General features: G+C 37.4%; 1 protein-coding gene across 4 annotated transcripts; it reads left to right on the forward strand.

Moving 5' to 3' along the window:
* Positions 1–32049: 32049 nt before the first annotated feature.
* Positions 32050–60063, forward strand: LOC129767814 (protein lethal(3)malignant blood neoplasm 1). Of its 4 annotated transcripts, XM_055769026.1 has the most exons (4): positions 49735–50158; positions 50549–50860; positions 58681–58798; positions 58923–60063. In XM_055769026.1, exon 4 carries the CDS (start codon positions 58940–58942, stop codon positions 59879–59881), a length of 942 nt encoding a protein of 313 aa, XP_055625001.1. In that variant the 5' UTR covers positions 49735–50158; positions 50549–50860; positions 58681–58798; positions 58923–58939; the 3' UTR covers positions 59882–60063. The 4 variants fall into 4 exon arrangements, with proteins under 4 accessions (XP_055625000.1, XP_055624998.1, XP_055624999.1 ...); XM_055769025.1 differs by lacking the exons at positions 49735–50158; positions 50549–50860 and adding an exon at positions 32050–32497; XM_055769023.1 differs by lacking the exon at positions 50549–50860 and having other exon boundaries at positions 49728–50182.
* The last annotated feature ends 885 nt before the right edge of the window (positions 60064–60948 follow it).

A 60948-nucleotide genomic window follows, 5' to 3' on the forward strand; every position in this document is an offset into this window, starting at 1 on the left:
TTCATTCAGTTTGTGATAACATCGAGAAATTAATGGTGTGTTTTAGCCGCTGAAATTTCTCTGCTGGTTCTGCTGTGTGCCGCTGAAAGTTGCATCTAAAACTAATTTTTGGGTATTTATTTTTTTTTGGTCAGCATTTGTACGACGTCGCCCGCTATGCAGTCGGCTCCCCAGAATTTAATTGCCAACATGCACGCAAAAAAAAATAGAAAGCTTAGAAAGAAGAGAATGTTGATGATTCAACAAGAGCCAAAGGTTGTACCACTCATGACAACTCTACACGAGCTGATGATTGCGCCGGCTAGTGATCATTCTATCCTGGATTCTTCGAGTCGAAAAAAACGCACCACGCTAGATATGGGGTGCAGACTAGGGGGGCGTTGCTGATTAACGGTCAGCTGCATCCCAATAGGAAGTATCCCATGTCGGGCGCACGTACAGAGCAGTGAAGACTGCAACATCCCAATTATGAGAACACTTGTAATACTAACCTCGAGCCAACTGCGAGTAATCGGTTACATATTACTAACATAGTTGTAAGCAAACATTGTCAAAATATTGAACTCCCGGCCCCGTTAGGCTGACGCCATATGAGCCTTAATAAAAATATATATTTTGGTGCATGAACTTATAGCCTCTTAGTTCGTGCAATTTTTGAAATGCGAACTAAATTTCAAGTTCGTTTTTGAATAATTTCTTTCCGTGTATGAAAAGAAACGAAACGAAAGCAATGAATACTGCGACATCGGGTGATATGTTTGTACATGATGTTCTTGAATTATAAACATCGTGTTTGTCTTCATATGTCTATGTTTGTGTATCATTGTTCGTGTTGGGGATAGACACTCAACACTAGCGAGAATCATGTTCGAATTCAAACAAAAGCATGGAATTTTCACATCGCGTGGACATGTGTAAGTGTTTTTCGGACTGATTGCAATGTTATCCTGTATTCGTAAATTGTTAGAGAAAATGATTCTACTTCGTTTGGACAAGTGGGTCGAAACGAACAATTTGCTGTCAAATACGCAGTTTGGCTTCCGCCGAGGTAGAGGGACAAATGATTGTCTCGCGCTGCTATCTTCTGAAATCCAAATCGCATTTGCTCGCAAAGAACAAATGGCTTCCGTTTTTCTCGATATCAAAGGGGCATTTGATTCAGTTTCCATGAAAATTCTCTCAGAGAAGCTTCATAATCGTGGACTTTCACCAATTCTTAACAATTTCCTGTACAATTTACTGTCAGAAAAGCACATGATTTTCTCTCATGGCAGCTCGAAATCTTCTCGTTACAGTTTTATGGGCCTACCACAAGGCTCCTGCCTAAGACCCCTCTTGTACAGTTTTTACGTCAATGATATGGATGATTGTCTAACTAGAGACTGCACGTTGAGACAACTTGCAGACGATGGAGTTATTTCCATCACGGGTACTAATCCCGTCGTTCTGCAAAAGTCGTTGCAAGATACCCTGAACAATCTGTTCACGTGGGCCCTCAAGCTGGGTATCGAATTCTCTACGGAGAAAACTGAAATGGTCGTTTTTTCTAGGAAGCACGAACCCGCCCAATTCGAGCTTCACCTATCCGGCAAAACGATCAAGCACTCGATGTTTTTCAAATACCTTGGAGTATATTTTGACTCTAAATGTACCTGGGGGAGACACATTGCGTATTTGAAACAGAAATGCCAGCAAAGAATCAATTTTCTCCAAACAATTACCGGAACATGGTGGGGCCCATCCAGGAGACCTCATTCAGTTGTACAAAACAACGATATTATCAGTGTTAGAATATGGCAGTTTTTGCTTCCGATCAGCTGCCAGGATTCATATTCTCAAGCTGGAGAGAATACAATATCGTTTCTTGCATATAGCCATGGGGTGTTTGCATTCGACACATACGATGAGTCTCGAAATCTTGGCAGGAGTACCCCCGCTTACTCTTCGGTTCACAGAATTATCCTACAGATTTCTCGTCCGTTGCAAGATCATGAATCCATTGGTAATTGATAACTTCGAAAATCTACTCCAGCTGACTCCTCAGTCAAGTTTTATGTCTTTATACCATGAGTACCTTACCCACGACGTGCACCCTTCACCAGGCATCTTCAACCAAGTTTGCTTCCCATACTTTTGCAATTCCTCTGTCATTTTTGATCTGTCCATGCGACAAAAAATCCATGGAATACCAGATCACCTACGCTCCAATGTTATTCCGTCGATATATTCGGAAAAATATGGGAAAGTTGGATCTGATAAAATGTTCTTTACTGACGGTTCATACATAAACGAGTCCACTGGCTTCGGCATCTTCAATGAAAATTCCAGTGCCTCTTTCAAACTCAAAGATCCTTGTTCCGTGTATGTCGCAGAAACGGGTGCGATATACTATGCTCTATGGATCATTGAAACATTGCCCATCGACCATTATTTTATTTTTTCAGACAGTCTCAGCTCAATAGAGGCAATCCGCTCAATGAAAGTTGATAAACGCTCATCTTATTTCCTAACAAGAATAAGACAACTATTGAGTGTTTTGGTCGAAAAATTATTCAAGATTACCTTAGCATGGGTTCCCTCTCATTGCTCGATTCCGGGGAATGAGAAAGCGGACTCGCTAGCTAAGGTGGGCGCTTCAGAAGGCACACTTTTTGAAAGGCAAATTGCCTATAATGAATTTTTTCACATTCCTCGTCAGGACACACTCGTTAGTTGGCAGCGCATGTGGAGTGAAGATGAGTTCGGTCGTTGGTTACACACGATTATCCCTAAGGTTTCGACGAGTGCTTGGTTTAAGGGATTGAATGTAGGTCGTGATTTCATTCGCGTGATATCTCGGCTTATGTCCAATCACTACAACCTAAACGCGCATCTCTATCGCATTGGGCTCGCAGCAAACAATCTTTGTGATTGTGGCGATGGCTACCACGACATCGAGCATGTTGTCTGGTCGTGTATCCGGTTCCATGCTGCTCGCTCTCAGCTCTCTAGAGCACTGAGAGTACAAGGCAGACAATCGGATATCCCCGTCCGGGATATCTTAGGTAGCCGGGATCCTGATCATCTGCTTCATCTATACCTGTTCCTCAGAAATGCCGATGTCAACGTTTAATGATGTTTCCTTCGTTGTGTCCCCGTTTCATATCCCTCCTATCCGATCGATAAACTTTTACTTAGTCGTGGCAATACATACACACACTCTTTACAGATGCACGGGCCGAAGGTTGTGTAGTCCACTGATTATTCAACAAGAGCCAAAGGTTGTACCGCTCATGACAACTCTATACGAGCTGATGCGCCGGCTAGTGACCATTCTATCCTGGATTCCTCGAGTCGAGAAAGACGCACCACGCTAGATATGGTGTATAGACAAGGGGGGCGTTGCTGATTAATGGTCAGCTGCATCCCAATAGGAAGTATCCCGTGTCGAGCACACGTACAGAGCATCGAAGACTGCGACATACCAATTATGAGAACACTTGTAATACTAACCTCGAGTCAACCGCGAGTAATCGGTTACATATTACTAACATAGTCTAAGCAAACATTGTCAAAATATTGAACTCCCGGCCCCGTTAGGCTGACGCCATATGAGCCTTAATAAAATATATATTTTGGATAAAAAAAAAAATGAAACCTTTCCGATAATGGAGTTTATCTGCAACGAAACTCGACATTTCCAACGCAGTAAAAATAGAGCTTGTTGTACAAAATTGATAGACTGGAAAACAATATTTAGTTGACAGATGTCGACACTTCACGATTTAGCAAAAAATCAGGGGTGACATTCCGCATTTTGAAACGAGTAACCCGGTTGGAGATAATTCAAACTCGACTCGAATCGAATTTGGTATTACGTATCTTTTTTGAGTCAATATTTCCAATGTACTAGATTTCGAGCAAATTTGGAATGTCAAATTTTTGGGTTCGTGAAAAAAGCAAAGAAGTACACGGCTATTGCAAAGAGCAATGCCGAAAAACAAATTAAATTTGATCTTATATCAGAATTGTTAGCAGGAAAAGAAGATTGCAGAATGCGAACCGCAAGCCCCGATATTCCTTCAATAGGTTGCTCATATCATAAATATTAGGCTGTCAAAAATGTCCTGCGGTATTTTTTTTGAATTTTCATTTGTTCATAAAATTAGTTACAATCATCTGTTTTAAGTCAAATATGCGCCGTTTTGTTCGATGACTTATTCCCAACGTGATGCCAACTTCATAATACCCCTGTTATAGAAGCTCGCTTCCTTATTGGCAAAAAAACTCGGATAGCCAATTTTCACAGGCCTCTTTTGTGGCTAACTTCTGACTACCTAGCCCGTTCGCCATGGACAAAAACAGGTGGTAGTCACTTGGTGCAAGGTCTGGACTATACGGCAGATGCAAAAGAACCTCCCATCCGAACTCCCGGAGCTTCTGGCGCGTCACCAAAGAAGTGTGTGGCCTGGCGTTGTCCTGATGGAAGACAATGCGGCCTCTGTTTATCAAAGATGGCCTCTTCTTCATGAGTGCTACCTTCAAGCGGTCCAGTTGTTGGCAGTACAGGTCCGAATTGAGCGTTTGGCCATAGGGAAGCAGCTCATAATAGATTATTCCTTGACAATCCCACCAAACACACAGCAGAACCTTCCTGGCCGTTAATGAGGGCTTGGCCACCGTCTGAGTCGCTTCAGCGGGCTTCGACCCCGACCGTTTGCGCTTCACGTTGTCGTAAGTGACCCACTTTTCATCGCCAGTCACCATCCGCTTCAGAAACGGGTCGATTTTGTTGCGATTCAGCAGCGATTCACATGCGTCGATACGGTCAAAGATGTTTTTTGCGTCAACGTGTGTGGCACCCATACATCGAGCTTCTTTGTGAATCCAAGCTTCTTCAAACGGTTAATAACGGTTTGATGACTTATCCCCAGCTCTTGGCCGATGCTACGACTGCTACTAAAGGGTGTGTCACATCAAATTGCATCACGGAAAAAACGCTGTAGAAATTTAATTTTTAGGAATTATATCTTCAGCTTTCGCTTATAATCAGATAAGAGTGTATAGATCACGTTGGCCATGCTTCACTGTCAATTTTTCGTAAATTTGGAAAAATGTCGTCGAACGAAAAAAAGCGTCGTGAATTAATCCTGTGCACTCATTTCGAGAATCCGGAGTTGTCACATCGGGACATCGGTAAGATGCTGGGAATCGTCCAATCCACGGTCAGCAGAGTACTAAAACGATACTTCGAGAACCTAACCATCGACCAGAAGGTGAAGAACGGCAAAAATGGATGCTCCGTCAGTGAAAAAGATCACAAGCGCGTAGTTAAGCAGTTTAGACGTGATCTGAGAAGTTCGGTCCGGGATGTCGCCAATAAGCTGAATTTGTCAAGTTCATTCGTCCAGCGGACCAAGCAGCGGGAGAGCCTTGCGTACATACAAGGTTCAGAAGGCTCCTAACCGCGACGAAAGGCAAAACATGGTGGGGAAGACGCGAGCCCGGAAGCTGTACACCGAAATGCTGACGAAGCCGCATTGCCTGGTAATGGACGACGAAACCTACGTCAAAGCGGACTTTCGTCAGCTGCCGGGTCTGTTGTTCTTCTCCGCAGAGGACAAATTCAGCGTTCCGGAGGAGATTCGCAAGCAGAAACTATCCAAGTTTGCCAAAAAGTACATGGTGTGGCAAGCGATCTGCTCTTGCGGAAAGCGGAGCGCCCCCTTCGTGATGACCGGCACGGTAAACGGGCAGGTTTACCTTAAGGAGTGCCTACAGAAGCGCTTACTACCACTATTGCAGCAGCACGAGGGCCCGACCATCTTCTGGCCGGATCTCGCTTCGTGCCACTATTCAAAGGACGTGTTGGAGTGGTACGAAGCCAACGGGGTCATCTTCGTGCCAAAGGAAATGAACCCGCCCAACGCGCCGGAGCTTCGCCCAATAGAGAAATATTGGGCGATTATGAAGCAGGCCCTCCGGAAGAACCCAAAAGTTGTCAAATCGGAGGCGGACTTCAAGAGAAAATGGATTTCTGTTAAAAAAAAAACTACAACCTGACGTTGTACAGATCCTTATGGACGGGGTAAAGAGGAAGGTGCGAGCATACGGGCTTGGGCTCGAAATATGAATAAAAAGAAAATGCCAAAAGTTGTTTAATAGTTTTTATTTTACTGTCTAAAATTTTCAAAAGGATCGGTCTACTGGGCGAATTTCTACAGCGTTTTTTCCGTGATGCAATTTGATGTGACACACCCTTTATGCCGGTCTTTCTCGGCTAATTCAGCGATTTTGTCGCAATTTTCGACGACAGGCCTTCCGGAGCGTGGCGCATCTTCGACGACCTCTACACCAGAACGGAAACGTTGAAACCATCGTTGTGCGGTGGAAATGGAAACTGTATCGGGTCCATAAACTGCACAAATTTTATTGGCAGCTTGAGATGCATTTTTGTCTTTGTCATAGTAGTACTGTAAAATATGTCGGATTTTCTCTTTATTTTGCTCTATATTTGCGACACTATAACTCACGAACGACTCAACCAAACAAAACACTGTCAAGGACTATATTATAGCGCGCAAAAATACCTTTCCAACAAGCTATAGTATGACTCGATACAATGAATACAACTAGAACTACGCGCTTACAACGACACCTCACGGAAATACCGCAGGACTTTTTTGACAGCCTAATATATGTTGTGCTCTACAAAATATGTATATAGCTTATAATGTAACGTTTAATTTTAATGAGCTGTTGTTACAAAAAGATTCGCTGTTAGTAACAGATGAAGTACGTAGTGATCGCGGCTTAGAACGCAGAGCCAAAGGATCTGAGACGCTATCAGGGATTCTTCGCTTTTCTGATATGCAAAAGATTTTGTTTTGTGTAAAAATAAGTGATAAACAAAAAAAATCGAAGGAATTTTTTTAGTCCGGTATTACATATTTCCATCATTGCGACCATTCTTTATCTATTGTGATATGAATCCCTTCTTAAATATTAAAGAATCTAAAATTGCAGAGAAGTTCTTCGAACAATCTTCGAAGTTCTGGCGAAGTTGAAGAATTTTATTTTAATTTCATGAGGCCCTTTTTCAAAGTTGTATCATTTTCTCTCGACACTTAAAGTTCCGGGCAGTATTGCCACACGTACAGATTTATCTGGAATGGTACAGATTTTTCGTTATTTTTGGTGTAGATTCTGTACGGTACAGAGTACAGAGTTTCGTCAAAATGTACAGATTGGTACAGATTTTTTCCATTTGTGAAATTTCTTACATTTGAACAAAGCAACATTGAGGTACATGACGACTTTTACGCCGCAGTATCGCTTGGTGCTGCTGATCATAAAAGCATTTACAGTGCAATGATTGATCAGTTTCATAAGGACGAAATTTCTTAACAACGATAGTCTGAAAGGATTCGCGTCGGACTATGCGACATATGTTTTGCTCCAGATCAACAGATTGAATCGTTTTCTCTAGGCTGAAAAACCACGATGTTACATGGAGAGCTAAAAGATTTTTATTTGATCATTCTCACTAATATCTGCGAAGAATCTTACGTTGTTTCAATGTCCAATGCTGTTGAATATGAAGATCATTTGAAAAGCGAGAAGAATTTTGGGTTGGAATACCAGCAGAAGAAATTATCAGAACAATGAACAGCGAAAGGCAGATCAATTCAAAGGATATTTGTCGAAGTTTTTCCATGGAGCTGATCAAGTAAATAAGAAAAAGATTCGATTTTGATGATTCAGTGTTCAAGTTTACGGCAATGTTGAATCCCAGAAACTTTTCAAATTTGACTAGCATTAACGTTGTGTTAGAAGCGTTTGGGAATGTACAAGATATGGAGAATTAATGCTTTAGCCTAAAGATTAAATTACTCCGTATGGAAATCACAATTTCCGAAAACGGGCATGTGCAGGGTTGGAGGACAAAATTGAATGCCCAAAAAGAATTGACGGTTCGCTTGCATTTTAGGCGCTTCGATGCCTTGTTTGTAACGTTCTCATTATGCCTCACTCCTCGGCAACTGTCGAGCGTTTTTTTTCTGAATATAATCAGAACAACAATAAGCTTTGAAATCGGCTCAGCAACGATAGGATCAATGTTATTTTGAGATCAAAGGATTTGATCGAACATCGTGGTGGCAGCTCGAATTTTTTTTAAAATGATAGTATGCAACCTAGATTAAAAAAAACTATGTGTAAACATCATCAAACACAAATAATGTAGATTCTTTTCGTTGGTTTAATTAGAATATTTTGTTTAGAATTCCAGATCATCGTTACCTAATTATATTTTCAAAACTAGCAGTCTCAGAGCCTATTGGTTTAGCCGATAGTTGCGTGTTTGTCAAAACATTGAACTCTGATTGCGCAGAACGATGGATTAATTAACATAACCTAGTTATCAACCTTAGACAATAATTTAAAAAATAATTATTCATAACACTCAACATTACTTTGAATACTTGATTGACTCCAACTGCAAAGCAAGCATTTGTTGTTTAATTTTAAAGCTTTCTCGTTCTACTTCCAATAAAGATTTTTGCGTCTCGTTACATTGTTCTTTTGCCAAAACGTACAGTCAATCCCAAAATTGAGTATACACCTCATGCTGCTTCGTTATTTTTGAGTTTTCCGGGATTGAGAAGTAAATAATCAAATGCGGCTCATACTCATCGTAAAATCGATCCATTTTATTCTCATTTTATTCTATTTTAGTGATAAGAAAAAAAATAAAATGGTCACATTTCTGCTTTATGAACAGCGCCTTATTCAAATACCAAACGATTTGGTCATATCTATCCCAGAGACGGCAGCGTTCAATCCGGCAGATCTCACCACGCTTTCTTCATACACATTCTAACGTTTGTTATTTTTTGGTTCTGCTTCAGTTTTTTAGAACTATTTATATTATGACAAAGCTTGGTCTTTACTTTATATTTATATTTCGCCCACACCTAAATATTATTTCCGTTTCCATATGAATATTTTTTGGGAAAATATACATCACTAAACTTATTGTTTTGCACTCCGAAACTTCTCGCACCGGACCTCGCTCATTGAGTGCATTCTTTGAACTGTCCCATAATCTGTGAGAAGTCCTCTTCGCATCAGGTGTATTCAGCATAGCTCGGGTGAGATCCGAACGTACCTCCGTGAACTCCGACAAATGTTCTACTTGGGAAAATGTTCATGCTTATTGAATTTTCTATGATTCCATATCAAGACATTCAATGGCGTTAAAATAACAAGCGATTAATTTTGCAACTGGACGGTGCCTACACTCTCTAGTAATGATACTTCTCCCGCTTCTGATGACAAAGCATTCATTTTTGGTATAAGTTATCTCAGAAGTTCAATTCAATAAGTGCGCACGTTTGCCCTGCACGGTGCGCACCTTTGCCCCCACTATTTTAATGTTTTTTTTGTATTAAAATAGGTATTTGTCAAATTGCAAACACAACTCGAGAAATTCTTGTACTACGTTTCGAAGGTAATATATATAGTTACAATTTGGTAAGCAAAATGAAAGTTAATTGCTGTTGTTTTAAGAGTTGATGGACGACAACAGTTAGGTGCGCACCTTTGCCCCGCATTACTCTACAGGTACAAATGGATGTCAAAACCAAAGGTAATGCAATAATATTTTTTTATGTATGTATTTAGTATTGAAATCAAAGTTTCACTAGCACTTTCCCATACGACAATCAACCATTTCTTGTCGAGACATTTCGTTTCGTTTCGTTTCGAATTTCTACTACTGCCTTATTCGTTACACTTTAATTCGTTCGAGCTCGCTTCGAGATCCATAATGGAAAAAATGGTCGAAGCGAACAAAAATCACTCGTTTCGAAATGCGGAATGTCACCCCAGATGTCGCCGTCGATTATTTCTAGCACCACTTGTCATCTTGTTGAGACGGAACCAGTCTCCTCCCTTTCATTTCAAACATCAGCTTATATTACATTCTATGATTATTTTAACCCATTTTAGGTCAAGCGTTCGAAAAATCGAATAGCAACTTTGATAATTTTTCATGTCTTTGGGAAGCTAACATATGGTAATGTTTTTGCACAAAAAGATAGTTTAATTTATTAGCTACCACTTACTATCAAGTTCATTCAGTTTTGTTTATCTTTATTGGGCAATAAATTCAGTATAAAGCAAGTATGTTTGGAAGGTGTTCTTACTTTCAATTGAAAAACCCAATAAAATACAAAATTATGTGAACCTTTCTACTGTATTACTTTGATGAAAGAACATACATTGCGATATGGGACAAGAATCGTTCGATTGAGCCTCGTACAGGAAAATAACAGCCGGGAAAATTGAGTGTTCGAAAAATCGAACGTTGGCCATAACCAACATTTTTCTCTGCTGAATCAATACCAACACATCTAACCTCCGCAGCGCATTTTTGTTTATTTACTTTGTAAAACGGAAGGTTTTCCATTTGTTCTTGCATTTTCATTTGTGAATGTTTGCAAATATCAATTAATTCGGTAAATATTATTGAAAATCCTTAACCTCAGGTAATGGCGGCCCGTAGAGTTTCGTGTGTGGAGGGCCTGGAGAAAATGATCAGTACATGTAACAAGGATTTTAATGAGATTGTTCGTATAAATATTCTTCCGCCGGACCGAATAATAACCACCCAACCTTCGATTTCAATATTTTTAGCATCATTTTGGTATTTTTCAGGTTTTGGAACATAGGGATAATTGGGAAGAAATATTTTTTAAGCATAGACATTTCTCCACGGCCAACAATGAAAGTAATAAGTTGAAATTACATGAAATAAGAAATGTTACATCTCACCTTAGGTGGATTAAATTAGGTTTATAATTAGAGACCTCTATCCTCCTGTACTTGTTCGTCCGGGAATATAAAATTGATGCATTTATGAAATCCGTATATTTGCTAATTGAACTGATTTTCAGTTCGCAGTATGTTTGTGCTTGCAAAAAAAAGTGCGGGTTTCGGCCAATGTTCGATTTTTCATTTCCCGGAAAATGGAAGATAGGAAAAACATAATTCTTGAACATTGGGGTTTCTTTAGCATCAATACTCGAAATTACACCAATGGCTTTCGTAAATAAAATAATTTTTACAGCTTGGTCGTTAATGGGTTAATATTCGATGATACGCCTAAATGTTGTTCTGCCTCTAAACTTAGAGCTTCGTGTTCCAGTGGTGTGAAATGAAAGTTGTTTAAGATTTTCAGAAACACTCTTTCAAAATGAAAATTATGAATGAAAATTAGCTTCTCCGAATGAAATATGAACTCTATGTTATACGTTTTATGTAAGTGGTAGAAAAAAGCTTGAAATTGTGCCTGATATTTATTTCATATTATGATTGTATTAATTTAGTAAAACTATAAGGAAATTTATACAAAAATGTTTAAGTAAGGGTCAGGACTATGTGTAGTTCAAGTACCTAAATAACACCAAACAGTAATTTTCATTCAAATTTCAACAAACTTTGAAAATGCTTTCGCGTCTGCTAAACTGATACAGAATTGATTGCTTCACACCACGGTAGATGTCGACACCGCACATTCATCAACGCGAACACAGCTGAATATCAAAAATGAACTGTGGCAGAATGCACAGTGAAGACGCACACCTTAAAAAGTACGATCAAATTGAATGTGCTTTGATCGATACGACGATCAGTAGAAAAGTTCCGCTGGGAGAAGTCGGGCAACTGGTCGACATAGTAATTAAGTGCACGGAAAATATTATTTGAAAAAAAAAATTAGTGGGTTATATCTATGATATAACCGCAAGGTTCACGTGGAACTACCTTAGCTGAGCAATCATTCGTTTGTATTGATTAAATTCTTGATTGAATGAAACAGTTTCCAAATTCAATTGAGTTCAATATATTTGCTCTGTGAGTGAAAAAAATGAACAAATGCCGTGTAAAGTCAATTCATTTATTGTGATTGATTGTTCTTCGTTACAAGTAAATTTAATGACGGACCTTTTACGTTTGGTATGATGACTAGAACAAAATATATGTACGGAAGAATTATCAAACGTTTGATGAACCAGCCTAAGGCTGAAAATCTTTCCAATGAAGACAAAAAAAAATTATCAAACGATTATTTTATTTTACATTTCCCTCTGAAGTTAACATCCCAAAAGTGTACATACTTCTCGAATCTCGAATTTGCTTGAAACTGGGAAGTTCATTCGCTTCTAGTGGCTGCACGATTTTCCCAGGTTCCTAAGTTTAGAAGATCATGTTAGTACAGACATATTCCACTCTGCACAAAGGCAAGCGAGGACAAAAGTACTCGCAGTTTGCATTTATTTGCAGAGCCGATTTCCCCAGAAACCTCGGTTTTGAAGTCTGTGTTAGGGAAACACATTTCAAACGGAACAAAAATACCCCCGATTTGTATGAATTCGCAATGCCGATTTCCCCACGCTTCATGGATTTGAAGTCTGTGTTAGGGAAACACATTCCAGTCGGAACAAAAATACCCCCGACTTGCATGAATTTGAAATACCGATTTCTCCAGGCACCTTGGTTTAGAAATCTCTATTAGGGAACACATTTCGGTGGGAACAAAAGCTCCCCCTACTTTCGTGTGTTCTTTTTCTTCTTTTTGGCTTTAAGAGGGTTTAAACTTTTCAGTTCACTCGCCTCTAGGCTCTTTCGTGTGCTTGCAATGCCGATTTCGCTGCTTGGTTTTAAAGTCTGTGTTAGGGAACATTTTTCGATGAGAACAAAAGTCCCCCTACTTTCATGTATTTGCAATGCCGATTTCCCCAAGGCTGCTTGGTTTTGATGGCTGTGTTAGGGAAACCGTAAATCGGGCCAATCAAAACGATGCAGTTAGGGCGTTTAGATAACGCCTAATATTTTACAGTTATTCAATTGTTTATCTAATGAAAAACAACATTTTGTTAGTTGCGATAGATGCGTAGAAATATTCCCTATCAAGTGATGCAAACATCTCTCCTATCCAGTACGAAATGTTCGAGCTATAAGCATTCGAAATCTTTCATTTTTTCCTGCATGTTCTGTGTTTAGGTTTTCATTTTACCCTCCATATATTCCGGTTAGACGTAGTCCCACGTCAAAAATTGTTCTTTTTAATTGAAGTATTTATTTATTCTTTTGCATACTCACAATGGCCCTTGTAAAGTATTCTCAAAATGACGAGTTTTCAATAGTTAACAAAACCGCCGATCAATCAGAATGTAAGTACAATTCACCCGAAAAATGTAATGCTTTCAAAAAGTATCAGACGCATAAATATGGAACCGGTATTCACACATTAATGTAATAGGTTAAAATCATGTCATTTGTTGTTTTTCATATTTTTTGCAATTGTCAACAATAGCCAATTCGAAATACAGGCACACATGTTTTTGTGCGATCGCGTTTTGTGCAGTTCCTCATTTGTGTAACTGTTCTCGTGTGATTTTATTGCTTGTGCAATTGGTTTGTGTGATTCATGTCCCGATTTCATGATAAAATCGCACTAAATTGTCACACAAACGGGGAATTGCACAAAAAGGGATCGCACAAAAACCTGGTTATGCCTGCATCAGAAGTTCTATGCAGCAAAAAAAACTGGTATTAATAAATATAGATTTTGTGTCTACGAACTACGATCTGCTGAAATCATTGTTTTTTTTTTATTATAATATAAAGAAATCCGCTTCCGATACGCGTAGAATGTTTGAGGGAGGCATGCTTTCGATAAATCACAACGTTATGAGTGGTTTAACCCTTTCATTACGGCAGTGTGCTCCGCCGAAGTGCTACCCCTGTACGGAGCACTGCGCCGAAAAGTATGCATATCGCGCTGGTGTGATCGAAGAGCTGTATGAATTTCATGTCGTCTAAAGACGACGCTCGTACACACAGCTCGTCGCGCGGATGTCGTCTATAGACAACGCTCGTAACGAAAGGGTTAAAAAGCTTTAAAGTGAGAACTTTGATGAGAGGAACGAGGAATGTGGAAAGCCATTGAAAGCGTTTGAAAACCTCGAATTGAAATCTACAACACCTCGCAAAACAATTAAGTATGTATTCTAGTCTGCAAATTTGGAAAAAAATCAAACTTTTTTCTTCGTGTTTCTGGTTAAGGGTAAGCACAAAAAAAAACTTTGAACGTGATCTTCTCGAAACTACTTTTTTCAAGCTGGCCTACTGGATATCTCAGGTTCTACTGAGTCGATTTTTATGAATATATGATATTTGATATGAATGAATTTTTATACATCTCTCAATTGCATGATCCAACAAAAGCTTAAAATTTTCTCAACTTTACTATTTCTTAAAAATTGGAATGATGAAAATTTGTTATCTATTTTTTTTATCAAATTGCCGCCATTTGGACTATCTGTCGTTTTTGTTTACATAGTATAATTTCTACTTATCATGAATCCATCAGTTTTTTTTTCATTTAACCAGAAGAGCTGAAATCTTTGTAATATTAAAATTTTTCTAATTTTTGGTATTTTTTATTCCTTTTTTTGTGGCGTTAAACTATTAATAAACAAATAATAAAATAATGGAAAGGACAAAATTGTATGTATTATTTGTTCAGAGATCGAAATTTGTGCCACTACCAAACAATCGTTTCCCGACATTCAAAGCCATGGAAAAGATCCTGAATGTTGGTAGATTGGTTCCACATGATTAGACCGACAGACAACAAGAAAACTCGCGCTGAGCACTCGTAATTTAAGCAAGTTCATATCGAAAAGTCGAGCTTTCAACATTTTCACCAATAACTGCAGGGAGAGCAGCTAATAGTTTTGGGCAATATGTTGAGGCAAGAAGCGCACCGAATTTCTTCTAAATAATGATTCCGTTCATATCTTTTCGCTCTTGACAACTATTGATAAAACTCACTTGCTTCTCCTTGGATATGCCCCCCCCCCCTTCGAATGATCATTTTAAAGGCAAAAATGTCAAATTGAGAACCTGCGGCTGATTCGAAAAAACTCTCAAATAAGCCATCATTCATTAATTTCCCACTGAATTAAGGTAGATTCATTTTGGAATCTCGAATGTTCAACGGCCTGACAAGTGGAAGTAAAATTCGCCAAAATCGTAAAGCAACAAATATTTAAGCTCTTTATGGCCCTTACCATTGATGGGGCTTGATTTAGAACCACCCTTCCTTATGTATTGTTTCCTATCATCATCAGTTATGATCCGAATTCTCTAAAATCGAATCGAATTTCACATGTCATGATTCATACACCTTATGGATCGTTCCAATTTTTTCCAATTTTGAACATCACACAGCACTTCAAATATAGTTGTCTGGTAAATATGTTAATGAATTAACCAAACGAAACTAAAGAAAACCACGAAATGCACACTCTCACAGTAAGTAGTGTCAATTATGAATGAAAAGATTGCAATCATTTTCTGAATGGCATATTCTCAATAAACCAGCAATGCTTCCGGTACGCAATCCGAAGATTTGTCATCGACGGTTCCCAATATTACCCACCTCGAGAGCCAATGTATGTATGCTCAATGGTCGAAATTGTTTGTGTAGGCAAATGGCCTATTGAATTTGATGTAGAAGAGGTACAAAACCGTCATATTGAAATAAAGAGGTAAATATCAACTCAAGCCTGAACAAGCCTCATCCCCTTATACCTACCTCCTCTTCTCAATCTCCCTGCGAGAAGAATAGGGCGAATCTGCGATCTGCTCCAAAACACGCATAAATATTTAGTTTAATAAACCCAGCTTGGATCGTATGTGTTTCGTCACTCGCCTCCCACTTGACCTGTCGAACGTTGAGTCCACCTGTTCAGAATGCCGCTAGAATGACCTCACGGTGGATGAATTTATGCGTATTTCGATTATGGCAAGTTCAGCTGTCTGTCAATAATTTTTTGTCCCTCGAACTATCTGCTATGATTGGCACTTGACAGATGACAGTTCAGCTCCGCTGAAACTACCGGTTAGACGATGCGGCGAAGACCATTTGTGATCTCGGTTTAAATCGAGAAGCAGCTTCTATCATTCCGTTGGAATTGCAGTGTTCTATCGCACATGACCTCAAATTGTTCTCACATTCGCTTGCTTACTAGCAATGGGTTTGCTGTTTAGTTATGGGGTCGTAATAACTTTGATTTGATTCGTTATGCATCAAAACGACCCCCATATTATTGACGGATCTTCCGTCTTCGGTGCTTTCGAGCGAGGTGTGATCGCGATCGTATGGAGGCGAGGATAGTTTTTGCGCGTCGAAGAATTCTAGCAGGTCGTTATTTTTAATGATACCATATCCACAAAAAACTCCTGGCATATCCGTGCAATCATATCTCACTCTCGGTTTTATTTGAACATAGTGTGAATAACGATCATAAAAACGTATTGTTTGTGTTTAGAATGGCGGGTTTAAAGAAACGGATCTTCTGATTGAATCGATTCCGTCTTAGATATGTCATAGTTCTATTATGTTAAACGAAGTTAGGTTTTTTAATTTCTCGCTTTGATTTCTAATAGATTCCGGTGTTCTAATTAGAACTGGACTACACAGGAGCTCAACCTGGGATTTTACTTTGATAGTAGATTGAAGATTCTTGTAAATGCGGACAAAAATGCGATGAACAAAAGAACAAAGTTCGATATTATCAGGCAAACTAATTTCTATGTTTATTATTGTGAATATATAAAGTGCAGTAGTGCTTCCGTGGACGAGTGGTTAGCGTCTAAGCGTTCGGATTCGATTCCCGTTCTGGCCGGGGTATTTTTCGTTAGAGAAAATCCCTTCGACTTGCACTGTGGTCACGCGTATTCTAGAGCTTGCCCCTCCGGAATACGTTCAAGGCATGGTATTTGACTTAAGAAATCTCAACTAAGTATTAATAAATGACGCTAGTTAATGCATACGTTGAGACGGCAAAAGTTCTACAGGGAACGTTAACGCCATTCAAGAAGATTGTGAATATTAAATTTATCTTTTATTTTTCGAGAATACAAAATCAAACGTTTGTACAAGAATCGTTTGTCAGTTCATACCACATGTTGAAATGTCATTATACATGGATATACTCTGGTTTTCGCAAAGTCATCAATTTTTTTCCCGCTTGCTAATTTTTTGAGAAACACTCTGGAGCTGATTTGTGAATATGATGGATATTTTATTTGAATTAGAATTCTAATCCTATAAAATCTTATGAAAGGATAATATCCGCGCCTTCGGATCTGTGAAAACTTAAATGACTTTGAAATGGGCAGTAAAATAGGATTCCACCAATTCTTCATCTGACTAATGTCGCTGATGACTGCTCCCTTCATCTTCAGCTTCCGCTCCATTCTCACCCAATACTAGCGAATGGCACTGGGGACAACTTGGTGGATTCAGCACTTTCGGGATGATCTGGACTCCATTGTAGTACGTCCTTGCCGTAACAGCAACTCGCTAGATCCGGTCAAAACGTGACTGGACAATAGGTTAAAATCAATTTTTTTTTCATATTTCATGGCCACTCATGGTATAATCCGTCGGAAAAACCCTGGTTTTCTTCGCACATGTACAAATTTCTTGCCAAATAATGATTTTTTTCACGAGCTTATCCGCGAAAACTAACTGGAACCTGCTCGGAACCTTGCCGTGAACAGCAGCGTTATGCTATTTGACTCCAGAATTTGACTTGAATAAATTTCATCGTCGATCAAAACACACCCATCGCGTTGCATCAGCACCTGGTAGAGTTGTCTACTTGCTAGATAACATTTGTAACCTTCCCAAAGATGGATTCGCCACCAGGAATGCCATAACTGAAAAATCTGTTGAAATACAGATTACATTTCAACAGATTTTTCAGATTTTTTAAAACCAAGAATCTTTAGTTACAGATTACAAATTTTGTTTTGGTTTCACATAGATTTTTCAAAATAATGTTCCGTGATTTGCCATGGATTAAGGGGGGACCCCGGTCTGGAAGGTCGAAACAATCATTTTTTTTGTATTTTTGGGAAGCTTATGCCCTTAGAAATGCCTCCAGAAATGAATCGCAAGGGACCAGTTATACTCAACCTGAGGCCCGGCGAGTACTTTTGGTTGACCTGATGCTACTTTATTTGAAACTATTTAGTATATGTAACAATAACGTGCACTTTGGAAATCACTGTTTTTCAATTGCCTATTTTTTATGTAGAACTACTTTTTTCAGTAATGGTACCAAAACAGGGCACGTTTTCATGAAATAGAATTAGCAGATGCAGCGTTCACTCTACGAACAATGTGTTTTCTCAAATATTGCAATTTAAGCTCCGCTCGTTTTCTATTTATTGAGTACAAACTTGCTATTCACAATTTCACAAAATTCAAGATTCATCCGTCATCCAGCGAGCGACAAGACGACCAAGTCTTCCCAAATCTTTCTCAAGGCCGAGAGTATAGTTCAGTTTCCGAACTCGTCTGAGAAATTTTAAAGTATCTATAATTCAAACTATAATCATCATTATTCAAGTCATAGTCTTACTTCAGCTAGCAAGCAGCAGGTTTCTCAATGCTGATGCAATGCAAGGGAAGAACGAAAGAAAGATATCGCAAATATACAATTTTGTTCGGGGGAAGCACCACGTAGATTTTCATGCCGTCTGGTGGAGAGTGCTTCTGTATGTCATTTCTGCATCTGTACTGAGGTGTGAGTTTCAAATTTCGAAAATGAGAGCGTTAAGTTTGCGATACAAGGATGTGAGCGTTAATATCTCTTTGTCGGCTGAACGAAGTGCTATGCCAATCACTTTTGAAAGATAAAAGGCAAATAAGTGATGCTTGTTACTTATAGACCCAAACACTATTTTCCATAGCTCAAAAACTTTTCAAATCTGTTTTGAAAAGCTATTGAAGTAACAAAATTCTGTAAATATGATTGAAAGTCTATCGAAGTCAAGATTGGTAGTGGTTGGTGCATGTCGTCGGATGGGCATGAAGGCACTATAAATATTGTGCTCGTCCTAAACAATCTCAGTGTTTATTTAGCTACCAAGTTAAAAGTGCAAAATTTTTCGTCTCAGATGACATTCTCAGAATATGTGCGAAGCAAGTATAATGCAGAGCTTGTAATGACGGGCGGGAGCAAAACAGAAGAGGAGTATTAAATAGCACGTACCACACTGGTACGTACGAATGGTTGAAAATAATGTCCAAAGTATTACAAAGCGAATTAATTTGTATACTTTTTTGCTGGAAAATAACATCTGTGAGTTTAGGAACGTGTTCGGATTTATCAGTGTAATGATGATGATGTTTTGAATTAAAGAGGCTTTCTCAGACTATCAGACTCGACCTTAAGAAAGGCCTTTTGGAAAGTCTCACTGCCGGATGATTCATAAATCGTCGATGACAAGAGATCAGCGTTCTTCGGTAGAAAACTAAACGTGAAAATTTGATCCGCCATGCACACCCACTACACACCCGATTCGATTCGAATTTTCTGTTGTCATGTTCTTTGGACGTTGTTTTTGGAAGCGTTGGAAATGTTATTATGCTAAGAGACACTGAAACCTCGAGTACACCGCGAGTAATCGGTTTTCCACCTTACTAACCATAGATGTAAGAAAATTGTTTATATATATAGTTTTAAAATTATATTTAAGAATTCGGCTCCTTTAAACTTAAGTAACTGAGCCTGTAAAAATAAACGAATTAAAAAAAAAAAAACACTGAAAAACTACATGAATATTCAGTGTCTCTCTAGACAACGAGCAATTAACAATACATGATTATTTCGAAAGTTGATTTGAAAAACTCCGCAAATTGGCGTTTCATTGGTTCGTGAAACGCTCACTCAGATAGTCAAACCAACACTCAAATAAGCGTTGTCGATCGAAACAAGTGATAGTCATAGGAGATAATGTCTTGGCTGTAATGCAGATATTACAAAATCCTCCATTCGTTGAGTCGGACCTAATATTTTCAAACGGTTTTATTTAGCTTGCCCTGTTTGTATGTTTGTAACATGTCTGTAGCGTTGTCCCACATTAATAGAAATTCGATCCCCTTCCTGTTGACCGATTGATCTGAAATTTGGAATAAACCTATATCTATGCAGCTACTATAAAACTGCGTATTCAGTGATCATTACAAATTTTCTCGAAAAACTCTTCAACATGGGTTTTTCCAAAACCCCATCAATATGGGTATCAAAAATTGACTAGTCTACTAGTTTTTTATGAAAAAGAACTCCATCCAACTCCAAAGGGCTTGATTAGTAGAACACATTTATTTATGAAAAATGCAAATCCAAAATGGCGCAATATATATTTTTTTCAAAAACTCATCAATATGAGTATCACAGCTTTTTATGAAAAATGCAAATTCAAAATGGCCGCCACCATCAAATGGCGTCATATATATATATATATATATATATATATATATATATATATATATATTTTTCAAAACTCCATCAATGTGGGTATCAAATGAGAGAGCTTGACTAGTAGAACACAATCATTTATGAAAAAGAACTCCATCCAATTTCAAAGGGCTTGATTAGGAGAACACATTTATTCATGAAAAATGCAAATCCAAAATGGCGCAATATATTTTTTTTTTCAAAAACTCATCAATATGAGTATCAAATGAAAGGGATTGGATAGTAGAACACAGCTTTTTATGGAAAATTCAAATCCAAAATAACCGCCACCACCAAATGGTGCCATATATATATATATTTTTTTTTTATTTCAAAATCATCTCAATATGTATGTGTATGTATGTGTATGTATGTGTATGTATGTGTATGTATGTGTATGTATGTGTATATGTATCTAATGAAAGGGCTTGACTAGAAAATAAAAATAAGCCAAATAATATAAATAATACTAAGCCAAATGTAGTCCTACGACAATCTTGCGGTTATTTCTAAGGTATAACTCATCCATAGCTTTTGGAAATCAAATCGTAGACTGATGGGTTAAGCTACTTTGGAATAATCCTGCTCTATGTTAACAACACAAAATATATCAGATAGCTCGTTATGAGTACCTGATCCCATTATTTTGTAAACTCTACGCGCTAATGATATCTTGACAAAATGATTCATCAATTGTCATTGGAATGATTGAAACTCTGGGCTCATATTTTGTGGAGGCCTTGCTTCAATCTATTACATTGAATGAAGTTTTTTTACTCTTGACGTCCACACGAAAAGCGATAAATACACCCACGAGTATTATCAAGATATTATTAGAAATGACACATTGAACAATACGGAATTGAGAGACCGTAAAGGAATTTTCATTCGTGAGTATAAGGAAAAGCAAAATAAAAGTCAATTTGATTCAAAGAATATTTATCCCAATAGGCGCAGGAGAAAACGAAGCTTGGTAATCTTTGCTATAAAAGTTTTATTCGCCTTATCATATGAACTGTTCACGGTTATTATGAAAATTCCCAAGTTCACACATAAGATCGCCGATGACGACATCGGTTTAATCCGACGGCGTCGCCTCATTTTTAATCTGCACGAAGATTTATTCTGTATTTGGTCGTGGAGCAGCCCAGAGGTCACCCGATATAAAAGTCGTTATTTTGATATTCGATTTGACCCTATTTGCAATTCTAAACACTCTGGCAGAAAGGCTTTTCATTGAAGGATAACTTCTATGGAACAGAAATCTTGGGTATCGTGGTCACAAACATGTTGTTTTTGGTTGTTTGCTTGTTTGACACGCTCCACACTAACCAGTGATAAAACTTTTACTTTGGAATATGTAAAATCTCCTTTTCTATTAACTTTACTCTCGACTGACATGCTCATTATTTGGAAGGCCGAAACCTATTGATCGCCATTTGACCGTTCTGAAATTGTATCATCCTAATATTTCGAATAATGCTTATGGCCACTGATGCACACAATTTGCAGGGAATGCTTCCTCAAGATTAGCAGATGGCACGGAAAGATATGCATCATAAATCAGCACAGATGTATTAGTCTGAGACTGAATAATACTCCCACAAAAACCAGTTTTTTTAAATGAATAATGCAGAAGGCACATAATAATCAAGCTGCTTTGTATAAAGCCTCAAAATTATCTGCCATCAGAGTCAGTACCTATTAACAATATCTGGTAGCGGTTTCAACAAGTTTCCGCTGATAATTGATGTCTAATCAGCTGTGAAAATGAAGAAACGGATACATGTTATTCAATCCTATAATCAATTATTGGCGCTGTTTTCAGCCCAAACCAGAACGGGTCATTAATCATGCGACTCGATTCAAACGATTCACTTGGTTTTTATGAATCAATTTGTTTTCTTTGCATACTTGAATGAACGATCTTTACACACCGCTTATTGGAATCGATTCCGAGGTGAGAACTAGAAGTTGACATTCCGTGGGTGTTAAAAATGAGCCTGTCATCTCATCATATACATATTTTTAGCTTTTCGCCATAAACAATATGTTAATGTGACTGACAGATTCTAGTTCACTCCGTTTCGGGTCTCAACGGAAGCTTGGTTTCGATTGCTGACTTTAATGGAATTTATTGAAAATTCGCGTTCATTTAGCAGCTTTTCGTTTGACTTGGTCGCGAACGTATTCAAAACTTCAGATTAAGTTCCCATTCTCCGTATGCTATGGAATATAAAACGCCCCAAGAATCGTCGGCAGGAGCTGATTCATCGAATCCAAATTGCATCCCAATCTGGCGGGGGAAGGTCAATCAAAATCTAAGTTTTGTGCAGATGCTCCTGCTTTATGGGTTAGGATTATCCAAATAGCCATATTGCTATCTGACGAACTCTTATATTTGATGTTTTATGGTCACATAAAACACTTCATGCAGCTATAATTCCGCGTTTCCTTAACAATGTTTTGTGACTCATCGTTTGCGGTTTCGATTTCTGATTCCTGTTATAGATATACGATTGAATTTCATACTTGTTGATTGCTAGACACACCTTTAGGAATCAAATAGTCACATCTTTATGAATGGAATCCTAGAATGAATTATATGTTTCCATCTTAGACGAACAAGCAAAATTTAAAGCTGACCCAACGCTTGTGGGCAAACCTCATTATAAGTCGATGAACATAAAAATTACAATATATTTGTAGGAATGAAACGCAATCAAACAAATGTTTACTATTAAACGACATCGTTAATATGGGATTGGGATATATTTAAAATCGACAGTTTTTGAAATCCATCGCTTCATAAAAATACTTACAAAACATCCGTCGGAGATTTGACTATATTCAAGGCCACAAGAGTAATTAGAATAATATATTCTATATCTATAAATATAGAGGAATCTCAACTCCTCCATAGGTAAGAGTCTTAACGCCCCATTATGGATGAAGCCAATTTTATAGAAGTGCTATTCGAAAAAAATAGCGCTTCGTCTACGATACTTTGTGAGTTTCGTTTTTATTAGGTTGGCTTCCAACGATCGAGAACGTCAGAAGATGGATGACCATAAATAGCCGAACGAGAGTATCAGACGACACGCTACATCCTCAACCTTGCCATCAAGTGCCGCAATTTATCGCAGACAAACAGCGCACAAAGTCAAAACATGGGTTGATATTAGAGGTACGAGCAAGTCACTGGCCTCGGACGTATGTCAGGAATGAAGAGTCCTCACTTACTAGAGCTTGATGAGCGTGACATATACACGCCGATAAATGAAGTGATGATTACCCATGGCTAACGGATGTCATTTTGGATCACCAAAACAATCAATCATGACTCTTTGTTATCCTGTCCCTTTGAGCAAATTGTTTGGATTGGTATGTTAACTCAAACACGCTGCTACGAATATTTCGATGGGGTCAGAGTGCAGCTGTCTCGAATGCGATTAATTAATACTAATGTTTATACTTCATGCCTAAGGCATATATGACATTATTTTCATTCGTTTCCTCAAGTTGTATTAAAAAGTCAACCACAGTTTTCAAAACAGCGAAAAAAAAAATAACTAGCTAAAATTATTTCGGTGTTAGATAATCTGGACAAAAAAAAATAAATCGGTCAAGAAGCTTGAAATTTCCAACATAACTATTTATTAAATATGTGTGGAATGTGATTCTCAAATCTGAAAATTTTGAGCTTTGCGAATCATTTCTGCCATAAAAGTTTGTACAATTTTGAGTGACGTTACCAGCAACACTATTGCAGATTTGTTGCAACCGTTAGACATTTTTAACGTCCAAAAAGCACCCACTTCATCAGAGCCCAATATCTTTCGATTGGGTGTAACTCAGGACAATTGGAAGGATTGGTGGAACATTGACTATATTAGCTTCATTCCACTCCATATTGGTTTTAGCAGAGTGACATGACGCCAATCCAATCAATGGATTTTCATCTTAACTTTTGATTAAAGACAACAATTGTTTTTGAAGATAGCCTTCCTGGTAAATTTCCTTGATAATTGATTTAGCTAGCCTTGCAATTTTGGTCATTCCGGGGATTGGGGGCTTTTTTGACATTGTATGGATTCAATCCGCCACGTTTCTATGACTTTGAGATGAATCCTGAAGCCATTCCTATTTTTCGAGCCACAGTGCAAATCGAGAGGTTCGGTTTGCTTTCCAGCATTTTATTCCCCTTTCAATCCGTAACACAATCCGCACGTCTAATATTATTGACACTTATTAGTTTCCTTTCGATATTCGAACGTTCATAAAATATTTTAACACACTGAAAATTACTTATTGAAAAAAACCCTCTATTCAAACACACACCCACCTCTGTTTGTGTGAAATATTTCACTCATGGCGCAAAAAATCCGAATTTAAATTGCTTTGAATTTGCCCAGATTATCTCGGACACAAACTTTAACCACTCCGTTATTCAAGTACTTCTCGGCTTTAGTGACTGCTCCACAAATCTAGCTAAAACTTAACGTCTTCAAATCTCCTTTCTTGCCCATCTTACTTTTGCAGGAAAAAAGTTTTTTACAACAAGTTTTTCATGTTTTCTTTGAAAAAAATAAAGTATTAGGATTATTTTTAAAGGCGAGATAGCGATATAGTATATTCGACACAGTTTCAGATAATATCAAAATATGGACTTTTGTCGAAGACGCCAACTTTCTATCTTTTGTAGTTTCTGGAATACATGGTATTTTTGTATGGAGACTTTCATTCTTTCTTTGTTTTTAAGAGGCTTTAAACTTAGAAGTTCATTCGCCTCTATGGAGACTTGTGAAAAACAAATGTTTTATTCGTTACATTTTCGCGTGTGAATTCTCGCGATTGATATGTGTGTAGTTATAAACGAGAAAAAAGTTTGTAGAGCATGTCAATCATAATGATCTACAAACAAAAATGTTACGAGTAAAATATTAGTAGTAATTTTTCATAGAAAATATGAAAAAGTTTTTGTTAAAAAAAAATTCCTGTAGTGCTCATTTCCCGATATATGGATAACGTGTTCATTATTGTATGGGCTATTCATATTTTTTGAGAATATTATAAAAATACGTTTTTGAAAATTTTAATTTAAATTTAATTCAATTTTATTCACTCCTCTCAGCAGCTTTGCTTCGACTAGGACTACTTTGGCATTCGCCGTCAACATGCGAGAATGACTGATGAACTTACTAGTCAATGGTTATTTTAATTGACGTGACTAATGAATACAAATCTGCCTTTTCATTAAACTGACTTCAATTCACACTACTACTCCCCCTGACACGAAGTACACAATCTTATTTTAACGTCCATTCAAAGTGAAACGAAAACTTGATTTCTGATTCAAAAAAGTAGTGACACCATTAATGGACGGTTTATTGCTTACCTGTGAACTCAAACCAACGAACTTAGACAGTTATCAGGTATGCTATAAAGGTCCTCGCGTTAGTATTAGTAAATAGCGTGCAAAATAGCGTGCGGTTTTGGATGAAGCTGTATATAAAAAAATGGATTTCTGTCTGTCTTCCTGATTCTTATGGACTTTTAAATTACTAAACCGATCGACGTGAAAATTCGAATGTATGGGTTTTTGGAGCCGGGGAAGGTTCTTATGATAGATCGAGACCTCTCTCCCCTTTTTGAGGGTAAGGGGGGCTGCCATACAAATAAAACACAAATTTCTGCATAACTCGAGAATAAATCAAGCAAACGAAACGAAATTTGGCATGTAGAGGTTTTAGGAGACACAAAGCGTTTCTATGGTAAGTAGACACTCATTCACCCTCTCTAAGGAGGGGGTTGTCATACAACTGAAGCATAAATTTCTGCATAACTAAAAAACTAATCAATCAAATGAAGTCTAATTTGTCGTGTGGAGGTTTTAGGAGGCAAGAAACGTTTCTATGATGAATAGACACTTCTCTCACCTCTCCAAGGGAGGCTGCCATACAAACGAAACACAAATTTCTGCATAACTCGAGAACTAATGAAACATGGATGTTTAATGGTGTAATAAATATTTCTATTGCGTTTAGATACCCCTTTCCTCCTCTCTAAGGGGGGCTGACACACAAATGAAAAAAAAAAATCTGCATAACTCAAGAACTAATCAAGCAAACGGAACCAAATTTGGCATGTGAAGGTTTTAAAGGGCACGAAATGTTTCTATGGTGGTTCGATACTCCTCCTCCTCTCTAAAGGAGGTTACATATCTCGAGAACTAATCAAGCAAATTGAATCAAAAATTTGCTGGTATTTAATACAATATATGTCGCAACAACGATTTTGAGTAAAATGCGTTCGAAATCTTTTAATGAATTGTTACTTTTTTTGTAGAGGGACCACCCTATATAGAAATTCAAGACATAGTCCTATGTCGATCACTATAATGGATAATACAATAGACCGAATTTTCTTTAAGTGATACATTTATTAAGCCTAAAATATTTCACGACCTGCCGGGCAGCATTATGTTGTGGCCTTGGCGATTAGCTGCTTCACTGCGTAATCACAACATTATTGGAGAAGATCCTCCATTTGAATCACAAAGCAATTTTCTATCGCTCGCAGGTGGAGAACTTTAGGGGGGGTTGGTGGACTTCGGAACAACGTTCATCTCTTTCTGGGTGATTGCCTGATGTTCAGACACGGCTGGCCTAGACTGACGCTTCCGCATAAAATGCCCATTTCCGTAACATACTTGTTAACAGTTTGGCCGATTTCTCCGACCTCCCGGCCCAAGGCCTCCGATCGATGAGGCTATCTTGGTAACGGTCTCCCTCTGCTGAACTCCACGGTTGCGTAGTACTGTCAGAGCTAGGCTTCCTTTCGACGCTCTCGCCTTTCTCCTGAACAAAGGGGGTGTAGGGGGTAGTGCCGGATCGGCTATATCCGGCGGACACGAAGTGCTGGTTTGACAAGAGGTAAATCAGAGTAAAACCGACACCCCTCAAATTTTCCAGTACACTTCCCCCTGTACACACTTGTCATTTCTTACGTTTCGAGTCACCCTACGGCTGCGGAAGTAGCTTTGCAGTCAAAACAAATAACAGAACAAAACTGGTCAACAAAAAGGAGACAGTCTGTGTAAAATTTCGCTTGCGGAATTTAAATGTTCTAGCCTTAAAATTTTGCTAAATTCGATACGTTTTATGAACCTAGTTGATCTTAGATAATTGTTCAGTGCATTTTGTGAGACGGTAGGTGGTTTTGTAGCTTATCGATGCTCAAAAACTTTGTTTCGAATTTCAAGTCCATTCGGATTTAACACTTTCAGTCAGGGTCAGGGGACACCTGGATTGTGTTTCATTGACAGGTAAAATGACATACCATTTGCAGCAACTATTCTCCCTCTCTCTTTTAAGCTATCTACATAGTATATGAATAGCCTTCCATTCGTTTCTCTAAAGGTGTGTGTTTTACTCCGACAGGGTGTCGATCTTACCTAAAAATTCGAGTTTTTCTTAAAAACTTTCTTTCTTCCTTTCTTTTCTTATGTTGATATACTGTAGAATGGTTCATGTAGAGTTTAAGGAGGATTCTAGTGTAGAGGCACGAATTTCGGACGACTTATCGAGCTCTGAACAAATAAAACAGAGAATATTTTTTCTCTCCATTATTACATTTTTTGTTTATTTATCTTTTAACTTTTCAAACGTAACACGATGCTTTTTATCAAGAGACGCAAGGAAATTGCACCGGTTTGACAAACATGTGTCCAAAAAATAGAGGGGATTATCTTCAAAACACGAGCGAATTGTTGACGTAGGACTACGAAATGATTTTATTCATTCGCTTGTTTATGACTCTGGATATTATTCAGAAATATATTGAAACAGCTCATTAGTAGAATGTTTTGGTGACATGAAAAGGGCATGTTATAAATTTGATATTTTGTTCATATACAAAACCAAATTCCCAATATAGAGACTGTCCAGTTATGAGAAAGATTTCTGATTTGAAATACATATGTTAGACTTGATATATCCGATTTAGATTCTTGATTCTTACCGTATTACAAACATCAAACACAGGTTTTGGGTATAGATTCGGGTTCCGGAGCCGAATTGTCAATAGTTCAAATATTTTCAGCATCTAGCGCCAATCGTCTATAATCTCTCATTTAATGTGTTACTGTAAGGATGATCATAACGATATTAATGAAGTTGTCACATCACACACAGAGAGATAAATGATGCAGCACATTTCGCAGAGAGGCAACATAAAATCCGAACCAAATCGGTGGTGTGGTGGCGGAGGAGGAGCCAGCAGCCGCAGCGGAACAAATCTTCACCTAGAGTTTCCAAGAACACAGCTATCATCACAGTAAAATACCTTCTTGAGACTCGGCTTACAACGTGCTGCACGTCGACGCCACTGTTAATCTGGACACAACGATCGAGTTCGCGACGATTGAATAATGGAAAAATCAATAAATAATAAATTCCAAATTAACTTTTAGCTTTAACCTCTGACTGATTACTATCTAAAATGAAACTAAAAATTGAAGGAAGAGAGAGAGAGAGAGAGAGAAATAGAGAGAGAGCCTCTTGCTCAATGAAATATTCCACCGAAGAAAAAAACATCTCTTGTTTTCTAACGCCCGAATTACATGCAAGAATGTTACTTGTTGCATTGTGGAAGAATGTGAGCGGAAAGTAAAATCAGAAAAACTTACCTACTTTATTCGTTAAATTGTTTACTTGTTCTACTATTTTTTCTATTAATTTGTGTATCTGGAACCATTAAATGGAGAGAAATTGACGTTCAAAATCTATACATGTATGCGGATGGAAAACCTGACACATTGAAACGGGTGACACTTTCCTTGATCAAATTTATTAAGATTTTTAAAAGGAATTTGATGGAATGGGCACCTACGAAACCATTGACATTGGCATGTGTTATTGTTGTCAGTTCGTCTTCAAATTTAAAAAAAATATTTGCTAAATCATGTAAAAATTTTAAACAAATAAATTTTCGAGCGGACAAAGCTTGAATTTCAATATTTCCTCTCTCCACATTGTCTGTCCTTTTGTTGCAGTGTTTGTTATCTGTGTTTGTTTTTCGATCGATCGATTTACGCGCAACTGATTCACAACTCCAACTTTTTTGTCTTATAGAGGCTTTAAATTTAGAATTTCATCCGCTTCTAGATGACTGATCAACAACTGTTGTATGTTTGTTACTTTAACAGATTCTTCATTGGCCTTTTTTTTGGAAACTAACGTTAACCCTAACAATCGGCTTTGAGAAAGGCTATTTAGGAGTCTCGTCATCGCTGTAGTCCGGTCACTAGACTAACGAATCGCGAATGTTTCGCAGATTGTTTTGATTGTTTCTTTATATTATAGAGGCTTTAAGCTACCAAGTTCATTCGCCTCTGATGTTATATAGGCATTATATAGGCATTATTTGTTAGTTACCGACGACACGAATAGGTAAGCATAGAAATGAACAGATCTAATGTATAAGAATACTTCAAATTTTCGATAATTTAACCATTTACGTAGAAAATTGTATACACGGCCCCATATCTAAATAACCTAACCTTAAATGTGTGTGTTTCAAACTAGTTCGAAATGAATTGCTTTTGTTAAGAGTATGATTTGTGCTCCCGTGGCCGAGTGGTTAGCGTCATAACTAACATGCCGGGTGTTCGGGTTCGATTCCCGTTCTGGTCGGGGGGATTTTTCGTCAAAGAAATTTCCTCCGACTTGCACTGTGATCACGCGTATTCTAGAGCTTGCCACTCAGAATGCATTCAAGGTGTGTTATTTGGCATAGAAATCTCAACTAAGTACTAATAAAAATGACGCAAGTAATACTACGTTGAGACGGCGAAGTTCCTCTAGGAACGTTAGTGCCATTGAAGAAGAAGAAGAAGAAGAAGAAGAAGAGTATGATTTAATTGTTGCGTATGGACGATGTCGAAATTTTCTATAATGAGAGCCTTTTTTATTGACAATTCTCTCTCGGCTGTGTTAACAAAATTAATGTTATTTCTATCATCCATCAGTAATTACTGATAAATAATAGAAAATTATTATAGAAATATATTCGACCGAAACAACAAGTCTGATAGGTGACAACCATCATTATACGAGAACCGTGAACAGCCTCATTGAATGCAGCAGCTATTATAATTGCAATTGCTTCTATTCTTATTGGCGTTTTTGTTTTCGTGTCAAAAATTTTATGTCATGATTTGCGTATTCATGGAAACTTCTTCCGCAATGTCTTAAACGCTCGAACGAATAAAACAAATCAAACATTTAAAAGCCAAACTAATGTCGTATGTACCTGTTTCATACCATTGTACACATTTATTCAGCCTTGAGCTGAAATTATTGTTTGCTATCATTTCAACGACCCCCCAAAACATGAAACTTGACATTTAACATTATCAGAATACGTAGATGTTCAACATATGTTCCAAGGTTCTTCCCAAGATTGATTATATTTTTAAACCTACCATTTAAACATGTATGCCACATCGATTAAAGAAGACACAAAAAAATCGGTTCGAAATAGGAAATCACTCATAGCAGAAGGCAGCTTTATGGGAGGCCATTTCGCGCTTTTCATGTGGAAACAACGATACGTGACGTAACCATCAAAACACACAGTTGTAACGCCCTCTCCCTGAACATCATCATCAGCCTAATCAACCCCGGCTTTTCGCCGAACATCCCGTACGCAGGTTAAGCGCCATTCACATATCTACACCGCCGGACCGCGATCGATCGGACGTGATGGAATATTCCAGCCTGAAGAGGTTTATGACCGATTCGAAACCATTATTCAAGATTGCACCTCGCTGAGTCCACCACAATGTAACGTGATTCTCACACTCGAACAAGTCCGCAACCGATTGACGGCCAGCGGCTGATATCGTAATCCTGCGCTGATGTTCGATGATTTATCGCGATTTGCGTAGCGATGGGATGCGATCCCCTGATGTTGGATGTGGGAAATGAAAACAAGAGTGGAGCGTGTTTACTTTCAGCGATTCCGAAAGAGTCAAAGACCCTTAAACAAATTGCTTTTCGATATTTGTTTTGATTCCGGATATTTCAAGTCTTGTCTCCAGTATCGTTCAACAAGTAAGATTTTTCGATTTTTCCATCGGACAAAATAGTTTCCTAAGCATAGCTTAATGCGGCATTGTATGGTACAGACAAAACCAATTGTCTGATCCCGTCTGGAAAGCCCTTGGAAGGTTCTGATACGCCACACACCATTCATCTTGTAAATTCCGCAATCGACACAGCCGAAGCCGCGGGGCAAGCTGCTTAAGAGCGCACATTACCGTAAACGAGAGGCGTCAAATACAAACGAGTCAATAAAGCGAATCACATAAAATACCGCCAATTTGAGGGTAGAGATGCTGATGTTGTCGTTTGGTCGCACGCGAGCTTTCCCCCCACAGCTCGGGGGGTCGCACTCAGATTTGGTACTGAATGAATCCGCTTCGGCGACACGGCGAGAACATGTTTACGTTGGGTGGGAAACTGGTCTGCTTGGGGGGTTCCTACCGTGCGCTTCAAGAACGCCACTTGGAAGATGCGCGCACGCGAGAATAACCCCTCGAAGCGGTGGAGTGTAGATATTAGGAGAATCATTCATTTGTTCCGATGAGGATGACCGTCTTGCCGGTGGCAGCGAAACGTCTCTAGTATTCTGGTGCGGGCCGCCGTGTGGAAAAGAAGAAAATACTCGCACTCGGGTGTCGTGGCGATAATTTGCTGCTATAACTCGCTGTGACTGCTGCCAAAATCACTTATTTGTTATTTGTTGGAGAGCTGTCAACACTCCGTCTGTATACTTTATTGAGTTTCATTAAACAAAACAAAAAAAAAACAAGAATGAAAGCAATGTGATTTGGAATTCAGGCGAAAGCAACGAAAGTGTTCATGAGCTCGCGAAAACACTGTGATAATATAGATCTTAAATTAAGGCTATAGTGATAGTGTACTCTCGATGTGAAATATTATCGATGTTCGGGGTTCAATGATTAACAAAACCTTTTTGAAATTGAACAGTAGTCAGGATTTTGACAACGTGTAATTCCACGAGTTTTTACAGTTCATCAAACCACGATGGTCAATAGGATACTTGTGAGTAGTTTCCAATAAAATATTCGAAGATATTTTAAATTATTGTGTAATTTATGGAAGTCCTTCATACATTCCTAATCGATTCTTTCGTAAATAATTAATTACTCGTCTAATCTCATTATGAAATATATGCTTATTAGAGAATCTGGATTGGACTGGATTCTTTTTTTACGGATAGATACATGCGCGTAATTTTAAGCAAATCGCGTAAAAAAAATCGCGTAATTTCAGGCAAATCGCATAAAAAAGTGTGTATGTGTGTAAGTGTGCGCGTGTGTTTGTGCATGTGTGTGCAAGTGTGCGTGTTTGTGGACGTGTGTGTTTTGCGTGCACTCGCGTTTCTGCGTATGCACGCAGAAAATTTTTGGACCTGTTCGAAAATCGCGTAATTTCGAGCAAATCGCGTAATTTTGAGAAAATCGCGTAAAAAAATTACCTTAAAAAAATCACGCAAAACAAATCGCGTAAAAAAGAATCCAGTGTAGTTTGCTTATTAGAATTAAGAGGGATCTTCCTTGCAAAAAAAAAATCGATACAAGATCAAGTTTCCAAATATCACCACCACATATGAAACCATTTATCGCAGTTCGAAAACATTGGAGCAGATTTGCTATAATCAACAATGGGGAAGTGATCAGTTAAACTTGTATAATTTATGATTGTGGATGTATGAATGTGATTTCGGATTTTTTTATGAAAACAAAACTTATTTGTTTGTTTAGAAAATAAATAACAATATTCACGAAGCAAGTTCTGATCCTTTGAGGTAATTCGATTGTCAAGAGATTTTGGTACTTACATAATAACGTCATCGGAGCGAAATTTTTATTATGAATTTATTTTTTCGTAATGAAATTTACCTTGCGTTAAATATTGTCGATAAACATAATCAATGTAAGACGATTTTCGAACTTATAACGCATCTTCTCATACCACAAAATTTCGTGCATAACTTAATAAATATCGACTCGACTATCCGGAGACTCGATTATCTGGAATAATTATGATTATCCGGGATTTTGGACTCGAATATCCGGAGTATTTTCGTTTTGATTTTTTTTATCAGAAATAGCTAGGTAAAAGAGGAGGCTGGAAAAGGGGCTGTTCCATACAACTACTTTCGATTATCCGCAGATTTATATACGTTGGAAATTCCAAATTTAAATTAATACATTGATTGAATATTGAAACATACCTAATATGATAATTAATGAAACATGGATGTAGCTAGGATGAGCAAGCTTCGTTTAGTATGTTTAATTATTGTTATCCACAGTGTATCATACAGGGTTTTCCAACTTTAAATTTCGAAAGTAAATTGAAATAAAACACACTTAGAATTCGAATTTCAATGAAACTTTTATTTCAAATTAAAGTTTGGTTTATGCCATTATGTGTAAAATACAACATCATTCAAATGCCCACCTAGGGCTTCCTCGCACACCTTAATCCGGAACAGGTAATTTTCGATGACTTTTCGGCACATATGGGGCGGTATCTCGGTCATAACTTCACGAATGTTGTCTTTCAAATGTTCAAGAGTTTGCGGAGAGTTGGCATAGACACGGTCTCTCGCATAACCCCACAAAAAAAAGTCTAGCGGGTTCAGATGCCATGATCTGGACGGCCAATTAGCATCACCAAAACGCGAAATTATGCGTCCCTCAAATTTCGTTCGCAATATGGCCATGTTCGGTCGTGTTGTGTGGCACGTGGCGCCGTCCTGCTGAAACCACATGTCATCCGTATCCATATCTTCAATTTGTGGCAAAAAAAAAATCGGTTAACATGCGGCCATAGCGCTCACCATTCACAGTTACCGTCTCGCCGTCCTCATTTTCAAAGAAATACGGCCCGATGACTCTACCAGACCATAATGCGCACCAAACAGTGACTTTTGGCGGATGCAATGGCCTCTCAACAATCACGTGTGGATTTTCTGAATCCCATATACGGAAATTTTGGGTGTTCACACAGCCACCGAGCTCGAAATGTGCCTCATCGCTGAAAAAATTTGATGTGAAAATTCAGCATTTTGCTGCTGTTGTTCGTTCACCCAATCGACGTATGCCCGACGCATTCCATGGCCACCACGCTCTAATTTTTGTACCAGTTGGACTTTATATGGATGTAGGTGCAAATCTAAATGCAAAATTCGCCACAATGATGTGTTTGACAAGCCCAATTGCTGAGCACGCCGTGGAATCGAAACATTCGGGTCATCCGAATGCCGAACGCACATTACGATGATGCACAGATTTCACAATATCCGCTACCGATCCAGTTTGTTCGATTTTACGCACTACATCAGCGATTGTGTGCTCTGTAGGCCATCCATGACGACCAAAATCCGTCTGTAATGCTCGAAAAACATTTGCCGGTTTTCCATTATTTTTATAGTATAATTTAACAAAATTAACACGTTGTGCGATGCTAAAACGATCCATATTGTAAAATGGCAGACATTCAACTAACAATATGACGCAGAAAACAGGTCTAAACTTTATGCATAGGTATTATTTGGTTGATATTTTTGACAAATTATTTCAATATGCTTTTAAGCTTTCTACTTTGGTATCTATTTGATAGAAAACATAAAAAAATCATCGAATAAAATGATTTTCAAATAAAGCGAATAAAAATCAAACATCGGATACTAAATCAAACTTCGGACAGATAAATTCAAATATCGGACACTTTATTTTGTAATTTTTTGAACGAAAATTACATTACACTTGATTATATTTTATAAACAACTGCGAAACACTTACCAAGCAATCACAGTAAACCGTTAACGATGATGAGAACTGATAAAAAACGGGAGAAATTTAAATATTGATGAAGGGGTAAATTCTACGTGCTCACGTTAAGCAAACTTCAAACACAAACGATAGTGAGTAGTTTTGTGTAGTGTAGTGTCCGAAATATGATTCAGAACGGTACTCCAAACGAAAATCAAAATGACAGATCCAGACAACCAGTGAATATAAGCAAATGAACTTTTGTTCTTCAATATGTTTTGATGGTTATTTTTGACGTAGAACTACGTCTTTCATTAAGGGTGCCAAATCAGAAAACAGGTCACGTTTTTGTGAAATAAAGTTAACGTTAATAAGTATTTTTGCATCGAACTGATTTTGGCGATTTACATACCAAACGAATCGGAAATTCCCTAAGATTTGTTTTATATGATATACATTACAATATCATAGTCTGTATATGGTTTAAATTGATGAAAATTGGAAGCATTCCCATTTCCCCATACATTTGTTCTATCCATTTATGTGCTTTCCCGAACAGAGCTCTCAATAACGAGCAACTTTTTGACCAGCAACGAAGGGGAAACCGTAGGGTGTAAAGTCTCAGTGAACAAAGAAAAAGAAGAAGAAGGGAGGGAAATATTTACCTAGAGTATAAACGGTTGATCTCGCTGAGGTAAACTTTCATTCTTCGTGAGGAAATCGACTGAATAACATCGCTGCTGGGCGAGCTGGACGGCGAGGGATCGAATACTTTTCTCAAGGCAATGGTGGAGGAGGAGTAATATGATGGATAAAGTGAAGTTTTCCAAGGGCCTTTTTGAAGTTTAGAGACGAATGAACTGAAGAAGTTCAAAGTATATCTCATTCAACAAACAAAGAAAGAAAGTAAACTTTCAGTCTCGTTCTGTATTCAAATCAATGGATATCGCTTGTTCTTCCTTGTTTTACGTCATCACATGTCTTCGTTTCGGATTGAGCTGTGGACGCGACCAAATTACTCACTCGCTGATGTCTCTGACATTGCAATCATTGCAACAAACTGATGCCATTGCATTTAGGTTCTGGACTACACAATTGTGTGAGGAATCATCAAACTAGGCTATCGTCAGCTCACCATGAAAATAAATGTTCTGGAATATTGTCAGTGATTTGGTTTTGCATGGCATCAATGCATCAATGCATTGAACTGACGCTATGGTGAAGCAGGTGTTAAGGTTGTGCACCAACAAATTATTTGGGGATTACCATGTTATTCAAGAAGTTATAATAATTTATCAATTTCGCGTGTCAGTCGCAAAACTGCTTTAAACTAGGATTGCATTTGCGCTAATCTTGATCATAATGAAGCAGTGCTACTCTTTTCGAGGTTGTTGAGATTAACATATAGAGTTTATTTCGTTTATTTAGTCACCAAGAAAGTAAATATCGTTCTGGAATTTTGTATGTGACTTGGTTTCGCTTGCCAGTAGCAAAACTTTCTGCATTAAGGATGACAGGACTGCGCTTATCTCGAGCATGTATTGTTCTGCGAGCACAAGAATGAATCATCAAACAATTATCGTCAAATGATTCTGCAATAAAAAAAAACATTTCAGGGCGACCAAACTGGTAAAATGGTTAATTCAAAATTTTCGTAGCATTATAAAATAATATCCGCAGTTATAAACAAGCGACTTGATTTAAACTACAGCGTAGTTCTACGTCAACAATGCGGTCGTGTCTTGAACATAACCTCCTACAATTTTTTGGCAAATAAGGAGGTGGGGTTTTATAAAGGGGGGGATAATGAAGTTGCCTTCTAAATTGCAACAAGTTTGCGAACGGCGCATATTTGACTTAAATTGGATAATTTTAAGTATGTTAAATAAAGCGTCAAATTTCGATCAGAAATACATTTCTTTTTCCCCAACCCTATATCAGGGAGACAGCGAAAATGGTCATGTTAAATTTCAAAAACCGACCATGTACATTTTGTTTATTAGCCCAAAAAAATATCTGTGCAAAGTTCAGCTCAATCGAACATGAATTAGGGGTGCCTCAAAAAGCTCAATGTTTTAATTTTTTTGGGCCAATAAACAAACTGTACATGGCCGGTTTTTGAAATTCGATGATGAAATTTTTCCTATACATCCATTGCCACCTTAGTATATATCATTACAGAATTACATGTTTGGTCGAAACATAAGTAAACTGTTGTTAGACTAACACATAGTGCCAACATTGTGAACCAGCTCAAGAGTAATAGTATTCTGTTGCCATAAAAGTGCCCCCGTGGCCGAGTGCTTAGTGCCACACGTTATCATGTTGGGGGTTCGAGTTCGATTCCCGTTCTGTCCGGGAGATTTTTCGTCTAAGAAATTTCTTCCGACATGCACTGTGGTCACGCGTAATCTAGACGTAGAGACGGCAAAAGTTCCACGGGGGACGTTAGTGCTATTCAAGAAGAAGTTACCATGAAAGCCGTGAATTGATCAATAAAAAGGTTTCATTATTGTGTTATCTGTATTTTTATTCTCACAAAAGGGTGTTCCATTATCATGATTTGTTATTATTAAACTGTGCGATACTGTACAAATTATGACACCTTTATTTAAATTTTTTTTTTAAATTTAATAAAAAATAAATTTCTAAATAAAGCACAAGCAAAATGAAAAACAACAACAAAATTGTTCAGTGTCTTTCAGATTAAACGCTGACGCAAAAAAATCGAATTAAAAAATATATATAAATTTTTTTTTGCTCCGTCGATGGTAACACTGCATTCCCCACTTCGATACGATAATATTCGGCTACTAGTTCAGTCTGATCGGATGGTTTTAAGTGTCAAGATGTACAATTTACAAGAACGTGTATTTTTAGTGAAATCGTATTACTCGAGCAACCGAAGCCTCAATGAAGCTTTGTCCTCTTAAGGTAAGAATTTCAATATTTCTTGTCGTGGATTACTTCCTCTGTGGGTACGCGAAGGCCTGCGTGGCCCCGACCAGACGGAATTGACTGCCGACGCACCCGGAATGATATTTTTATCACTAACTATTTGGCCACCGGAATTCCATTCAATTAGAGTAGAAATAATCGTAATAAATATGAATCAAAGCTTACTTTTGCAGTTATGTCATAATAAGGCATGGTTGCATTCCTATTATTCGTTATAATAAAAAAAAATGGGAACTTGCATCACCAACAGTATCGCAATTTATTAATTTGAGGGATAAATGCAGTCATAACGGTGAGTCGTCAGGCGAACAAATAGCTGTTCATTGTTCGACGCGCGACTGAATTAAATACGTCTAGCAGTATGCGAGAGCACTAGACGGTTTAAAAAATCCAATACAATATAAAATAAAGAGCTAGAGATAACAACCAAATCAATAATCTGATGCCGTCTAAAAATCCCATAAAAGGAATTGATTTGTGCAATCAATCGATATTCTCAAACACTAACGTTTCCTCGCATATCAAAGCGCGTCAAATTGAAGAAAACATCAAACGCCCCAAAGTGTTTTCTACGATATTGACTCTAGCAACAACCCATTCCGCACAACTACAAATTGATTCACCAATTAGAAGCCATTTACTAATCTGGGGGTCAAATATCGTTCGAAATGTCAACAGCTCCACTCTATCAGCGACGAAGGCTCTCACTTGTCATAGCGAATGGCGGACGGAGGTGGAAGTGCAGTGTCAGTACAAGATTTCGCAGCAAATTTGAAATGAAATCGCGAACACGCAACCGCCACTAAAGGGGGTCAACCCAGCGTTTCCTTAAAAACAAGAGGCTGTCCCCTTGGGAGATATTTATGCTCGAGGTGGATAATTTATGCTAGCGCAAACAATTAACACCCGCTAGGCGGTATCGTCTTCTCGAGCTTACGGCTTACGAGATCGCGCATATATTGTCCCGCGCCTTATCACGACCTTAGCGCCGCGAGGGGGCATCGAATGCATCGTTCTTGATTGTACAATCACGGCTTGTCGGCTTACATGTTCACGCGAGCTAGCCGTTTGGAGACACAGCGCTAGCGACATTTTCTACCGTATGTGTCTTCTTTCCAGCGACATTTGGTGTGCCGTTCGAAACGCCGAACCGCCGAACTGCATGATAGACATCGCCATCGTCATTAGCATGCACTATTGAACATGAAGATTCACGTTGGAATGGCATGGAGCATCCCGATCGGATTGACACTCATGCCGTTGGTAGTCACTGAAAGGTTAAAGGTGATGGTTGATCTCGGGACAAGTTGATCACTTCGTATATCTAGTTTTAAACAAGTACAAAACATCGGTGACAATAACATCCTCCTAATGGGTAGATCATCAAGAGATCAATTCCTGGTTCTACTATATCTGCAATAAATGAGTGAATGAGTTCGCACTAAAAATTCAACTAGGCATATTTAGTTTTTTGCAATTGAGAGTTCGGATTGCACCTAAAATCACCTTGAAGTTGCATCTTTTTAATGTTGTTAGAACAAATTGACAAGTGGTGTAATAAAAAAAAGCACATGTTGCCCGTTTAACCAATCCGCAGCTTAGATATACGTTGTTTCGGTAAGGATAAGTAGATAATTACAAAAATAGTAAAAAAATAATCAGAACGTAGAAAAATTTATATTATTAGCTTTTTTATGTTAACGTATACTTAATAAATTCTCCAAAATCGATTGTTCTATCGTCGCCATAAGCCATTTATTGTACTTTATCATCGCGAGAAAACCTAAAGCAACTGTTTACCATCTAAGGTATAACATAGCTTAGATGATTATAAATAGTAATCAATGACCGATAGGTCAATCAACCTCATCACCTGTTTTACCATATGTATTTTTTCTCTCGTCCATTCATCACATTACATCCCCAAGGTCGAACCTGCGCGAAAATCATCACTTCAAAGGAAACGACAACAAACGCTGCGTATTAGCGAATCTCTAATCTGTCATTTGAACCTGCCTACATTGGAGTCATTAGTCAGCATCAGCTACATTACGTATGAATGTAGAGGCGGTTGCAGTTGTATTTATTACTTGTTACATCTCCTACGGCTATACTACCGGTTCATTGTCGAGGCCTCAATCGAAACAGGTGCTGACAATTCAATTAAAGAGCTTTGGACAGTTCTGCGACAATTTGAAATACTTCCATTTGTATAGATGAAACCCACCTATAGATTCATTCGTTTCCAGCCATAGATTGCGATAACTTCCGCCAACTCAGGAAAAACACGCGTTGATTCGAATGTCACTATCGTCACTTCGTTTATAACCGCTTTATCTCGCCAAGTTGTCTGCGACGACTTCGTGCTAATTAATGGATGTTTGACCGTCCGTTTGGTTAGACGTTGTTATACAGAAGTTAGCGAATGATTTCCATATGATGTGATGCTTAATGAACATCCATAAATTGGATCAGTCGATTACTTAATAAGGTTACTTTTGTTGGACCTCCCCAACACGATTAGTGTCCATCGGGTGATAGCACCATCTGTTATGTTATCTAATCGGAGTAGCAAATCGAATGGGACATCGTTCTAACACACGTCGTGTATTTTCGTATTTCCAGAACTCCCACATAAACCGCTTCGATTAACATAAAGACCAATGATGGATATTAGTGGAATATAAAATATTGACCTGTGCACCTGGCCATTCTGAAACGCAACCCATCGCTTGCGAATGTAAAGTTTATTGGCATCATAGCGAAACGTGCCACCAGAAATGGTTTGACCGGTGTTGTGGATTGCGGATGAATTGTCTAAAAGCATTCGATTCGCGATTCGGACGAATTGTCTAAAAGCATTCGATACGATCTTTGTTTGGATAGACCACGCGCGTAGATTTCCCCTAGCTATGTGACTCACCCAAATGTTAATGTCTGATAATGTATGCAAGATCGCTAGCATTCGCGATGTTTTGGTTTTTTAAATTCTCAAACAAAATAAACAATGAAGTGGCGAGGATGGGATGATGAACGAATATGTGTAAATTTTGAGCAGGCAGGAGAGAGTCAATGAGAAATCACTAATAGTTTAATCATTTTAGGAGTTTCAGGAAATATGCACTTTAGTAGAACACATTATATCAGTATGTGTCATCACAATAGTTTGTCTTGAAAAATAAACAGGGTGGGCCATTTAAAGTGGAAGGATTTGTTTTTGCAATAGCAAAGTAAAGAAGTGGAATTTTAAAATTTTTTTTTGAAATTTATTTATTTTGGTCCAAGGAGATTTGTTCTAATTACTTTTTGATTATGATATCTCGTAAATGACCGCCTCTGGCCTTGACCACAAAATGTGCCCTTTTTTCGGCATTTTCCATCACTTTGCCCAATGTTTCGGCCGATATGGCAGCAATTTCTTGTCGGATATTGTCTTTCAGCGCAGCCAGGGTCCTTGGTTTACCAGTGTATACCTTGGATTTTAAATATCCCCATAAAAAAAAGTCAGGAGGCGTCAAATCAGGTGATCTCGGTGGCCAGTCATAATCGCCGTTTTTCGATATTAATCTTCCGGGGAACATTTCGCGCAATAATTTGGTCGTGGCAGCCGCTGTATGGCATGTAGCGCCGTCCTGTTGGAACCAGTAACTGTCCAATTCATTTTCACGAACAAATGGCAATAAAAAATCGGTTATCATTGTCCGATAACGCTCCCCATTCACGGTTACCGTTGCTCCATTTTCGTTTTCAAAGAAGTACGGGCCAATGACTTTATCGGCATAAATGCCGCACCACACAGTAACTTTTTGGTCGTAAAGAGGTTGCATTTCGATGAATTGAGGGTTTTCAGTAGCATAAAACCGACAATTTTGTTTATTCACTCCTCCATTCAAGTTGAAATGCGCCTCATCAGACATTATGATTTTTTGCCAAAAGCCACGTTCATTTTTGGCCATTTCGCAAAATCAAGTCGACGTGGTAAGTCAGATGGGTTAAGTTGTTGAGCCATTTGAATTTTATACGGAACATTTTCAAATCAACACGAATTATGCGTCGGAGAGTGGTTCGAGCGATGCCTAACTCTTGCGAACGATGGCGACCTGATGTCGATGGAGTCTCTGCAACACTGGCTCGAACGGCATCAATATTCTCGTCGAAACGTCTTGGTCGTTGTCTGGACAGATGACTGACATTACCAACACTACCAGACGATATAAATTTGGCATATAATCGACGTATAATGTTGTCTCCAGGCGATGTTTTAACTTTATTTTTATTTTTCCACGCACGTTTAGTTAACACAATTGAGAAGTTATTTTGAATGTACAGCGCGGTATGACTTTGTTAATCTGACATCTCTGTCAAAAGTTATGGGGTTGCCAGATGCTTCCACTTTAAATGGCCCAACCTGTATCAACAAACCAATTTGAGCGTATGAGACACGTAACCTCAAAAATTTCATCATTTCACTGTCAACTCAAAGGATGTCACGGATATATGATAATGCTTTTCGCTGTAGCGTGGAATTTAGAAAATCCTTGGTCGAATTTTGCTTGTATACGCAAAATTTATTACGAAAACACGCCAAATCCTGTGTTTCGACCAATCAAAAGGAAATGACATCAATAGGAATTGATATGTTTTAAATTACAAATCAACTTATGTGTGATCTATATGATTAATTGTTCGCTTGTTCGATAAGAAAAAAAACGATTCAAAGCCAGAGCGAATGCATTGAATGTTGCTACAGTTCGACTTTAACTCATTTTCGTAATGTTTTGATTAGCTCTATCAACATAATTCTGGCCCAAAACAAATAACAATAACAAACTGAGCTTATCATTCAACTATTTTAGAGAAAATTCAAACAAACTAAAAAACAGTCCTTGCCTCTATTTTTATATTCAGATAATACATTGGAGAAAGACTGATATAGCCATCCTAAAAAAGTATTTATTCGGTTTTATTATATTCGCCAAATATTTCTACTTTGATGAATCAACTGGCACAGTTACAAAGTAACTGCAGTCATTTTGAAAAAAATCAAATTAACTCTTAGCATTAACATATGTATGTAGCTGCTCGCAGTCTATAATAATACTGGATGATGATGGTGTGTTGAATTAAACTTTTAATTTCAAACTTTTTAGTTCATTCGCCTCTGGAAAAGAACAGTATTTGTGAATGTCTTCATTTATACCTTTGCTCGGTTGAACGTGACAAGTGCGTTACCAATCCACACATCAGTGGAAATACACATTTCATTGCGCTGCACTATTTATATTCATATTTCCATAAAATGCAGGAGATGTGCACGCACACTGAATGCGTGCATTTATTTATACATTTTCGTCAAACAAATGTGGACTATATACATACATATAAATGTTACAATGTTTTCTTAAGTTAAATATTATTCCTACGGTACATGCTTCTTTTTAGCTGTTTTTTTATTCATTGTTCTGTCAATTAATTCGCAGTGCTGATTGTTTATACGCCTCATGCGATTGATAGGAACGTTGTTTGCATAATTTGTTCTGGATGTTTTGGTTAGAAACAAATTGTGTGTTCTTAGTTGACCAGTTGCCCAGGTACATAGAAATTTAATTTTCTAGTAATTCAGCTGATTGTACTCGTTACGAAATTAGATCATTAACAAAAGAAAGCATTGCAAATTTACGGCGTTCCTTTAGTGATTGGATGTTTATGAGCATGCAGCATGCTTCATATGAAGGAAGTGGAAATGAGGTCCAGTTCAACTTCTTCTTCTTCTTCAATGGCACTAACGTTCCTAGAGGAACTTCGCCGTCTCAGCGTAGTATTACTTGCGTCATTTTTTATTAATACTTAGTTGGAATCGAACCCGAACACCCGGCATGTTAGTTATGACGCTAACCACTCGGCCACGGGAGCACACTCCAGTTCAACTTACGGAGTGCAAATAAGAGAAACTGTTTCTGGACTGACTCAATGGGTTCTTCATGTACGACCATATACAGGTTCCAAACGATGTTACAGTATTCCAGAATGGGCCTTACATATGTGATATACAAAAGCTTTATTGTGTATGAGTCCTGGAAGTTATAGAAGAAGCATTGCCACAAATTATCAAAATTTATTCACGAATGAAGGAATTAGCTTTTTCCCAGTGTCGGGTGAATTCTCTTCTGTTGACACTCAACACCATATCTGTTATAATGAGTATAACACAAGAGTCGAGACGCGTGAACTTTGTCTGGTATATTGAACGAAAACAGCATGAATGAATTTTGCAAAGCCTGCATTCAGGCACTTTCATCACTGTCAATAATTCCTGTTGATTATCACGAACGTTGATTTGATCATTATCGCTTGCAGTGAATTTTTATTGAAATCGTGTTTGAGTTTCATATTTAGAAAAAAAAAATTTCGTTGAGCGATGACCGTTGTGCGGTGTTGAGCAGCTGAGTGAGGTTTAGCGTTGAACGGCGTTGAGCGTTCCGTTCCTTTCTTATACTGTACTAGCTGACCCGGCAAACTTCGTTCCGCCCAAAATTTATTTTTCGTTATTACATCCACGTTTCCGTACTAAGCGCACGTTCATGAGTTCAATCGCAGAGCTGTTCATTGATTGATCTTCTAATCTACCCTTTAAAATTATGTTTTACTATAACATTTCAGTACTTCTACCAAAACTCGACATTATATTATTAGATTATTTTCAGACACAATTCTCGTTCAAGATTGTTCATCCACTTGCAAAAAACATGTTTTTCCGTTACATGAAATAAATGTTCGATACATAAAATATGATAGAATAAAGACAGCCTTAAATTGGACAATTCCTTTCTCGAGTTTGGTCTTATCAACAGATGCCGCGATCCATCTTTTTTTTTTATATATATAGAAGACGATATAGGAGTGCGTTTTATCACGTTAAAATCCATTTCCACTTTCGAACGAAGATCAATTTCGTCACCGCGAACATCAAATGGACTAACAACGCTTATCAATATGTAATTGTAGAACACATGCGAATTTTCCCATTTTCCATCAGAGTTTTCCGAAAACTTTTAATTATCTTGTTTGGTTTGAATATGTTACATTACATTTATGCGCTTGAGAACGAAGGAGATGTCATTAACGTACAGTATGAAAAGAAGAGGACCAAGATGAGAGCCTTGTGGGACTCCCAAAGTGACTTTTGCTGAATTTGAGAGAGAATTTTGAAAATGAACAATTTGTTCACGATTTATTAGATAAGAGTTGAGCCAGTTTAAGAGTTCTTGTTCCATTCCAATTTTTTGCAATTTGAAGAGTAGTAATGGAATGTCGATGCGGTCAAATGTTTTACTGAAGTCAGGGTAAAGAGCTTCTACGTGTTTGCCATTTTCCATTGCATTCGAAATAAAAGTCACAAATGCAACAGATTAGTTGTAGTTGAGCGGCGTGAACAATTGCCATAGCGGCAAAATGACGGAAAGTCAATTTCAGGACTGTCAAACTGGTCGCTGTCTAGAGCTGAACTTGAACAAAAGTCAGGAATACTAACTTTTATACTTTTTCCCGAAGGTTTGTGCCTCGGTGCTACATTACTTGAACGCTTTCGGCGGCACAGCTGGAGAGGCATAGATTGCTCGCATCAATGAGTTAGAACGTGGGATTTTCGTTCAATACTTTACTTCAAATAATTTTTTTTTTTCGTAATAGGTAAGTAGGAATATCCCGTGGCATCACACATTGTCATGCCGGGGGTTCGGGTTCGATTCCCGTTCTGGTGAGGGAATTTTTCATCACAGAAATTTCTTCCGACTTGCACTGTGGCCATGCGTATTGTAGAGCTGGTCACTCAGTATTTATTTAAGGCATTTTATTATGCATAAGAAATCCAAGTACAACTAAGTACTACTAACTAAAATGACGCAAGTAATACCAACGTTGAGACGGCGGAAGTTCCACATTGTTGTCATTCATGATGATGCGTAGGAATATTTAAATTTTGTCAATTTTTTAGCATTTTTTGCATTTTTTCACATTTTTTTTTCATTTCTTAATATTCCATCTTTGGCAATTTACATTTTTCATTCCTCAATATTTCGTGTTTCAATTTTCTTTTCTTCAACTTCTTAATTAGTCAGTTTATTTTTAATTTCAAAAAATACTTTTTTTTTATTTTTCATTTTACTCAGTTTCTCAGTTTTCTGTTTTCCTTTTCTCAACTTCTCTTTTTTGACTTTCCCTTTCTTGAATTCCCATTTTTTTAGTTTTTTCTTTAATTTAATTATATTTTTGATTTTTAAGTTTTTCATTTTTATTTTTTTTTATTTTTTACTCTTCAATTTATGATTATTCAGTTTTTGTATTTATTTTTCAATCTAGTTCTATTTCTCAATTTCAAATGTTTGTTTTATTATATTCAATTTTGCGGTTTTCAAACTTCCATTTTTCAATGTCTTAATGTTTTATTTCTTCTTTTAAATTGTTAATTTTTAAATTTCGCATTCCACAATTTCTTATTTCTTTATTTCCCATTTTCATTTCTTAATTTCTAATTTTTTTTATATTTTTTAGATCGCAAATATCACATTTTTTACGTTTACAATTTTTAATTTTTTGTTTGAAATTTGAAATTTTCAAATTTTTAGTGCTTCTTTTTTATTATTTATTTATTTTCAATTTTACGTTTCTTTCGTTTTTAATTCCTCATTCAACAAATTTTCGTTTTATGGCTTTTTTTCCAATTTTTTATTTTCAATTTTTAGTTTTCAGTTAACGTTTTCTAAATTTTTCGTTCTTCAATTTCTCTTTCTCAATTTCTCAACTATTTTGTTCACGGTTTTTGAATTTTACTTTATATTATTTTCGTTTCTCGATTTATATATTTTTAAACTAAATCAAATTTTCCTTTTCTTTAATTTTTTTATTTTTAAAATATTCTTTCTTCAGTTTTTTGTTTTTCAATTTTTCGAATTCTCGTTTTATTCACAATTCTATGTTTTGATTTTTAAAATTTCTTTGTTTAATTTTTGAACTTCCCATTTTTTATCTTTTATTTATAACTTTTTCATACTTGAAAAAATAATTAATGGCAAACTGAAAAAAAAATTTATTCCACTTTCCATTTTTATTCAATTTAAAAATTGTTTGTTTTTCATGTCTTTTTCATTTTATCAATTTTCCTCAAATTATTATTTTTTTTTCATTTTTCAATTTTTATTTCTAAATTTTCCAGTTCAACATTTTCCAATTTTTAACATTCTCAATTTGCAATTATTCAAATCAAAATTTCAAATTCGATTTTTAATTTATGAAACTAAAAAATAAAGTACATAATTGATCAACTAAAGGAAGAGAAAGCTGAAAAATGAAAATTTGATTTGCCGTTTTTCATTATTTCCAATTTTTCAAACTATTATTTTGAGTTTTCCAGTTTGTTTTTCAATTTTCAGTTTCTTAATTTCTGAATTTTTTATTTAGCCATTGTCTTAATTTACCATTCGGGCATTTTGGACGAAAGATTAGATCAGTCGATTTCTGATCTAACACACCATGTTGTTTGAAAAGCCATTTTCTTCGGAACCGGAATCAAATGACCTTATTTATAACCAACCAGAAGAAACGCTTTATATTTGCAAGGATAAAGGAGTCGCTGATGTCTGATCGAATGAGTTCCGCTTGCAGCCTTTCAACACGAAATAACCTCTAAGAGTTTGTCGGAAAAGTGAAGTGGAGCTACAGTTTAAACCTCCCCAGCCAACCATAAAACGAGGCAATCTTAGGTAGGGTAAATGATCTTGGTTTGTCCAATTTGGGGTGTTTTTACACAACTAGTAAATGCAAATCGATTTTTCTTCATGAAAATCATATATAATCGATACGAGTTTGGGTTTGTTGAAATGCCCCAAGTCTCTAGTTGCTAATACTACCATAAGGCGTTGAAATTTTTCCAACTTTTCATGGTTTTTAACGATTTTCCTCAAAGAGGAATTAAGATCATGGTTTGACCACCTCTGATCATGATTTGCCCAAAAAATGATCATGGTTTGTCCGGCTCTAGAAATCTCCATTTTTGAATGAAAACATTCGAATTCTAAAGTAGATGTTGCATTTATCATTGCTTGAGTTTACTGTCATCATATTCATCCATTCATAATTGAGGCTTTCTTCAGAATATTGCATTTTCTTGGGCATTTCAAATATGTTCACTTCAACACAGAAACTTAATTTCAGCTATACGCGAAGAACACAATAAACAAACTGCAGCGCGCCAAGCGGTTGCCATAGAAATCATGTGGACAAAACAACATTATTGAATGGGACAACTCATGATCAGAATTGAGTTCATCAAAATGCGTTATTTTAATGGTTTAGCTATGTATATCTGATACAAATGGTGTGCAAGCATGATGTTTACAATATTTGTAAGTGTTATAATCCAGAAAAGGTCTGAATACGTGCCAAATAATCATCTGGTGATCGATTTAAAGTTAGCTCGAATGAGGGGCGTATTGACAACAATAGATGGTGTATTTTATAATCCTTTAAAACATGTGATTCCGTAAAAATATACTAGAAAACTACTGTAATTCATGAAAGAGAAAATTTTATTTATATGTTTTGAAACATTCGAATACCTGATTTGACAGACGTGTGCTGAATTAGAGCATTCAAGAAAGCGGACAAACCATAATCATATTTTCGACTGGACAAACCAAAATCATTTATCTTAGGAGAAAATTGAACATAATTCTTCTTCTAATTATCAAAGGTTGCTGCCCTCGAATGGTTTAATTGTTTACAGTACAAATTCTGATGAAGAGAATGCTCGTAGAGAACAAATTAATATTAGATTATATTGGCCTGATCATCATTTGTGCCAATCTACCGCTTTTTGATCACGACCATTTCCGCTTGACGTCATCGTAAGTAGCCCCTCACCAGTCATCATCCGATTCAAAAACCCAAAGATACGAGGATGGTAAATCGGTTTATGAAATTCTTTTTGTATCATACTTTATCCTAGTGGTTCGATATGGAGCCCAAAATTGCGCTTGTTGCTCGTTATAGTATCAGGACGTCCAACTCTATTCATATTGTCTGAGAGGTTGAGTTGTACGGAATCAGCTAGATTTTTCTAGGGAAATCTCTTCTTTCATTGTCAGAAAAAGCGTCAAGTTTTTATGAAAAAAATTAATCATTAACAACTATTTTTGTTGCGAACGGATCTTGATGATTTTGCATACCAAACAATTCTCTAAGAATTCTTGATATTCTATGCCTTACAATTTCCAAATCCGTAAACGGTTTGAATTGACAAAAATTTAAAGCATCCCTATATTCCCATACATTTGTGTTGTGTATATCTGTGCTTTCCTGCTCGTTCCCGTCAATATCGAGCAATTAATGTAACGGCAAGGAACAATTTTCATATACCACTGCGAATCAGTCGCGCATAAATCGCTCGCTCGAAATGTAAAGGCAGTTGCTTTATGGACATAAAGAAAGAAAGAGAGATATTGCAAATCAAGTTCAGTCTGCAACTTATTGGAACAAATGAGAGTATAAATTATGTGGAGTTCGGGTTGTGCAACGTACTGAAGTGGACGTGTTTTTCCGCTCCGTGATATAGCCTTCAAATACATGTGTTTTTTTTTATCGTTTAACAATTATGTGATTCGTGAACGGGTGAAAGTTTATCTGTTCTGCTCTACTGATTAGAAAACCTGTGAAATTTTGTTTGATTCCATGAAAAAAAACTAAAAAATTAAATAGGTGTCATGGCATCAATCGGACGAAGCCAAAATGGCGTCAGCTCGCATTTTTTAGTGAAAATTCTTTCTGTATGTTGTGCTCTCGGTGTGTTTTTAATCGTCGCGCTCTCGGTTCCGAATTATGCTCACTATCGTTGCACTCTAGATTTCGCATTATGACGTGCTCCCTTGTCGCGTGTGTACAGTGTTGTGGCAAAAATATACTTACAGTGGTATTAATCACATCACTTACCGCAGTGAGTCCTGATTCTTACCTTTCCCCACTAACAACTATCCTTTCCATGATAATCGCTAGGGAACCACGCTATAGAGGCGACCCTTCTGGTCTTCGGGCGGCGATTATCATACTAACATTCCTTCCCTTCCCCTGGTGACTGTAAGGACGTGGCCGGCGTCGTTATTGACCATTTAAAGCTCGAACCACCGAAAATTGCACAACGAGAATGATTTGCTAGTCTCAAGCGTCATTCTGTGTGTTCTTTGTACAATTTGGTTGGTTCAGGTCAATCACGGAGAGCAACTACGAATTGTACAGTCTACCCAAGCTCAAGCTTAAGCTCAAATGAGAGCATAAATCATGTAATTTGTGATATCTATTCCAGTATGTCTCTATTGAAATACCGGACGTCAACTAAACCTTGTTACTTTTTTATTCTAATTTCTGTGATGTAACAAACACGAAACATCGTATACCTTTTTCGAGCTGGTTTCTGTAGAATTAGCACCCTTCATAACTTTATCAATCAGAGCGCGTCGCTGGGCTGAGTGCAAAGTGGACATAAGCCACATGAGAACAAGCACTGATAGCGTGGCTTATACGTTACTTCTCACAAACTCTCTCGCCGCACAAGTTTGATATAACTATCCTCACTTGATCTGCCGATTCATGTCATAGACCACGCCGCCGCTCGCAAGTAAGTTGTATGTGAAATCACCCATCGAGAAGATCATAAATCCTAGAACATCACGATGTGCGCCGAGGCGAGAATGAATAATTCAATCGCTTCATTATTTTTTACATTTATTTCTATTTACGGTACCTAATCGTTGGGATAAATCATTGACACTGTTGGTGGTGACCGTCGTTCGCAAACAAACAGCGGTAATGAATGAGAAAACTTTCTGTTTAAAATTAGAAATACACGTTGTCGCGAGTTCAAAACACTGAGTTTATCGCGGAACATGAGCGTTCTTCAGTCAGCTCGCTCATAATAATGTCCCAATTAATTAGCCGTTAATTAAGAATCAATAAAACGACACCTCCTCTTGTAACGTGATCGTGATGCAACCACCACGTTTCCAGTGACATTTGGTCCCCGGTACAGAAGCGTTGCTCGCGCATTGCGGGCACTTATTATTGAATTATTGGCACAACATTGCACGATCATCGGTAACATCATTATCCTTCAGCAACCAAGAACCATTTATTTGGCGATGCTAATTTCACGACTTTGCATGTTTGCACAAGTTATTTGACATTATCCAGCGAGCTGTGAATAATGCTGGGTAGTATTGCTAGCTAGTAGCTCTTATGTAAATACGTAGAACGGTAATGGACCGTGATGCTACCGACAAGTGAGCGCTCTGTTATCCCGGATGTCATACGATCACGGCTCGGTTAGAACAGTTTATCCATTGACACACAGCCCATGAACTAAGTGCAAATTGGCATGAATGTAGAGGCAGATGTGCGAATCTTGTATTTTCGAAGCTGGGATAAAATAGCGACAGAAATGTACGATCACGTAGGTGCAATCTCTGACGTGTATGGGAAAAATGTCAGATAAAAGATTTTTTTATACACGAAAAGGTTCTAATTTTGTTGACGAGATGAGGTGGGGTTTTTTTCTGAGCTCTGCTGCTCTGTTCTTCCACTGTTGAATGAAGTTATTGCTTCGAAGTTATATATTGTTAACCTAATTAATTGTTACCATCTACTCCAAATGCACGTTCTATTAAAATTAGAGTGAAATTAAACATATACTGTAGTTTTATTTGGTTTCTTTTCCATCAATGAAATAGTAAGAACAGTAAAACACTGATGTATAATTTTCATCCGGTTTATTGGAGTGTGTCTTTTTTTGTTGCTGGATACATAATGCTTTTTATGTTTCCGTCTGATGTCAATTCATATACGCACCAGATAAAACAACAGAAAATATTGTGTATCATGCAACACTTCAATAAACCAGATGCAAGTGACCATAACCAATTATTTTTAAAGTTTCGCTTGAAAGTAGACATTTTAAGAGCTGTTCAGTATTTTTTTTAAAGAATCCCAAATACATCGATGTAGTATTATTATAGTGAAAAAAAAATCAAAAATGAGTGTTTTCGACTAAATCGATGAAATATATTTTATTTTATATCATGTTGAAAGTCAGATACTACTCACCAGCCTAAATGTACCAAAAGGGAAGAAAAATTGTATAGTATGTTTAGTAAGCTTATTTTTATTTATAAAAAATTAAAAATTTGCAATGAAAATAAATTTTATAAGTCATTATTTTGTGAAATAGCCTAATTTATCACAGATACCTCATTTATCAGGAAACATGATGTCTTATGACAATCGAAGGATCTAGCGCATCCGTAACCATAAATATAACGTTGAAAACCCGAACCAGTTTTGAAAATTTATGTAGAACTGTTCTCTCTATTAATTAAACTATTAGTTTATTTTTTCAAAATCGTTGTAGACATGACACTACAATTATTGTTTCTCTATTACCACTATTTTTTCCACCTTTTTGCCAGCAATTAAATTTCACGTCATTGCATCTCATCAAATTAAATAATTTCAAGCATCAGGGCCGATTTGTAAAGATAAAATGGCATAAAATGAGTGAAAACTTATGAGTGGTTCAAATAAGTATGAAAAGGTACTACAATTATAGTATATTATCCGTTTTCTGCTGACAAAGAAACTCACTCAGAGAGATCATTGTTGCTAGAAAAAAGGTACCGTAAGCCTGGGGCAAATTGATCACGATTTTCAGAAAAATGTAAATGTGATTGGACATCTAGCTTATTTGACAAATCTGCAACGCGACACGAATAATTGGACATTTGATCTCTAATTCGACGTTTTTGTAAACATCCTTTGTGAAATAGCACGATAAATTTCAGTAGTATTTTCAACCATTTTCCAATCATTTAACTAAACTATGCATTCTGCACACTTTTCTAATGGTTATTTGTTAGATTCCCAATGATTTTCCTGTTTTAAATTGTTTTTCACATTGTGTTGTGTTTGTTGATATGTCCAAATATAGGTCACAATCGTCTCTAATACGACACTGAGTGGAGCCTCGGTATATCCAATTAGAGAAGAATCACTGTGTTTCCACAATGTTTTGTTTAATCTATACTAACAAGTATTGGTGCCAAGGCAACAAAACTTTATGAAAAGTTTGGTTGGATAAAATCCTTAAATGGTAGTTTGGAAATTTTTTAGCGGAAATTTTCAAAACAGGTGAAACTGATCAATCTATTTTGTTCATAATTTTCTAGTGTAATGTGCACGACAATGTATAAAAATTCACTGATTTCATTACCTATGGTAATATAAATGACACTTCAAGGGTTTGAGGATACCAAATTTGATTTAATCCACCTAAAGGTGTAGTCGTGTATTTCTCCTATCTCAATGTAGAGTTTGAGCTGCAGGCCATCCGGAGACCGTCCGAGTTATCTTAATGTGGCCAAAAACGTCGCATAATGGAATTTGGTTCTGGTTTAAAGCTCATATAGGCTTCAATTCATCACAAATAAGTTAGTTTTGAAAAATCATGAAGTTTAATACTCCAAATAGTGGGTTTAGTGATGTTTTGGGTTCTAGAATCTATGGCCCCTGGACTTGTTCCCGCCATATCTCTTGTACCCGTAGACCGATTCCGATACAATTTTAACGAGTTCACAAATAAAACAAAATTGGGTTTCAAATGAAACTTCTCTTGGCAATTCGGATCAGCCGATTCCGCGTAAACTGAGCAGCAACATTGGTTGCCTGGTTAATAAAAAAAGTTGTCTTTCATGGTGCTTTTTTGCAAACTGTACCAATGCACGCGTTTGTGGGAAAGGTTATCACGACATCGATTTTTCATACGGGGCTCCCTGCGAAATGTTGATTTGCACGATAAAATACTCTCTGAAAAACATTAGCTCATTAGGACTTCATTTACTATTGTCGCAGATGTCAAAATTTAAGTTTTCTAAAAATCGAAAAATCACCCAAGGTGGGAGAAAGGAAATCAGGATTTAAAAAAAAATTGATGCCAAATGTCTTAGAATTGCATGAAACGTCGAGATTTACTGTTATCTCGAAAAAAAAAATCGTCAAAAATCGACTTTTCAGACAAAAACTGACCAACCGCCAGAAAGTAAATTTTTTACAAAAAAAATGTTTCCGAGACAACGGTGAATCTCGACGTTCCGTGCAATTCAAAGACATTTGGCACCAAAAATCTTTTTTTGAAAACCCTAATTTGATTGGGTATTTTTTCGATTTTCAGAAAACTTCAATTATGATTTCTGCGGGTATTGGGTATTTTATTGTGCAAATCAACATTTCGCAATTTTTTCGCATTTTTTCGAAAACCATTGGGTGATTTTTCGGTTTTCAAAAAACTCAAACTTTGTCCGTTGTGCGACACTAGTAAATGAAGTCCGATTGAGTTGAAATTTTGCATAAGGTAGTTTTTCGTGAGAATCAACATTTTTAATCAAGTTCGCTTTGAAAATGCCATCGAGATGGCCATTTTCATTGGCGCTCTAATGGACAGTATATCTATTGAAATAGCATTTCTATAAAAAAGGATTTCATTAGAGAAACAAATTTGAAAAAAATATATATATATAAACGGGAATAACGAGAGTCACATTTCAATCGAATTTGTCATTGAGATTATGCGGTTAATATATTAGGTTGGAGAAAAAGTATTTTAAATATGCTTTGGATTGTCCGATTTGGGTCAAATATGCACCGTTTCGTTGCAAAATTTGTTGCCATTCTGAAAGTAGCTTCATAATGTCTCTATCATGGAGTTCATGGAGATCTTGGTCCTTATTGGCGATAAACTCTAGCAATAGATTCTTACAATATTCTCTTCATCCCAATTTCTAATCACTCTGGAATTGTTTCAATGCGAGGAAAAGGTGGTAATCGCTTGGTGTCGGGTCCGGACTGTATGGTGGATGCATAAAAACATCTCAATCAAGTTCTCGGAAATTTGTGGCCTTGCGTTGTCCTGATGGAATACAAAACCTCTTCTGTTAGCCAGTTTTGAACGTTTTTGTTGACAATAGAGATCTCAACTTAGTATATTACGTTAAAATAAAAAAAAATAATTTTTTTATTTTTAATGTAGTTACTACAAGTATTCTTATGCACATTTCAAACCATATTCTAATTTACGCTCTTTGATCGCAATCCGATAAATGGTTCATTTAGGAGAAATAATTTTGTTCCTATCGACATGTTAGGATGTAAAATATTGTATTCTCTAGGTTGAATGTAGCGCCTCAAGTATCGGCTTCAATTAGACTTAAGTTAGCTCAGCTGTCTGTTCTCGAAACTGAAACGCACTAGCAGAACGTTGGCGGGTATCTAGTAAAGTGAGAATTCCTTTGTAAATTCAAAGCTAATGCTGACCCAGATATTGGGTTCGATTCCTGATCGGTCATGGATTTTTTTCGGGTTGGAAACTTTCTTGACATGCCTTGAGATAAGTAATGGGCATGAAGTATCGGCTCGAATTAGGCTTGGGTTTGTTAAGCTGCTAGAACTCGGAAACGATCACACCGTGGCCGGGGATTTTATGAACTGGAATTCCCTTGTAAATTCTTGGCTAATCATGACAAAGATATTGGGTTCAATTCCAAAGTTTAGGGTCTTCCCTGGTTGGAAATTTTCTCGATACGCCATGGAATAAATACGATCAGATAATGGCTTGTATTGTTCTTTTGATTAGTAATCTATGTCTGCGAGATCAACAGTCCGTTTTCAGTTTAGTTTGATTTGCTCACTGGTTAGTTGCTGAAAAATACAAATACCGTTATATTATTATCATCAATAAGATCACTCGATCCGCTCAAACCTTTGTAGGGTAATGAGGTAGAACCATCATCATTAAAAAAAAAGAGTGCGACAACAGAATAATTATTCTTCACCCTGATTGAAAACAAATCTTTCTCTAATTTTATTGATCAGCTCCACGAAAAAAACTGCTACAAACATCCTGCCTGTTATCTGCCTGCGCCAAAGTTATCTGCCTGCGCCATCCATTTTTTGATAGTTTCTTCTGCTGCCATCTCAGCATAAATATTCTTGCCGTTTTTCAAATGATCTTCAAATTCAGTAGCATTGGACATTTAAACAACGTTAGATTCCTCTCAGATATTAGAGAGAATGATTAGATAAAAATTATCCAGCTATTCATGGTTTTTCAGCCAGGAACAAACACTACAATCTGTCGATCTGGGGCAGAATATTCTCCGAAAAGCAACATAGATTGTGTCATTGAACATTTGAAGGCAGTCTGTATTCTACAAGCAGTGTGATTTTTGTCACAGTTATACTGATTTTTATTTCATCTGTACTATTTCTTTCAAAAATCTGTATCACAATCTGTACCATTCAAAATATTTGTTGCATAGAAAAATCTGTTGTAAAAATAGTTCTCAAGTCTCAGATTACTCATTTGTTTGATGATTGTTATACAAACTCTTGCTAAACTTTAACTGCATCAGTTATTAAATGTGCAACTCGAATGTTTAGAATTACAGATTGATATCATCGTATCGTTGCTTTGTCGATTTAGATGTTTAGTTTTGTTGTTGTTATAACTAGAAAAAATCACTCGATAGTTGCCGAGGAGTGAGACATAGCAAGAATATTAATATGCGAGCGAACTGTCATGTCTTCACTACCTATCAGAAAAAAACCTGAAAACTCTTCCAATACTGCATTGATGGTTGTTAGATTGGGAATGTTTCTAGGATTTAACGCTGCAGTAGACTTGATAGTCCAATTATCGAAATCAAATCTCTGTTTCATCTGTTTTACCAACTCAAAGTGCTATTATGTTATTACTCCAGAAAATCTGTATATATCTGTACTTTTGTACAAAATTCTGTAATCTGTACCGTACAGAATCTGTACCTTTCCTAATAAGTCTGTACGCGTGACAACACTTGTTGAATGTACGATCATCTAACCCTCCTATACTTGCGCATACGATCTGACAGAAAGAATATGTGAGTCTACGAGTTACGATTTTTCGCGCGAGTACAGGAGGGTTAACAAGCGATAATAGGCAACTATGAGGTAAGAAGGAAGATTTCTTTGTGGTTGCAAAAACATTGTGAGTTGGTTCCAACCGTCCTCAAGTTATCCAACTCAACTCAATTAATACCCAGATCAGAGTGACACTTTTCTTGTTTAAATTGAATAGGATTTTTAGAAGGAAATTGATGGAATATGCATCTAAATATGAGTATAGAATGTATAGAAAAATAATAAAATCAAAAACATTAAAACACACTTTTTATATTATTCTTTTTATTCATTTTAATTCCGGATGATCTGACGAATCTCCTAATAACAATAATAAAATAGTTTGTTTGAGAACGAATTTGCTCCACACAGTGCTGACTAAAATTGTGGGTTGCCCGAAAAGTAATTGCCGATTTTTTCATTACAAATAAAATGCAATCTTTTGGTACACAGGATGAACACGTAAAGATGGGATGTACATAATTTTAAAGCTTTCAAGTTTTGGAATATTTTACGAACAAATGTTTATGTGTGTATGTGTAGGTGTAGTGGATAACAAAAATCGGGAAGAAATAAAAAAAAATTCTTTCTGTTTTTCCAAAGATTTTGTGGACAAACACAATTTTTGTCATCTAGTTCAACAACAAATCCAATGAGGCTTATTAACCACGTTTCTTTGATTCCTATAACGATCCCGTAAGACTTTTCAATACAGAGATATTGTTTTTTGAATGAAAAATTTACTCTTCGTCTCCGCGATGGTTAATTTTTCAATAAATAATGATCGCTAAACTTCAATAAATTATGTACAAGGATAATTTGTTACATTAACGAAAAAAAATTAGTCAAATTTTTTGCATCGATTCCGAAAAGGTACCAAGAACCTGCCTTTCGATAGGACGCTTATAGCAAGAACAGAGATGTGAGAAGCCCATGCAAAATCTTCGTAAAGAGAATCAAAATAAACAGCGTTGCGAGACTTGCTGAACTTGCATTTAAATATCATATTTGCAACCGTTAGTAAAATATATTATCGAAGAAGAAAGGAGAACGAAACCTTCGAAATTATTCCCTCGTGCCTATCATAACAGATTTAATTTATGTTGATTTTCCATTACCAATACAAACCAACAACTGTCGACCGTCTATCGACGATTTGATTTATCAAAATAAACAACCCAAAGAATCCTAATATGCTTTTATGAGACATTTGACACAGCGTTTTTTTTTTCGTTCCTCCCCAACGGAACAGTATGCCAAACAACCCATGCAAAATACCATTTTTGGATAAAGGCCATTCAAAAATATGTCCAATTTATTCATAGCGTTTATAGAATTGCGAATTCTGACGACCGGTCATTATATTAGTTTTTTAATAGCTACGGGACGATAATATAGTGTGTGAGAGTGAGATTGAAAGTCTGATTTATATTTTGTTTTTATATTTTTTCTGCTCAGGTTCTTCTAACGCTGCTATCTCTGGTCAAGGCAGCGTCGAAATATTACGACGGCCCGATTCGACCGTACGAGTTTGGCTTCAATATCGAAGGTCATCACCATCGGAAGGAGTCGAAAGGTAAGATGATAGTATCAGAACACAAAACAAAAACTGATGTCACGAAGAATATAAAATAGTTCGATTTGGTTGTATGGGAGGTGTGATCATGAGTCAGACAAGTCATTCCTGTCTTTAATTGCAGATTTGAATGGCATAATAATGGGTGAGTTTGGGTTCGTGACGGCGGACAATGTTTACCACGTGACGGTCTACGCCACCGACGAGAATGGAAATTTCAAAATTGTCAGCATGAAGAACTACAAGTTAGGTCCCATTATGCCCCCCACTGCCGGTAAAACAAAAGCAACGACGACCCCATCGACAACACCCCAACCGTTCAGAATAATCACCACTGCCAAACCACCAATGTCTTCACGGCCAGCTGCAGTTGCAGGTTGCTCAGGATGTCGGATTCCAGAAACAACTACAGTCGCAAAACAACAGCCAACGGATTCCACATTACCCGAAACCAGCACTCAATATGTTCCTCCTTTCAAAATAGTTAACAAAAACGATTTGGAAAGCATCACGACAACGATCGCGCCAAAATTATTCATGACCACCCAGGTTGCGGGCGGTTCTTCAAAGGAAACCCCACAGAAGCTGATCGTCAAGCAGCAAAGTTCGAAAGAGTCGACAAACGATGTGAAATCCCCCAATGCTATGCAATCATTAAGCAAAACGCCACAATTACAGACAAGTGCAGAGAAGACGGCACAGAAAACCAGTCAGCCTTCGAAACCTTCATCGGCTACACCGTCCGGTTCCGGTTCGACTGGTTCGAAGCTCGATCATACCGAAGCCGCAAAAATGATGATTCAACACATTCTGAACGGTTTGCTGTACCGGTTCAATTACACCGTCGGTTATCATGGACACCACGAGCAAGGCGATCGCGCGGGAAACAAGGAAGGCGGCTATTTTGCGATCGGTCGCGATGGCGTGCGGCGTGGTGTGACGTACACGGCGAACGAGTTTGGATTCCAGCCGCACATCAAATTCGACCAGGTTAGTCCCGAAGAAACGCCCCGGGAAGACACTGAAAAGCAAGCCGGACTCAAGGGGTTCGATTTCAAATGGTTCTGGGGAGAATCGAGATGAATATGGGACTATTATAGACGGGGAATGAGGGCGAAAGTGTGATCTAAAAATGTAGCGATTGACGAGTTTTTTAGGTTTAAGCAGGAGAATTTAGAGTTTAATTTCATGAGAAAATACTCAACGATATTTGCGACATGTAAATAATCATATTTATAGAACGAATGTAATAATGAAATATACGAAAATAAAAAAAAAACGTTCCCAACGCTTATTTAGAAGGAGGATCTCATGTTACACTTTAAACTTCACTAGCCGCGTTGGATAATTATATTTGAAGCAATGCAATTCTGCCCATTGCCCACGTCCATTTCGAGCCAATTTGTATGGATCCAACGCATGGTAAACTCATTATTCCGAGTCATTATCGTTGTACCTTAAACAAGAAGTTACATACAAGCACCGTGCAATAAACACTTTTGAACACATTCTGGTCCGGGTTGCCTTCCACATGACCGCTCACACTTGCAGCGATTGATCTGAGTTGAGGAAACCTACGCACGAGCCGGTTCGGACTCCGGTTTGTTATATAGCGAAAATCCTACCAGGTCGTGCCGTGCCATAATTTGCGCGACATGCGCGACACATAGTTGACAGAACTCGACCACGCGGAATTTGAATTCTTGCTTCACCGATGGACATGTGAAACGAGACGAGAGGATTATTGCAGACTTTCTACAAAAGAAAAAAAAATCGAATCGCCCATTAAAAACTAACGCACACAATCACTTTGACGTGGGCGTAAGCGTGTGTGCTGTTTAAAAACTCATTCTAATTATTATTTTAACAAGTCGTCAATAAATGACGCTCGAAAAGAGCTAATCCAGGATAATGATTCGTCGGTTCGTCGCAGTTGTCCCTCCGGTTCGCACGATTTGCGAAAATACAAGAACAAACACCTCCGCTGCACTTGGAGCAGAATAAAAGAAGTCGGAGCGGCTGCGTAGGTGCTGTCAAATCGGAGACCGGCCATATTTGGGCCGACTTGTTCAGGGAATCAAGGTCTGCTAGAAGAGTACCGTCCATTTGTCAGGGCAGAAACAGTTTTTGTTGGAGCTATTGGAGCGCTT

Source organism: Toxorhynchites rutilus, chromosome 2 (genome assembly GCF_029784135.1).
Source record: "Toxorhynchites rutilus septentrionalis strain SRP chromosome 2, ASM2978413v1, whole genome shotgun sequence".
NCBI lineage: Eukaryota > Metazoa > Arthropoda > Insecta > Diptera > Culicidae > Toxorhynchites > Toxorhynchites rutilus.

Coding starts and splice junctions, on each gene's coding strand:
- LOC129767814 (XM_055769023.1), top strand. CDS start 50,018: ATGTTGTGCTCTCGGTGTGTTTTTAATCGTCGCGCTCTCGGTTCCGAA. Junction 50,183..58,680: donor TAATCACATCACTTACCGCA/GTGAGTCCTGAT, acceptor TTTTCTGCTCAG/GTTCTTCTAACGCTGCTATC. Junction 58,799..58,922: donor CCATCGGAAGGAGTCGAAAG/GTAAGATGATAG, acceptor CTTTAATTGCAG/ATTTGAATGGCATAATAATG.